Source organism: Lathyrus oleraceus, chromosome 5 (assembly GCF_024323335.1).
Source record: "Lathyrus oleraceus cultivar Zhongwan6 chromosome 5, CAAS_Psat_ZW6_1.0, whole genome shotgun sequence".
Taxonomy (NCBI): Eukaryota; Viridiplantae; Streptophyta; class Magnoliopsida; order Fabales; family Fabaceae; genus Lathyrus; species Lathyrus oleraceus.
This window is the reverse complement of record NC_066583.1, coordinates 12,516,368-12,588,456: the sequence shown is the minus strand read 5'-3', so window position 1 is coordinate 12,588,456 and position 72,089 is coordinate 12,516,368. Positions and strand designations below refer to the sequence as shown.

At 36.4% G+C, this 72,089-nt stretch overlaps 2 protein-coding genes and 1 non-coding gene across 3 annotated transcripts; all 3 read left to right on the top strand.

The window, feature by feature from the left end:
• The first annotated feature begins 21,984 nt into the window (after positions 1 to 21,984).
• On the top strand, positions 21,985 to 24,909 carry LOC127082706 (glucan endo-1,3-beta-glucosidase 7). Its single transcript, XM_051022934.1, has 5 exons — positions 21,985 to 22,243; positions 22,434 to 23,098; positions 23,859 to 24,185; positions 24,258 to 24,534; positions 24,663 to 24,909. The coding sequence occupies exons 1-5, from the start codon at positions 22,198 to 22,200 to the stop codon at positions 24,698 to 24,700; spliced, it is 1,353 nt and encodes a 450-aa protein (XP_050878891.1). The 5' UTR covers positions 21,985 to 22,197; the 3' UTR covers positions 24,701 to 24,909.
• Positions 24,910 to 33,323: 8,414 nt separating this feature from the next.
• On the top strand, positions 33,324 to 33,395 carry TRNAE-UUC (transfer RNA glutamic acid (anticodon UUC)). Its single transcript has one exon. It is a non-coding gene; the product is annotated as a tRNA-Glu (tRNA).
• A 97-nt stretch (positions 33,396 to 33,492) lies between these two features.
• Positions 33,493 to 38,374, top strand: LOC127082864 (guanine nucleotide-binding protein subunit beta). Its single transcript, XM_051023097.1, has 6 exons — positions 33,493 to 33,853; positions 33,943 to 34,037; positions 34,980 to 35,404; positions 35,799 to 36,156; positions 37,462 to 37,575; positions 38,006 to 38,374. The coding sequence occupies exons 1-6, from the start codon at positions 33,748 to 33,750 to the stop codon at positions 38,039 to 38,041; spliced, it is 1,134 nt and encodes a 377-aa protein (XP_050879054.1). The 5' UTR covers positions 33,493 to 33,747; the 3' UTR covers positions 38,042 to 38,374.
• Positions 38,375 to 72,089: the final 33,715 nt, after the last annotated feature.

The window sequence follows — 72,089 nt, the reverse complement described above, 5'->3', positions numbered from 1 at the left end:
ACATAGGTCTCTCACAAGGATAAGGCATCTTCAACTCCATAGCTCTCTTCTTCACCCAAAGAGTGTAAGCTTCCAAAGCTACACAATTGCGCGGACCAAGCTTGGATCTTCCTTTCCTATGCACATTATGCCAAGCATGCACAATCTTCTGCTTCAAATGTTGGGGATCTTTACGCTCTTGATAGAAAAGACCTTCTAACAACATGTTATTAGGTTTGTCTCTCAAGGGGAACCCAAGTTGACGACGAGCCAAAGCAGGGTTGTAGTTAATTCCTCCTTGTGTACCAATGAGAGGCACATTAGAGAATTTGTCACAACTATCAATAATTTCTACACTGCTTAAAGATGGGTCATACCAAACCATATCATCATTAGTGAGAGACATAAGTCTCTGAGACCACCTTAGACATTGTTTGTTCTCCATAAAACCAGGCGTCTGAGGCAAGTGCGAAATAAACCACTTGTACAGAAGAGGAATGCAACAGACAATAGTTCCACCACCCTTAGAATTCCTTAGACGCTAAGAGAAATACATATCACCCAACAAAGTAGGCACAGGATTCCCAATCAAGAAAAGTCTAATGGCGTTAACATCAACAAAACCGTCAATGTTAGGGAACAAAGTTAATCCATAGATGAGCAACACAAAGATAGCTTCAAAAGCATCCACACTACCAGCTTAAGCAAAAGTGGTAGCTTCCTTGATGAGGAAAACATATGGCAATCCAAATAACCCTCCTTTCTTCACCCAATGAGCCTCTATCTCAGACTTCTTCAAGTGAAGAGCTTCAGCAATAATACTAGATTGGGGAATCTCCTCCAATCCACTAAAAGGCACTATACTAGAAACAGGTATCCCCAAAAGATGAGAATACTCCTCCAAGGTAGGCACAAGCTGAAAATCTGGGAAAGTGAAACAATGGTAGAGAGGATCATAGAACTGCACCAATACACTCAAAAGTCCTTCCACTACATCAGCAGACAAAATGGACAAAAGCTTCCCATGACGTTGTTTGAAGTCCAAGGGATCTAATACAAAAGATGTTAGCTTCCTTAACTCTTTCAAGTCGGGACATCTGAAATTGTACTTCTTAGTGTTCCTTCGTCCACAATCCATGGTTTGAAAATATTTGCAAATGATACCTTAGTTCCTTGAAATTTTGTGTGATGAATGTTATGATGGGCATGAAATGCATGAATGCAACAATCACAAGTAAGGGATCACACACAAGGCAAACAAAGGTCAAGGGATGAATCAAGTCATTGCCAAGATCAATCATCCATTTTGGTGGATTATGGTTTTCACCTTATCAACACCCAAGTTCCATTGATATTGACAAGACTTTATTGGATCAACCAAGAATCAAGGGTTTATTGCAAGTCACGAGCATGGATCTAGGTAAGAACCACCCCAAAGGAGTGAACTAAGGATAAAACCTGTAGATCATGTTCTAAAAAGTTCCCAGAGTCTTAATTCCATCTATCGGATATTACAGGTTAAGATGACTGACTCATCGACCCATAACATTCTCAAGAGAACCTCATCTGAGTGTAGTATTGTGTAACAACTGTTATCAAGTCTACACTTGAATAGTTTCCGCACTACGTCCTAAATAGGCCAAGATGGGTTAGGTGTTCTAAGGTCCTCAGCTTCTCAGATCCAATTAGAAATAGTCATGCCTAACCACAAATACTTGTGTGACATTTCTAAATCCAAATAAGTCTCCACTGAGCAGATGGATCTCAAGCCAACTTGTTAAGGACTACTCCACACAAGTCGAACATGACTATACCATCCTCCTATCTTAATTGCACTCAAGTTCAGGTTAGAACTTATCTCACCACTCAGAGATCACCAAGCATAACAAGCAGATTATATCACACATACATATATACAAACATCACATATATACATATGTATTCACACAAAAAGTAGGCTAAACCCACTGGAGACTACTCCCCAGCAGAGTCCCCACTTAATTTTTGTAGCGGGAAATTCATGATCATCAAGCTATTGACAAGCTAAAGATCAATTAACAAGAGTCGTCGTCGCGATTTTATTGTTTCCAAGGAAAAAGGGAAAAAAAAGCGAACAAAACCCAAATAGTAAGAAGTTTTTAAATAAAAATTAATAAAAGTCAGAGATCACAGGTAATGGGGTTGGTTACACAGAGGGAAGGTGTTAGCACCCAAAGTGTCCTAGGTATTCCTAGGGAGCCCTTTTTGTATGCATATGTATTTTGTACAAAGTGATGTTTACAAACAAATAGAATGGGGGGATGAGAAAAGAATTCATTAATTATATTTTTGTGTTTGACAAGACCTTCGGTCTCGTGCCTACATACCAAAATATAAATGAGGGATCAAAACCTCGTAGTTCGTGCTAGAAATTTCAAAGTGAGTATGTTGGTTTTAACAAAAATTAAGTTTGAAAAGGCACAAAGGCCTAAAATGGTTTGAATGAGTTAGTTTTTTGGCTTTTTGAAAGTTTAAGTCAAATATAGTTAAGTTTATTTAAAAGCTTGATTTAAGAAAATAAGTTTGAAAATGCAATGGCATAAGGCCAAAGTTTCTACTTTTTTATAAAAGTGGTCAAAGTTTAGAACAAAATAGTTCACACAAAGAAGGTTTTGAAAATGGAGGGAGAGATTTTGAAATTAAAGAAATGGGGAGAAGATGAAGATACTACCCTAGATACAAGAAATTTAAAAGTTTAAAGTTGAAAAGATCTGACCAAATGGGAGCAATCCAATAGACAAGTATGTCAATAGAAACCCAGAATTCCCTTGGACTTTTTAGAATCAAGCAACACATAAATGCACAATTATATCAATCTTGAAGAGCAAAGGCATCAAATAAATATGGCCTCATCCAAGCTTATCCACTCCAATGATCTTCTTCAAAATGGCCTATATAGCATATGAAATCCACAAGTCACAAGTTCAACATAACAGCTTCACAATGATCATGTTGCAGATGAATTTAGAGATGTCTTGAATTATGTATCAAATGAATCTAAATTTGCAAGCTCTTAGTCTTTCAACAAATTGCATTGGCCAAGTCCATTAGCAAAGGAATGTTGCCTAAATTCTAAGTCCAATTGGAGAGATCAAACAACAGTCCAATTGTTATTATTATGTGCATTAATGGTCAAAGACCAATCAAACAAACAAAGCAACAAAGTATATCACACAATATGGTCTAAGTGGACAAAGTGAAAATTGCATAAACATAAACAATTAGAATGATATGTACAATGACAAATGATAATAGAATACTAAAAATAAATTGCATTAAAAGTAAAAGCTTGAAAGTAAAAGTTAATGGTTAGTAAGTTAATAGTTAGTTTTGTTTTGCTTTTTTGATTTCAAGACATTCTTTGGAGAATACTCAACCCACTTGCCACAAGCATGGATCCTTGAACCAAAACATCTTCCAAAGGAAGGAAAGAAGACCAAGTTTCCACACAATACCATGGAAGAGGGGAGACTTACAATCTCACTAACTAGAATGCTTATGCCTTTTGTGTCACAAATTTAGCGCTATGTTAAGCAATCATTATTGGACTTATGTAGAAGTCACAACTATTTCAGGTCGGGCAATAAACTTTTGGTGTTAATGCATGTTGGAGACATAGTATTAAGAACTATGCTCATTAAACATACCACACACAAAAAATATGCAAAGATGTGGCCTAATCTCATCCATACTCATGTTAATATTTCAATCAACTAGCATTTGGACTTTGAGATGTCATTGGTCAATTGAAAATGAATGGATGAAGAAGGGGAATTAGATGAAGAGGGAAAGGGATGAATGAGATCACAAATTGGTCAAAGCAGGACTTTTACCAAATTAATATTATTCATTCATTTTGGGAGATGGAATGTACATTCCATCAATCCCCTAAATCCAATAATATTAATTTGACAAAGTCAAATCAACCTTGACCAAGGCCAAACAACAGATGAGAAACTCCAACAAGTCAATTCAAATGGTCAACACAGTTTAAATGGCATTTATTCAATTAAAAATATTAAAATAATACATTAAATTCAAATATGTTTTGTCCAAATCCTAAAATCAAATCAAAGCACTAAATAAATGGCCATGTGATTTATCATAGGTCAAACAAGGTCAAAGGACCTTGGATAAAAAAATTCAGAATTTTTGGACACTTAAAAATATTTTTAAACAATTAAAAACACATGAAAAACCAATTAATTCATGAAAAATATTAATAATGATCCAAAAAATAATTTTAATTCAGAGTATGAAAGAGAAAAATATTTGAATTTTTTTGGTGAAAGACCCATATTTTTTGGATCAATATTGAATTTAATATGAATTATTGAAGAAAATGAAATAAAAAGGAAAATCAGAAATTACAAAAATATGTGGACCATCAGATCTCCCACATTAATTGAGGTGGCATATCTGATGATCCACAGCGCGCGTTCCACTAGTGCACGAGTCCACTGCGCTGCAAACATGGTATTCACAATGCACGACTAAGATTAGAACATAGGAGTTGGATCACACAGCCTAGACCTTAAACACATCATCACCGGAGCCAGAGCTCCGGTTGTCTTCTTCGGCGAGCTTCGTCGGACTGGTCATCATCAACCATCACCAAAATTTCAAACAGGGACATGATTTTAAGGAGAAAACATCACTGAGCACGAATATCACCTCCATTTCTTCCAATTCCAACTATATAGAGAGATGTGTGGAATTGAAAAATGAGGTTCATGATCTGAGTTGCTTCGATTCATCATCAAAACAACTCAAACACCTTGCCTACATTGGTAGGACTTCAGCCGACACAATAATCAAGAGAATTGAGCAAGAAACAAGGAGAATCGAAGAGATCAAATTTTCTGCAAATTACCTTCAAGGGAGGTCTGAGCTTGCTAGATCTTGATCTGAAGCATGCTTTGCTTCACTCCAATTGCTTGCAGAAGAGGAATGGAATGGCTTAGAATCAAAGGACTTCTGGAGAATTTAATTCCAAAACAGTGGAGATTCAAGCTCAAATTCAAAAGAATTTCGCAGGTTTATCCTCTTGGTATGAAGGTGTTGGTTCTATGTGTTGGCAGCAATTTTGGTAAAACCTAGAGTGTTCACAAGTTGTCACAAGTGTTGTCTTGACATAAGATAACATGTACCTGCAGGGTGTTTAAAATGTGAATATGCATTATTTTACTGAGATGTCAGACCCGATGTCATGACATCTGTATACATAACATTCAGTCTGAATGTTATATATTATGTGGTTGCATTTTTTATGCTAATCTACGTATGATTGAAGAGATGATTAAACACGCCATTCAATCAATAATTACAACCAGATTGACTTATTTTCCAACGAGATATAATCAGCTGTCATGAGAAGATATGAATGGAAAATAGTTTAGGGTTTTATGATGTCCAAGCCCAGCCAAATGCTTCTATATAAAGGACATGGAAAACCTGGTTTTATACACAAGAAATAACGAACGAAATATTGAGAGAGAATAAGGGTTTCAGTCTTATGTGGTCGTGTGTATTATAAGCCATTCATTCATCCATAGATGATTGAATTGGATTGATTTTTGAGTTATAATTTGTCCACTCTAAGCTTTGAAGCATAAGTGTGTGTTTACTTGATTGAAGCTTTTAAGCAAGATCAAGTATGTGCCTTTGAATAGTGTCTTATTTTCATTGTAATTCTTGTTTTATATCACTACTATGATTGATGGGGAGTGAGTAGGATCTCATATCTAAGAGTTCTTAGGTAGAAGTCACACGGGTAGAGATTAGGTGAAAAGAATGTAACTTGAAGTTGTTTACTGAGAGTCTCTGAACTGATTCTGTTTAGTGGATTTCCTTCCTGGCTTGGTAGTCCCCAGACATAGGTGAGTTTGCACCGAACTGGGTTAACAATTGCTTGTGTCTCTTGCATTATTGTTCTTTATCTTTTATCCTGTTTGTATTGTTCAGATATTAGTGTCATGACATTACCTTCGACATCTCATATCTGATATCAGACTTTCAATTGGTATCAGAGCAGGCATCCTGCTCTGGTTCTGGGTGAGATCTAGGGACGTTACTTTCTGGTACTATGGATAGAGACGGAGGGTCTGTTCACAGACCATCTATTCTGGATGGATCCAACTATGACTACTGGAAACCTCAAATGGTAGCCTTCCTAAAAATATTTGGATAATAAGGCTTGGAAGGCTGTTTTAACAGGCTGGGAACATCCAGTTATTACTAAGGAATGAGAAGCTACAACTGATAAGAAGGATGAGGAACAATGGACCAAGGAGGAGGATGATCTAGCCCTTGGGAACTCTAAAGCATTGAATGCTATATTCAATGGAGTAGATAAGAACATCTTCAGATTGGTAAACAACTGTGAGGTGGCTAAAGATGCTTGGAATATTCTCAAAACCACTCATGAAGGCACCTCTAGAGTGAAGATGTCTAGACTACAGCTGCTCACTACCAAGTTTGAAAATTTGAGGATGAAAGAAGATGAAAATATTCATGAATTTCATATGAATATCCTTGAAATTGCTAATGCCTCAGGAGCCCTGGGTGAGAAGATGTCAGATGAAAAACTAGTGAGGAAAATACTCAGGTCACTTCCTAAGAGATTTGCCATGAAAGTGACATCCATAGAAGAGTCTCAAGACATTTCCAATATGAGAGTTGATGAGCTAATTGGATCCCTCCAAACATTTGAGTTGGGAATGTGTGATGGATCTGAAAAGAAAGTCAAAAGCATAGCCTTCATGTCAAACACTGAAGAGAAAGAGGAAGAAAGTGGTCAAGATACTGATGAAGATCTGGCAAATGATGTAGCATTACTGGGAAGACAGTTCAACAAACTTCTGAAAAAGATGGATGTAAGGTCTAAGTCTAATGTCAAGAACATCTCATCTGACTTCAGTAAGTCCAATAATGCTGGAAGAAGAACAAGATTTGATGAAAAGTCCAAAGAAGGAAAAGGAGTTAAGTGCCATGAATGTGATGGGTATGGACACATTAGAGATGAATGTGGGACCTACCTCAAGAAACAGAAGAAGAGTTGTGCTGCTACTTGGTCTGATGAAAGTGAAACAGAAGAGTCTGCAAATCTTGTGACTGCCTTGACTGGAAGAGGGGGTTCTGATGAAGACTCAAGTGATGATGAAGTAACCTTTGATGATTTAGCCACTACCTACAGAAAGTTGTGTCACAGAAGTGAAGAAGTGTGTCAACAAGTTGAAAGTCAGAAGAAAGTGATAACACAACTGGAGAATGAGAAGGCAGAACACTTGGAAACCATCTTTAAGTTGAAGACTGAAGCAGTGTTCTTGAATTCTAAACTGGATGAGATGACAAAGTATGTCAGACTGGACAAATGGAAGGAGACAAGTTTGGTATTGGGTTCAATGAATCCAAACCTGAGTGCAGTCACAATGGTAGCAAACCAAAGATGTCACATCATATGTCACAACATCATAAGGGAAGACAGCAGAAAGGGAAACATCAAAGATGGAGATGTCATTATTGTGGAAAATTTGGCCATATAAAACCATTCTGCTATAAGTTGTATGGCTATCCTAGTCCTTCTCATCATCAACCTAGACCCAAACATCACATACATGGCAACAAAAAACAATGGGTTTCTAGGACTGGTGTTACAAACCTGATAGCTCACACTTCCTTCAGAGTTTCAGCCAAAGAAGACTGGTATTTTGACAGTGGGTGCTCTAGACACATGACTGGAAACAAAAACCTGCTAACTGACCTTCATCCTCATGCCACCAACTATGTAACCTTTGGTGGTGGAGAAAAGGGTGAAATCAAGGGGATTGGTAAGCTAAACTGCCATGAAGTCCCTAACCTTGACAATGTCCTACTTGTTAAGGGACTGACTGCAAACCTAATAAGCATCAGTCAACTATGTGAGCAAGGTCTAACTGTAAACTTCACAAAAACTGAATGTCTGATTACTAATAAAGAAAATGAAGTGATCATGAAAGGAGTCAGGTCTAAGGACAACTGCTATATGTGGAGTTCTCAAGAAACTTGTTATTCATCTATGTGTACTCTAGCCAAATAAGAAGAAGTGGAGATATGGCATCAAAGATTGGGCCATATGCATCTTAAAGGAATGAAGAGGATTATATTTGTTGAAGTTGTCAGAGGAATTCCAAACTTGAAGATTGATGAAGGAAGAGTTTGTGGGGAGTGTCAGATTGGAAAACATACAAGGATGTCACATCAGAAGCTCAGACATGACACCACTTTCAGAGTGCTGGAACTTCTCCATATGGACTTGATGGGACCCATGCAGGTGGAAAGTCTTGGTGGGAAGAAGTATGCTTATGTATTGGTGTATGACTTCTCCAGATACACCTGGGTCAATTTTATAAGAGAAAAATCCGATGTATTTAAAGTCTTCAAAGATCTTTGTCTAAGACTTCAAAGAGAAAAAGAAAGCCAGGTTATCAAAATCAGAAGTGATCATGGGAAGGAATTTGAGAATAGAAAATTTGTTGGATTCTGTGCATCAGAAGGAATTAGTCATGAGTTCTCATCTCCCATTACTCCTCAGCAAAATGGTGTGGTAGAAAGGAAAAATAGAACTCTCCAAGAATCAGCCAGAGCAATGATTCATGCTAAGAAATTGCCCTACCACTTCTGGGCTGAAGCTATGAACACAGTCTGCTATGTTCACAACAGAGTAACCTTGAAGAAAAGGACTCCTACTACTTTATATGAAGTCTAGAAAGGGAGAAGACCTACAGTCAAATACTTCCATGTGTTTGGTAGTAAATGTTATATCTTGACTGATCGTGAACAAAGAAGGAAGATGGATCCCAAGAGTGATGAAGGAATATTTATGGGCTACTCAACAAACAGCAGAGCATTTAGAGTCTTTAATTCCAGAACAAAAGTAATGATTGAATCTACCAATGTTGTGGTTGATGATCAGCAGACTGATGTCACCGACGATGTTGAGACATCCCTAAATGATCCCCCAGCTGATTTCCCAAACAAAAGTAATGAGAGTGAACTCACTAAAGCTGAACCTGAAGCTGACAAAATTAATAAGGGACCCTCTATCAGAATTTAGAAGGATCATCCTAAAGATCTCATTATAGGAGACCCAAATAAAGGGGTCACAACTAGATCAAGGAAAGTGATCTCACATGGCTGTTTTGTGTCCAAGATTGAGCCTAGGAATGTCAAGGAAGCCTTGACTGATGAATTCTGGATCAATGCCATGCAGGAAGAGTTAGGCCATATCAAGAGAAATGAAGTATGGGAACTAGTTCCAAGACCTGAAGGAATAAATGTCATTAGAACAAAGTGGGTGTACAAGAATAAATATGATGAACAAGGGGTGGTTACTAAAAATAAAGCAATATTAGTAGCACAAGGATACACTCAACTTGAAGGAGTTGACTTTGATGAAACATTTGCCCCTGTAGCTCGCCTTGAGTCCATTAGACTATTGCTTGGAGTGGCATGTATTCTGAAGTTTAAACTGTTCGAAATGGATGTAAAAAGTGTCTTCTTGAATGGCTACTTAAATGAGGAAGTATATGTTGAACAACCTAAAGGATTTACAGATCCAAATCTTCCAAAGCATGTGTACAAGTTGAGGAAAGCCCTCTATGGTTTGAAACAAGCTCCTAGGGCTTGGTATGATAGACTCATAGTGTTCCTCACTAACAATGGATACAGGAAGGGAGGCATTGACAAGACCCTATTTGTTAAGAATGAAGGAAGAAAACTCATGGTGGCTCAAATATATGTGGATGATATTGTGTTTGGTGGGATGTCAGATCAGATGGTCGAACATCTTGTTAAACAAATGCAGTCTGAATTTGAAATGAGCCTTGTTGGAGAGCTGACCTTTTTTCTTGGGCTACAAGTCAAGCAGATGGAAGATTCTATCTTTCTATCTCAAAGCAAATATGCCAAAAACATTGTTAAGAAGTTTGGCATGGAGAATACAAGTCATAAAAGGACACATGCTCCTACACATCTGAAAGTCTCCAAAGATGAAAATGGTGTTAGTGTAGATCAAAGTCTCTACAGAAGCATGATAGAAAGTCTGATATATCTCACAGCAAGCAGACCTGACATTGCTTTTGCTGTAGGTGTTTGTGCTAGATATCAAACTGAACCAAAAGTAAGTCACATAAACCAAGTGAAAAGGATACTTAAATATGTCAATGGCACCAGTGACTATGGGATGTTGTATACTCATGGATCTAGATCTATGCTGACTGGATATTGTAATGTTGACTGAGCTGGAAGTGCTGATAATAGGAAAAGCACATTAGGAGGATGTTTCTTCTTGGGGAATAACTTAATATCATGGTTTAGTAAGAAACAAAATTGTGTGTCCCTGTCCACTGCTGAAACTGAATACATAGCAGCTGAAAGTAGTTGTTCTCAATTGGTTTGGATGAAACAGATGCTGACTGAATACAATGTCACGCAAGATGTCATGACATTGTACTGTGACAACCTGGGTGCTATAAGTATTTATAAGAATCCTATTCATCACAGCAGGACAAAACACATTGATATTCGTCATCATTTTATTAGAGAACTAGTGGAAGAGAAAATCATAACCCTGGAGCATGTTACTACTGAAATACAATTAGCTGATATATTTACAAAGGCTTTGGATGCTAATCAATTTGAATGTCTAAGAGGGAAATTAGGGATTTGTATCTATGAGAATTTATAGCAATTAATTTGGAGTGGAAAAGGTAATAAAAATATTGCTTGCCCACTTAAAAGAAAGTGCCCCATTTATGGTAAATCATCACCTAGTATTGGAACTTCCATCTATAGCATTTTCACACGCAACCTCTTCTCAAACACTTCCACCTTCCTTCAACTTCATCAACCTTCTCTGCTATGGCAACAGAAACCGTTCCACAAGATCAACAAGATGTCACAACATCCTTCACCTTCTGGTTCTAAAAACACCAAACATGCGCACAAAGCTAGAACACCCTCTATGGACTTTCTTAATGAAGACATTTTGGAAGCGATTCCCTTGTCAGTCATTCCAGGCGACGCTCCTGGTTCATCCTCCACTGCAGGACATACTCAAGGTAACAGTTCTAATAACCCTAGCTCTAAGGATGGCATGCATCATACTGATCATGTCATTAGAAATCTTGTCACGAGGATCCTTAATGAAGGACACTCAGTAAAGGAAGTTTCTACTCCTCTATCAAGAAGGGACCCATCTCCTGAGGTTGGACCTCACAATGAGAAAGATGATGAGTCATCTAGGTCTGAAAAAGATATAGCTGCTGAAGGATTATGCTCTTTAGGGCAAACCTTTCCTTGTAAGAAATCTGTAGATGCTTCTCAGTCTAAGAAGCATGACTGATAAGAAGGTGATTGACTTGGAAGATGAGAGCTCAGATGATGAAGATGATAGCTTGCTTCATCACTTGAAGCCAAGTGTTGCTAAGAGGATGAAGACCAGAATGGGTAGGTCTGTGGCTGAGATGATGACAGCCAAAACTGCTAAGAAGGGTACTGTTGTAGGCCCCTCAAAGTCTTTGAGTAAAATGGAGGTAAAGAAGAGAAAAGTAAGAGAAAGTTCTGATTCACATGAAGATGTTGAAGACGATGTCCCTGACATCTCTCCTGTCAAAAGGTCAACTGTTAGAAAATCTCCTGCTAAAGTTGTTATTGTACACTTAGATAATATTTCCTTCCATCTTAAAGATGGTGCAACAAAATGGAAGTTTGTACTCCAAAGGAGAGTGACTGTGGAAAGAGAACTGGGCAAGGATGATGTGGAGGTTAAAGAGGTCATGGACCTGATTAAGTCTACTGGATTAATGAAAACTGTTAGTGGGTTATCTCAGTGTTTTGAAGGTCTTATTAAAGAATTTGTGGTGAACATCCCTGAGGACATTGCTGATAAGAACAACAAAGAGTTTTGTAAGGTGTTTGTTAGAGGAAAGTGTGTGAAGTTTTCTCCAACTGTGATTAATAAGTTCCTAGGAAGAGGAACAGAAGGTGCTTGTGAACTAGAGGCCACAGACAATGAGGTCTGTAGGGAAATAACTGCTAGACAGGTCAAGGAGTGGCCTAGCAAGAAGCATCTCCTTGCTAAAAAACTAACTGTGAAATATGCTATCTTGCACAAGATAGGGTCAGCAAACTGGATACCAACAAATCACATATCTACAATCTCAAATTCTCTTGGAAGGCTCATATTTTCTATTGGAACCAAGCTTAATTTTGATTATGGTAGATTCATGTTTGAACAAATTGTCAAACATGCTTCTACAAATGCAGTGAAGTTGCTCATAGCTTTTCCCTCAATGATTTGTGGGATAATCCTGAGCCAGCAACCTGGAATTCTGAGCACAAGTGATATCCCTAGTAGAAGAAAACCTCCCCTGTCAGTTCATTACAAATTATTTGAAGTCAGTCATGTTAATGACATTGTCATAGCATCTGCTGTAAAGAAGCCAGCCTCTCAAGGTGGTCTGATTGTTGAACTGAAAGAGACTTGTAAGGAATTGGAGACTGGGATAAGAGTAGCTAAAGCCAGGAAAGAAGCTTTGGAGGTTATTATTAATAGCTTGGAGCAAGGTGATAGAGAAAATGTTGGTCAAGCCAAGGAAACATAAGCCCACACCTCTAGTGAGAGGTCTGAATCTCAAGATGAATCAAGTGGCAGTTCTGGGTCTGAAGCTGATGAAGATGCAAGCTCCTCTGACTGAGTTTTGGTGAAGATTGTTCCATTTTTATGTTGATGTGTTGTTCTAGATGTTCATGTTTTGATGGTTTTTTTTGCAGTCATGTTTTGATGCCTTGATGTATTTCTTGGGTTCTATGTGATTTCTCTGGATTCTTTTTATCTCAGCTTGTTAAGCTGTGTATATTTGTGGTTCTGTAACACCTGACAATATGTTTTAACATTCTATTGGACATTCTCTTTGAAAAATGAGGTTCATGATCTGAGTTGCTTCGATTCATCATCAAAATAACTCAAATACCTTGCCTACATTGGTAGGACTTCAGCCGACACAATAATCAAGAGAATTGAGCAAGAAACAAGGAGAATCGAAGAGATCAAATTTTCTGCAAATTACCTTCAAGGGAGGCCTGAGCTTGCTAGATCTTGATCTGAATTGTGCTTTGCTTCACTCCAATTGCTTGTAGGAGAGGAATGGAATGGCTTAGAATCAAAGGACTCCTGGAGAATTGAATTCCAAAACAGTGGAGATTCAAGCTCAAATTCAAAAGAATTTCTCAGGTTTATCCTCTTGGTATGAAGGTGTTGGTTCTATATGTTGGAAACAATTTTGGTAAAACCTAGAGTTTTCACGAGTTGTCACAAGTGTTGTCTTGACATAAGATAACATGTACCTGCAGGGTGTTTAAAATGTGAATATGCAGGATTTTACTGAGATGTCAGACCCGATGTCATGACATCTGTATACAGAACATTCAGTCTGAATGTTATGCATTGTGTGATTGCGTTTTTTATGCAAATATATGTATGATTGAAGAGATGATTAAACGCGTCATTCAATCAGTAATTACAACCAGATTGACTTATTTTCCAACGAGATATAATCAGCTGTCATGAGAAGATATGAATGGAAAATATTTTTAGGGTTTTATGATGTCCAAGCCCAGCCAAATGCTTCTATATAAAGGACATGGAAAACCTGGTTTTATACACAAGAAATAACGAACGAAATATTGAGAGAGAATAAGGGTTTCAGTCTTATGTGGTCGTGTGTATTGTAAGCCATTCATTCATCCATAGATGATTGAATTGGACTAGTTTTTGAGTTGTAATTTGTCCACTCTAAGCTTTGAAGCATGAGTGTGTGTTTACTTGATTGAAGCTTTTAAGTAAGATCAAGTATGTGTCGTTGAAGAGTGTCTTCTTTTCATTGTAATTCTTGTTTTATATCACTGTTGTGATTGAGGGGGAGTGAGTAGGATCTCATATCTAAGAGTTCTTAGGTAGAAGTCACACGGGTAGAGATTAGGTGAAAAGACTATAACTTGAAGTTGTTTACTGAGAGTCTTTGAACTGATTCTGTTTAGTGGATTTCCTTCCTGGCTTGGTAGCCCCCAGGCGTAGGTGAGTTTGCACCGAACTAGGTTAGCAATTGCTTGTGTCTCTTGCATTATTGTTCTTTATCTTTTATCCTATTTGTATTGTTCAGATATTAGTGTCGTGACATTACCTTCGACATCTCATATCTTATACCAGAATTTCAGAAGGGTTTTCTGTGGGGAATCAAAGCTTGCACAGTGTGTGTGTGTGTTGATTCCGAGTAATTGAGCTTCAATTTATAGAGATTTCAAGTGATAATTGCACATTCCTTCAAGTTTCCAAAATTGGCAAAATGATGTAAGCAAGATGCATGGGCGCGCATAGGACCATCAAATGATTGTTCAAAAGTCCATAATGAAGTTAGATGCATTAGAGGTGGATTGGATTGCAAGGCAATTGAGCATTGTTGTTTGAAGTTTGATCCATGAAACATGATACCTGCATGTTTAAGCCATGCGCAACCTATGCATTTCTTATCCAAAATGCATGAATTTTAGCTCTTTCGAAAGGTGAGATCAAGAGGAACAAGTTTGATGTTGAATACTTTTCCATTTGGAGCTTGGAATTCGGAGATATTTGAGGTGGAATTTTGGAAAATTTTGACATATTGAAAATTTTCTAAGTGTCAAGCCATATGTCTCAATATTCCACCTTGCTTAACTTTTTATGGGAGCTTCAAATGAGAAAAGTGTCTTCATAAAAGTTGTAGCTCTCTCAAAGACCTTCAAAGTGGACACCAATTTCATGTCATTTGGATTTGAAATGATAGAGTTATGCATTTTTGAAGTTTGGCAAAATCACTTGATCAATGGTATAGGTCAAAAGTGACCTATAATGTAGCCTCATATCACATGTGCAAAGAAGTTGAATTAGATCCCACTCCAAACATCAAAGTTAAAGTAAACATATTGAATTTGATTGTGCAACTTGTAAATCTTTCATCTCATAAAAATTGAGCAAGTTATGGCCTTGGGAAGTTGACTTTCGAATTAGGGTTTAGACAAAATGACCTATAATGTTTCAACATAGAAAATGATTTTCCAATAAAAACTAGCTCTAGGTCTCAACATGAAAGTTGTTCATAATGTCATTTAGAGTAAGTTTTCTCTTGGAATCATTTTCATATGGTGAAAATTGTAGGAGATAGGGTCTAGGGAGACCCAGTTTTGATCAGATGAATTCATTTGGCCAACCACCATTAACCAACTTGCTAACTTCCAATTCTCTTGACTTTCTTGGCTCATGGTAGATCATATATGCATAAGATGATGACATTTGAAGTGTCCCTTGAGAAATTTGATCAATTGGTGAGATAGCTTGTTGGAGAAGTTACTCAAGATACCTAGTCAAACTAGGGTTTCCAAGGCAAATCACCTTCAAACTCTTGAAGCAAACTTGATCAATATAATATGTAGAAGCAATTGGGACTTATACATGATGCTTATAACCATTCTTGAATCAATTCTTGATAGTGCTCTTTTATTCATGAGGGTCTCAAACCCTAGGTGTGATCAATGAATCAAGGATATCATGTCCCTACATACAAAAAGAGTTAGACAACTACAAAGATATTTTTTTTTTTGTATTTTGGTTAGTAAAATGATAAAATACAAGTATGATATAATCACAAAGTGCTTGGTGATCTCTCCCAAAATAAACCTAATGAAGAGGGGTAGGGAGGATGCCAAGGTATGATCCCAATGCTAATGCTTATGATGAAATTGCATGAGGGATCTTAGGGTCAAAATTAGGGTCTTACACATACTGTAAACTAGTATCACATCTTTGTGAACGCAATCACATATTCTTCAACTCACATTTATTTTCTTTGAGAGATTTGCTTAAGAGTTGTTCAGATTTTGAATGTTTTAAATCTTCTTCTTTAAATAGATGCTGAGAGTCGATTCATTGAAAATTGAAACTACCCATGGTACAAGTAGTCGTTGAAGGTCTTTAGTTGGTATACAATATAGTGAGATAAAAACTTAGCTAGCATAAAGACATTGAGAGGAGCATGGCAGAGTTCATAGTAGTTGGAGAGATCGGATCCTGACAATGTTACTTTAACTAATTATACATAAAATAGTGTACCATTGTCACATGATCTTCTTTAGATAACTTATGACCGAATACTTCTTGTAGATGTTTGTTGAAGCTTGATATGATTCATTGTTATCGTTATACTTAACTTCCTGAATCAGAGACTTTTATAGAATTTGTTAAAGCATGATCAGAAGTTAAAGTATGTCTTCAGAACCTGGTTAGAATGAGACTTCAGAGTCTTGGATTCATAGGTTCTGAGTTTGGCTTCATTAGAGTCTTGATCAAAACTAGTTTGGATGAATACTTTCAAAGTTGATGACTTGATATAGACAATAATCCTTTGAAGCAGAATCTTAAGAACTGCTGATGACGCTTGTTCAGAAGTTACAGAGTCATTCCTTATGGCAGAGCCTACTTGCTTCAAACAATTCCAGTCTTGAGAGCTTTGTTGATCTTTGTATTTCGAGTAAGCTTAGGTTCATTATCTAAAAGACTTGAGTAGACTCTTCAGAGTCTGAAAGCTTGGTTCTAATACTTTAGATTCAGAACAACTTTGCTTCCCTTTAATGGTTCTTATGAGTGATTAACTTGATTTATATCAAGGTTAATATCTTTTGTTATTCCCATTGTAACTTGAAGATTCTATGTCTATGGCCCCTGGATGTGGGTAAATGAAATATAATAGACATAAAACCAAAAGTTGAGGCCAAGGGATTTCAAAATCTTGACCTTTGACTAAAAGATGGGTTATTTAACCAACTGAGTTATGCTTCCTAATTGTAGATTCTACCCTTCGATGCGTATTTAACTGTTAAGTTGTTATAAGTTTAATTGTTACTGCACCAACTCATTGTCGTAACCTTTATTATTATAGATATATCTATGGTGGCGTACATAGTTATTTGCAATTGAATGAAATCCTAACTAGGGTTTATCTTATCATCTTCTACGAATAATTGATTTCAAGTCTGTGATTTGTCGATCCAAATGCATTTTCTTCAAGATGTCGAAAAAGAGTGTTCATCTTCCTCAGGAACTGATAGTTGAAATTTTGTTGAGATTGCCGATGAAGACTGTATTATGGTGCAGGTGCGTATGTAAATCATGGTTTTCTATCATCTATACTCCCAATTTTTCGGCATCACATTTTCAACTTATAGCCTCACCCCAGGGCCGGCACTGTGGGTGTGCAAGGTGCTACCGCACAGGGCCTTTAAATTTAAACGACCTCAAATTTGATATATGGGCCTAATATAAATATAATATTAAATAATATATAAATTTAGTTGCAAATAGAATAATGTTATATAAAGTAGCCTAACGGTGACTTGATTGTTTTAAAAGAAAAAATATGGGAGTTTGATTCCTATATATATATATATATATATATATATATATATATATATATATATATATATATATATATATATATATATATATATATATATATATATATATATATATATATATATATATATATATATATATATATATATATATATATATATATATTTCTATCATTGTGAATGGATACAATAATAAATTTGGTTTAGAAGTTATGAGATTTAAAATTTTTGTAATTTCACATTATTAGTTGTTTATTAATTAAAATACTTTATTATTAACATTGTCTCAGATTGTTGAAGGAATTATTTTCTCTCATTAAATGGTAAGAACTTTGTTATTATTTGTGAATCGTAAGAGTAGAAAAATACGAAAAATTAAACTTCAATGAATCAAATTTTTATAACAAATATATATATATATATATATATATATATATATATATATATATATATATATATATATATATATATATATTATTTATCATTTAAATAAAATATGATTTTTTTTTAATTTATTGTGTTTTTATCTATTAAAGGTTTAATTTTAAAATAAAACAACGCCTCCAAACTATTCGGGCCGGCCCTGCCTCACCCACACATAGACTTGTGTTCATAGAAGAAAATTATCCTTATAAATTCCTATCCATAGATTTGGATTCATCATCACTTAACGATGATTCTACTTATGTTTCTCTAAATTTTGATTTTTTTTCTCGATGATATTGCTTCTCTAAACTTTGATTTTTTGCCCAGACTTCTACCTTTGGAATCCATCCACAGGTGCTCACAAACAAATACCTCCCTCTCATGTGAGCATTGCATGCTATGATGATGATGATGATAATTCCATGTTTATGTATGGCTTTGGATGCGACCAGTTAAGGGATGATTCCTTGGTAGTTTTGGGGTACTACCAACACAATGATTCTAGTTCCATTGATTTGGAGATTTTCTCATTGAGCGATAATAAATGGAAACAAGTTGTGAGTGATTCTCTTTTTCCTAATGCTTCATGTGGACATCGTTTCAAAGTTGGGTTGTTTCTAATAATTATAGTGCCATGCAGTTTCTTCATTATATGTTTGAATGGCTGAAAATTAATATAGAACATTTCATCAATCTTAGTGATTGTATAATAATTCACCCTTTAACAGAACTGCAATTCACCTTATACTTGTTCTTGTTGATAATAGTTTGTTCATAAATGAAAAGTCTTAATCAATTTACAACTAAGAAGTACAACTTAGTTGGTTGAGCAAGTCATCTCTTAGGCAAAGGGTAAGGGTTTGAAACCTCTACTATATCCATTGATCATTGAGTGTAAACCAAATATTGCTTACCCTTTTATATATAATCATTATCTTATTGTATTTTTTTTAGTTAAAATTAATCTTTTTTTCATTTTAAAAATAAACATTATCTTATTATTGTTTATTTATGTGTATATGAGTTGGATAAATCCGATAAATCCTATCAAACCACTCCAACCAGACTAAAAGAATTAGTTGGATTAAATAATTGGGAGAACATGATTTTACAAAATGAAAAGTCATTCAAAAAATTGGGTTAGGGGTAAATCCACATCAAACCTACGAAACTCATGGATTATTGTGTGACTATACTTTTTTTGTTTTTTCTCTATAATTAGATGGATGATGATTTTGATATGTTTAATCTTGACTGCTTCAATTACAACCTCTTAAGAATTTTTTATTTTATTTTATAAGTTATTATTTCAATTTATTTAGGATTTCGCACTTTGATTGTTTTGATGATAATTCTTTTAAATTGCAAGTATTTTATGCAATTCTAAGTATTAGAGTAATGTAACTTTGATTTTTACAAAAAATTTATGATAAATTTTATTTTACATTTAGACATCTGATGCTTAAAAAGGTAACGATAATATGTTAAACTATTTTTTAAGAAAAAAATGGTTAAACATTTTGTGGAAAATAATATAACATATTATTTATAATCGCATAAGAAAGAAAAAAAAAGGAAAAATAGATAACACAATATCCAACCCAATACACAAATTAGTAGTTTTATTCGAATCGATCCAATGATGTCACGCGTGGTTATTTTACTTTCCTAAAACTGGTATACCTTATATAAGTTAGGTCATAATTTTGGTAATTCAATATAAGTTGAATCACGTCCACCTCTAGTTTTTTTAACTCTCAATTGATTTTTTTGATAAATTTTCATTATATTTAATATAGGAATTTCCTTGGGAAAATATTATCGTGTCAGCAAAATTCTTCAAATGACAACATAGGGTGATGAAATGGAGTAAAGACAATTGCCATAAGTTGAGAACCAAAATTGAGAAGCTTCGTAGAAAAATTGAGCAGGTTCGTCTGCATGTTAATTAAGGGAATAACAATTATTTTACAACACTCCAAAAGCGTGTGAATTCTCTTTTGGTTAAAGATTATCTACTTTAGAAGCAACGGGAAAAGACACGCTAGTACAAAATTTTATCATGTTGCAGTAACTTCCAAAAAGAAACTTAATACTATAAAATCATTAACAGTTTCAAATTAGAAAGTAAGAACTTCGAATGATAGTATGTGCATGATTGCAAAAGATTATTTCATAGAGTAATTTTAAAAAGTTTCGAATTCACGAGAGCATGTTATTCATGCATTGAGTTCTACCATCTTTGAAATAGAGGATGATATGTTGATCGGCAAATTTGCTTATGAGGAATTTAAGGAGACCATTTTTTCTATGCAGGCATACAAATGTCTTGGTCGAGATGGTTTCAATCCATGATTCTATCAACATTTCTAGAACGTGTGGTTCAAAAAAAATTAGTTATTGTTTTTCATGGCTAAATTTTGGTGTTTTTCCAACAAGTATCAATATGAGTAACATTTCTTTAATTCCAAAAGGTGAAGTTCAAATTTCCATGAAGGATTGGAGACTGGTTGCGCTTTGTAATGTTTTGTACAAAGTGATAGCTAAAGTACTTGCTAATCGACTTTAAAAAGTTCTAGACAAGTGTATCTCTGAAAACCAACATGCATTAGTTTCATGTAGGTTTATTCTTGATAATGATATGAAAGCTATTGAAGTGGTTCATCATATGAAGACTAAAACGAGAGGAAAAGTTGGAGAGGTGGCTTTTAAACTTTATATTAGCAAAGCTTATGACCGAATTGACTAGGATATTTCAGGGATGTTCTCATAAGAATAGGTTTCAATCAAAAGTGGATATGATGGATTATGCTTTGTGTGGAAATTATGGATTATTCTGTGACTGTAAATTGTATTATGGTAGGACCTATTGTTCTGGGTCATTGTTTAAGGAAAGGATATCCATGGTCTCCGTATCTTTACATTCTATATTCTAAAGGTGTCTCGACACTCATTAAAAAAGCTGAAGCCATAGGGGATATACATGGCAACCGAATTTGTAAGGATGCTCCTATTATATCTCATCTTTTATTTTATGTTGATTGTTTCCTTTTCTTTCAAGTTGATGTGAGTTGAAAAATATTTGAAATGTAATATAGGTGGATTATTAGATTGGGAGAAGTATTTGGAGTTCTAAGTTTCTTATGCGAGGAGGTTATATGTGGATTATTAGATTGGGAGAATCTATTCTAGTTTGGGGTCACAATTGGTTGTATGATAGTTCATTGTTGGAGAATCTTTGGCCATCCATGTCGATAGTAGAAAATTTGAAGCTCTCTGATTTGATGGATACATATGATAAACAATGGAATTTTAATTTGATTCATTATTTGGAGTTAAGACCAGCAAGCTTTGGTATCAACCATTATTTGGAGTATTTGGAATGGTGGAAATAATCATATTTAGAATCATATTGAAGAGTCATCAGAAACAACTTGTGAGTGTGTCCCTTACCTGCTATTGGGACGGAGAAATGCCCAATATATCCAAGTGAGAAGCTCTATCCAAAATGAAACTCCTATGAACAATACATGGAGAAAGCCTTTTGTGGATCGTCTCAAATATAACATAGAAATATCTTTTTCAATGACTTTTAACAAGATAGGTATACATATTTGTGTTCGAGGTGAAAAGGAGTCACTTGTGGTAGGTCGAACAAAGTGGATGTCACCTATTACCGAGGTTGATATGTGGAGGCTTTAGACATTTTAGCAGCCATCCAATGGATGCATGAGCTCGATTTGGATGAAATGAATTTTGAGATAGATTCAAAAATCGTAACAGATAATGTGAATAGTCAATAACAAAATTTATTTGAGTTTGAAGAAACTATAAAAAAAATTTGTAAACGATTACTGTTCCGTTATTTAATGAACTCCCATATTAAATTTATTATAAAACAGTCTAACGAAGTTGCTGACAACTTAGCAACTTTCGCTATTTTTAAATATATTCAAAAGTTTTTTATTAATATATGGATTAAGTCCTTTCCCATAAAAATAAAAAACATGGGGAATAGTAAAGTAGAACAACACGTCAAACATGAATGCACTTTAAGCATTTGTCATAGTGAGTGAGTTACTCTTTGACTAACAGACACTCTTTCTACCATTACTACAATTCTTCACTTTGTCTTCCCATCCGTTATTTTATTTTTTCCCCTTAAAAAACCTTTTGTTTTCACCTTTGAAGCTACCTTTATAACATTATCATCTATTCCTTAGAAATTGTACAATTACCACATTATTATTATTAGTGACTCTAATTCAAGCCATGTCTCCTTCCATCCTTCTTTTCCTTTCTCTATTCGCAATTGCAGGTTACTTCCTTCTTCTTTTCTTTTCTTTTTCTTTTTCTTTTTCTTTTTCTTTCTTTCTAACCATTATTAACAGTTTAACACTAGTCTGAATTTTTGAAGTAAAAGAAATAATGTTACTATACTTTGAAGGAATTTTTCTCGGGAAAGTGCGAAAACTAACTTACTTTAACTTTTTTCAATATTCTTGCAGACTCGCAGTCCTTCGTCGGAGTTAACTACGGTCAGATCGCCAACAATCTACCAGCACCTGAAGTCTCCGCCAGGCTTCTCCAATCCACCACCATCGGTAAAGTTCGCATTTACGGCGCCGATCCTGCAATTATAAAATCTCTTGCTAATTCCGGCATCGGAATCGTCATCGGGACCTCAAACAGCGATATTCCAAGTCTAGCTTCCGATCAAAACGCGGCGAAACAGTGGGTAAACACAAACGTGTTGCCTTACTACCCTGCCAGTAACATCATTCTGATTACCGTCGGTAATGAGGTTTTAACCTCCGGTGATCAGGGACTCGTGTCACAGCTTGTGCCAGCAATTCGAAATGTCCAAACTGCCCTCAGCTCGGTGTCGCTTGGTGGAAAGGTGAAGGTATCCACCGTACATTCAATGGCGGTCTTGTCTCGGTCGGATCCACCTTCGTCCGGGTCGTTCAACCCGGTTTATCAAAACACACTCAATCAGTTACTAGCGTTTCTGAAGGATAACAAATCCCCGTTTGCGGTTAATCCGTATCCGTTTTTCGCTTACCAGAGTGACCCGAGACCCGAAACGCTTGCGTTCTGTTTATTTCGACCTAATTCGGGTCGGGTTGATTCGGGTAACGGAAAGCTTTATACCAACATGTTTGATGCTCAGGTATAAATCTCTTCTTTTTTTTCCTTTTTTTTTTTCTTGTTTAATTAATTGATTAATTAATGTTATTAAATGAAAAGTTTACGTGAACGTATCGAAGAGACACCCTTTCTGTTTTTCCACATTACATTCGCACGTGTTGCTAGAATTACGAAAAGTCTAATATTCCATTCCGGTCGTTTTTATTTATTGTTACAAGGATCATGATATATATTTGTGATTAAACAAAAATATTACAGTATATTATAATTTATTTGTTTTTATATCGCACGTGCACTTTATTTTTACCTTTTTCCTTTGGAATATGATGTTATTCTTATCTACTATCTATCTATAATTGAGAATGCTGTCTTCTGTTTCATTTGTTTGGTTTTCCACCGTGAAATAATGAGTCCATAGATTATAATTACAAGCCATGAACTTTGATTGGAGACAGGCTGGCAAAGATAAAGTGGTCACAAATATAACAAGTCCTTCCAAACTCTCAATAATTGTTTAGACATAGTAAAGAAAATAGACAAGTCACGAAAACGTTAGCTTTCGTAATTTGGATCGCTACAAATGTCGCCGTCGCGATCTTGATTACGGTTGTGGTGTAATAGTAGCAAACAATATGGTAATGGTAGGTAGACAAGTTTGCAATAGAAGTACTTGTACTATTACTCTCCAAATTAACATCCTAGATTTTGTCCACTTGTTCCTCTAATTTTTGGCGTGTTGTGAAAGATAGGCATTTAACTTACTTGGTGATTTTTTTGAACAGGTTGATGCTGTGCATTCTGCTCTTAGTGCAATGAAGTATGATGACATTGAGATTGTGGTTGCTGAAACAGGATGGCCTTCTAGTGGGGACAGCCATGAAGCAGGACCAAGTGTAGAAAATGCCAAGGCCTATAATGGGAACCTTATTACTCATCTTAGATCATTAGTTGGTACACCTTTGATACCTGGAAAGTCCGTCGACACTTACATTTTCGCACTCTATGATGAAAACCTCAAATCTGGCCCGGGATCCGAACGCGCATTCGGCCTTTTTAAAACTGATCTTACCATGTCATATGATGTCGGCTTGGCCAAATCTAGCCAACAGGTGAAGAATCGCTATCCGTTACGTCATTTGTCATATACTATTCGTTTCTAATTCGTATATGATTTTTCACAGAATCCGCCGCCAACTAGTCCAGTTACTCCAGCACCTAGCACTTCATGGTGTGTTCCAAAAGCAGGAGTTTCTGATGCTCAATTGCAGGCCAATATTGATTATGCATGCAGCCAGGGATTAGATTGTAGACCAATACAACCAGGAGGAGTATGTTTTGAACCAAACACATTACAATCCCATGCTGCTTTTGTAATGAATCTATACTACCAAATATTTGGTAGAAATCAATGGAACTGTGATTTCTCTCAAACAGCAACACTCACATCCCAAAATCCAAGTAAATCTTCTATCTTGACACTTTTTTCCCCTCATTATTTCAATATACTTGTTTGTTAGTTAGTATTACTAATTAAAAAACATCATAAATTTTGTTTTCTAACTTGATTTTCCTCCTTTTCTTTGTAGGTTACAATGGTTGCAATTATGTTGGTGGGAGTACCTGAAAAGCAGATGTTTCAGTTTGACCTTAGTTAATAAATTTTGTCTAAATAAACTATTAATTTTAATTTTAGTTTTAATCAACAAATAAGGGCTTATCCTCGGCCCTTTTTTATTTATAACCTTTTAATTTAGTATGACTTTAATTGTAAAGGCATTTCGATTCTGCCTTATTCTATTTTCTTCTTAATAGTATCTCCTTTGGTTTTGAGCATGCTGCTCTATAATGTGTCATTGGGTAATCCATTTTTTTCATAGGTTAAATGGAAAATAAGTTATCAAATTATTTACATGTTACATCAAAATATAATTTTTGGAAATGTTTAAAATATTTGGTTTATATGATTAAAAAAACCTCAATAGAATGATTAAAAAAACCTCTATAGATAGTAGAATTTATATAATTGTTAAGATTTATCATCAATAATTTAGTAAAACTTTTGGCACATAATTGAATTAAAGTTTTATTGTTTTCTGCTCAAAACATATATTCATTCAAATTAAATAATTTTTAGTACTTCACATACTCAAACTAATATGGATTTACCACAAATGGTATGTTGCATGAATTATTGAACCAAATAATGCAATTGAAATATAGAAACTAACTTTGATCACTCGATAACAATGATCGAAACATTTTTTTATTGTTGATAAAGAATTGTGGAGCCACTTGATAAGTCTCTTAAGAATTTCTCAGTGAATTTTATTTTGTTGGAATGAAAGTGATGAATGTGTAAATTTTGAAAGTTAAAATTAAGAAGGTTGAAATTGAAAAAAAATAGATGTAAGATAAGAGGTAAAAAGAGTAGATTTCTTTAAAATTGTTGTGTATATTTCTCTCTCTTCTTAAATGTATTTTTAATTAATTATTTTTTACTATTTCTAAACTGTTAGATTAAAAACAGAAAAGACGTCGAGTATATAAAATAGGAGGGAATTCATAATTTTCATATATCAAATAGTAATTTAGAAACAATAATTGAGTTTAATTTGTAATGTATACAAATGTTCAATCAAGTTTCACAAAATTTATAAAACATTACTTTTAAATATATAATAGTCTCTTTATCTTGTAAGTTGTCGTGTTTTTATTTTTAGTTTTTAAATCGTTTTTTTAAATAATTCTTGAATATTAAAAAAAATTGTTTTAGTCCTTAAAAACAAAACTAGCAAAAAAATCTCCAGATTTTCTGCCGATTTTCTTTCAAATTTTCCTGTAAATTTACAAAGAGGAAGAGACTATTTAAACCTTTAAACAAATATATAAATAAAAATAGTTTAATTTGATGCTAGTACTACTTCACACTATAGGTGACGCAAGTGTAATTCATAAGATTATAGATATATATATTTTATAATCAATTTTATAAAATAGTTTTTTCTTTCGGAAAAATCAATGCATTTCTGTAATAATCAATTATATGACAAACTTGTTTTTTCTGTTGGGTCGTCAATATAAGGAAGTCAGTCATTCACTTAAACCAACAATTGATGATATTATTGTTGAGTCATTAATTTGAAGATCATAATTTTATTGCTTTTTGTACGATTTATTTATGTTTATTGTATTTTATATTTTGGTTGTGTGTTTTTGCCAATTTTAGGATCTAATGAGTGTTCGAGGTGAAAAAGGATAAAAAAACAAACGAAACGTGGAAAAACGTCAAAAGTCAGAAATCCTCATACAAAACCCGTGTAGCAGCCAAACTCTAGAAGCCCCCACTTTGCAACTTTTTAGTACATGAGGCAGAGGTCTGTTACGGGCTATACAAGAGGGCGATATGGACTTTAGTTCTTTCCTTTTTTAGATCGATTCTCATGTTTTTGGAACCTTGGCATGATTTGATTTGATATATTTATGATGTAATGACCATTGAACAAAAAGATATTGAGCTAAGTTTAGGTTTTTTTTATAAAACTCATAGTTGGTTATGAGTTTAGGGTTCCTAGTTTTTATTCTGCAAAGTTTGTACGTATTTTCAATTGTCTCTGTACTCAAGTCTCCATTGGAGCATTTAGATTAAAGTTATCAATTCGAGTTCTATCATTTGTTTTCATTGCAATTGCTTGTTTATTTCAATTGTTTATTATGAATTCATCTATAAAACATTGAATTGGTTGTGTTTGCCCTCACCATGAGTGAGTAATCCATTAGGGACTAGGGGTAATGGGAATCATCTTATAACCTTTTGTATGATTCGTCACATGTCGGTTATGAGAGTATTTTGTCTAAATTTATTTTATTACCTGAGTTCATGCATTTCAACACTTGTACGGAAATAAAGTGTTCTCAGGTACTGACAGTAATCTAAAAGGATATGTGTCACTACCAGAGCTCATGTTTTTAAACAAACAAGTCCAATACAACAGAAATGCTTGGATGAATTTGAGAAAGTTTTATAGCAGAGTAAAAGTAACGAATCCTTGACAAATAATTCGGATATGCAAAAATAGATGAATTATTTGTCATTGATAGGGCAATGCGTTGGCGAAAGCAGGTATTGCTCATATTTATCTATTTTCTATAAAATATGTCGGAACTCCGTAATAGAAGTGACTCGGATTATATGAGCGTGTTAGAGCGAGAGCCATAACCATAGGTCTTGTTTTCCTCCATTGTGATTTAAGTGATTTTTTAATTAAGCTGTTTTCACATAAGTGCTTTTTATTTAAGTTGTTTTTTCTAAAACTCATATAATTGATTCCTCTATATATACATCTATAGAACATTATTTGGTACTTAAACCATTGGTCTCTATAGTTCGATAACTTTTTACTATTTCGTATAGTCGTGCACTTGTGGTGTATCAAGTTTTTGGTGTCGTTGTCGGGGACCAATTGCGTTTAATATTGAATTAATGTTTAATCACCGTATAGATAGTAGCTTTATTTTTATGTTTATTTTGTTGTGTTTATTTTGTTATAGTTGTCGCTGCTCTTGTATGCGAATGGCTCGTTCTGTTGGGAATTTAGTTGAACTTGTAAACGAAATAGAGTGTTTCTTACGTGAGAGACGCCGAAATCTTAAACTGCAAGCCATGGCTAAACCAGTAGTTGACATTAAGCCTCTTAAGGGTTACATAATTTATACCGAAGAGGAACCCTATTGTAGTATTGTGCATCCGCCGATTGTGGCAAATAATTTTGAATTAAAACCTTCTTTGGTTCGAATGTTACAACAAAATCAATTTTCTGGGTTACCGTCTGAAAATCTGAACCTTCATATTTTAATATTTGTTGATAATTGTGGTACTGTTAAGGCTAATGGAGTTTAACAAAACACTATCTGCCTCAGTTTGTTCCCTTTTTCTTTGAGAGATCGTGCGCGGGCTTGACTTCAATCCTTACCCGCCAATTTGATTACTTCCTGGACTATGTTGAAAGCGGTCTTTCTTGCACGCTACCTTCCGCCAAGCAAAATAGGCCAAGTTAAGAATGAGATTAATAAATTTAGACAAGAATGTAGGGAATCATTGTTTGGTGTGTGGAAGCGTTATAGGGATTTGTTAAGACTGTGTCATTATCATGGGCTTAAGAAGTGGATGATTATCAATACCTTATATAACGGCCGTCTTTACTCCACAAGAATGACCTTAGATGCGGATTTTGGAGAAGCCCTGATGAATAGTCCTTAAGATATAACATATAACTTGATACAAGAAACGACCAAAAATCACCACTCATGGGGAAGCGTGCGAGAAGTTGTCGCTAAGTCTTCCCCAAGACCGGTGGTCTTTATGAGGTTAATGTGTTTGACCATATGAACGCAAAGGTGGACGCCCTTTACCAAAAGATATATAGTTTAAGCATCACACTTTTCACATCAATTACTCTTGCACTTGTTGCTTCCTTTATCCCCACCGCTCTCTACTGTGAGATATGAGGAATTAATGGGAATACTGATAGAGATTACGAAATGATCCTCGTTGGAGGATCCAACCAAGAAAATGACAATTTTATGAACAACAACCAGCGGAATAATCCTTATTCCAACACTTGTAACACCTCGAATTTGATTAATTAATTTAATTAAATTAATTAGAGTTTTATTTGATTGATTGGTGCTTTTAAATTATTGTTATAGGATTATGGGTGATAAGTATCCTTGGAATAGTGGTATTTAGAGAGTAAGAGGTTGTTTTAGTTGTTTAGAAGTTATTAGAATTTTAATTAACTATTATAATATATATAGTGTTTTATTCGAATTAATTAAAATAAATAATAAAATGATAGAATTGGGCCATTTGTGAGAATTAGAGGAAATAGGTGGTGAGAATAGATAAGCTAATATTGATTTGGGTAAAATTCATAATTAAACAAAATGGTGAGGGACTATATATTCTAAAAATAGGGAGAAAGCTAAGTTTTAGAGGAAACATCTGACATACGTAGAAATGAGGCAAAAGGGAGAAAAGGCTACCAATTAGGTGTATTGCATGATGAGGTAGGCTAGATGAGTCCTTAACCTCCAATAGAGCATTGGATTGTTCATAAAATTTTGAGTTTCTATGATATTATGATGTTGATTGGATGAATTAATGTGTATTTTCGTGTGTAATTTGGTATGTGATTACTGTTTTGAAATTGTTAAAGTTTTCCACCATTGCTGAAGGTTTGAAGCTTTGGGGTTAATATGGTTTCGATAAAATTGAGAATTATATGTGTTAAGTTGTTGTTTTAATTGTAGTACGTCAAATTCTAAGATCGGAGGTTTTTATGGAATCGAAATCGGAGGTTTAAAAGGGCTTCTTCTATGGTGGAAAATGCAAAATTTTATGCATAATGTACAACGATGACGGGCGTTAGCCCGACTGACGGTCCATCCATCAACGCGCTGAAGGAGATGACCCAGGGAGGTCTAACGAGCGTCATCCCCCTCGATGACAAGCGTCAGGCCATGGATTGGCATTATTTTCTTCCAGGACGTCTGTTGGAACAAGATTCATTCATGCCCTTAAAAGGTTTTGATGATAATAATGTATCTAAAGAATAATAGGGTTTACTAATGGTTGTTCTAGTGTGCAGGATCAAAATACATTAACCTTGATATAAATCAAGTTAATCACTTAGAAGAATCATTAAAGTGAAGTAAAGTTGTTTTGAATATGAAGGATCCAAATCAAAGCCTTCAGACTCTAAAGAGTCAACTCAAGTCAAAAGGTGAAAGGAATTCAGAACCTAAGATATCTAGGTCAAAAGGTGAAGTTGTGAAGTTACTTGCTTTATTCTGAGCTAATCAAGGAGTATGTCATCTGATACATGAGGAAACAAAGAAGACTGTTAGTTGTGAAGTTACTTGCTTGGATGTGGCCATCTTTATTTGATGCCTTGCTCTTCATATTGTTATTTGCTTGTTGATATTGCTGGATTCAAAGTCCAAAGGGAAATTGGGTTTTCTATATGGCATTCTTGTATGTTGGATTGCATCCCATTGGTCAGATCTTTTCAACCCTTAAATTTAATTTTTATGCTTAGGGTTAGTCTCTTCATCTCCTTCCACTTCTTAAATTTCAAAATCTCTCCCTCTTTTCAAAACCTTTCTTTGCTTGTGATTTCAAAATTTAGAAGTTATTGCAAAATTAGAAACTTTGGCCTTATGCCATTGTATTTTTAAACTCTTTTCTTAAATCAAACTTGTAAATAAACTTAACTATATTGACCTAAAATTCCAAAAAAAGATAAAAAGAATTAACACTCATTCAAACCTTTTATAGGATCCTTTGTGCCTCTTTTAAACTTAACTTTTGATTAAAAGCAATTTACTCACTTTGAAATTGATACCACAAACTACGAGGTTTTGATCCCTCATTTTTATGTTGGTACGTAGGCACAAGTCTGAAGGTCTTGTCAAACACAAAAATATAATTAATGAATTCTTTTCTCATCTCCACACTCTATTTATTGTAAACATCTTTTATACCAAAAACACATACACACATAAAAAAGGGCTCCCTAGGAGTACCTAGGACACTTTGGGTGTTAACACCTTCCCTCTGTGTAACCAACCCCCTTACCTATAATCTCTGGCATTTTATTAGTTTTGATTTAAAAACTTCTTATCTTTGGGTTTGGTTCGTACTTTTCCCTTTTCCTTTGGAAACAATAAAAGCGCGGTGATGACTCTGGTTTTATTGATGTTAAGTTTATCTATAGCTTAATGGTCATGAATTTACCGCTACACCTGGAGATAAACTTAGTACCTGTACTAGTCCAGTGTCGATGACTACTTATAGAATGTTTGCTTCGTAGTTGAGTGAATTTAAGATGCAATTGGAAGATCTACTTGAGAAGAAATTTGTTCTTCCGAGTGTTTCGCCGTGGGGCGCACCAGTGTTGCTAGTCAAGAAGAAAGATGGTAGCATGGGGTTATGTGTCGATTATAGATAGTTGAAATAATTGACGATCAAGAACAAGTATATACTTCTGAGGATTGATAATTTGATGGATCAATTGGTAGGTACTTACATGTTCAGCAAGTTATATTTGTGTTTGGGTTATCATCAGATTCACGTGAAACCTGAAGAAATTCTGAAGACTGCTTTCAAAACGAGGTATGGTCATTACGAGTATTCAGTAATTCCGTTTAGTGTGTCTAATGCGCCTAGAGTGATTATGGAATACATGAATAGAATATTCCATGTGTATTTAGATCGGTTTGTGGTTGTGTTTATAGATGACATCTTGTTACATTTGAAGTCTATTGAAGGGCGTGTGGAACATCTGAGAGTTACGTTGCAGACTTTGAAAGAGAATCAATTATACGCAAAGTTTTCCAAGTGGAAGTTCTGGTTAAGAGAATTGAGTTTCCTTGGTCATGTGATTTCTTGCTGACTAGGTGACTCATCTGGTGAGGGATGTTTTGCTCCCTCTTAATCTTTTCAGATCTCTTGCTGACTAGGTGACTCATCTGGTGAAGACCGTGGAGAAGAAGAACCAGACTCTGACTTCTATTCAGGGCAACCCTATATCTGCTAAAAGGGAATTGGAGTCTTTACACCTTCATAACTATTCATTGACTAAAAAATTGGTCGACTATACGAGCTCTACCCTTGAGGCAGTTTTGTAGTAGTTTAAGAGGCTTTGTAGTAAGTGGAATATTTTCACCGTCCTTTAACTATCTCTAGGGAACAAATTTAGACGGATCAAGTAGTCAAAGATGGAAATATTGCTTCTCAGCGAAAGTAGCCCTATTGGCTCTTTCTTGTGTGTGTGTGTATGTGTGTGTACTGCATGTAAAGTACTTTGTAATGGAAGCATATGTGTGCATATACTGTTATTTTTGGAATGAAATGTTTTTTACCTATTGAAGGTGCATTTGTAGGATCATAAGTGCACGACTCTGGATCTTTGCGAACTTACGGGGTCTTCCCTCTAAGTTAATTGTGTGTTAATGAGGTCGTGTTCGACCAAAGTTTGGTTCCCCTTCCCCCCACCATATGAAAACTCAGTCAGGGATAGACGTGTGATCAACCCACTACACCTTTTGAAGTGGCTAGTTGTTAGAGAGGGTGTGGATCGTTATTGCCTATAGGAAATTGATTGTTATAGTTAGAAGCATCTCTGAAAACACTCATATCTTTTGGTGGGGAATAAACTGTTGTAGCTGGATGTGCAAAACATCTCCGGAAGCACCCCTGGCTTTAGGTTGGGAAATTGATTGTTGTAGTTGAACGTGCAAAATGATGGTAATGATGGGCCAAGGCTTTAAATGTAGTGGAGTGAGTGGACCTGCAAGGTTAGCACTCAAACACTCAAGTCAACATGTGAGGAAGAAGAGTAAAATGGAATTGAATTTGAAACGTTTCCCTCAATATGTGAGGAAGAAGAGTATAAAGATAGAGGAATAACTAATTCACTATTTGTTAGAAGCGAATTGTGGATGGTTGTTAGATGCACTTGCAACTGAGATCCTTTATAATCATCAGGATGCCAATTCCTGTATATATAGATCCCAAAAAGAGTATGACTCATTTCTGGTGGTCGATATGACTGACCAAAAATAATATTTATGTCTCATCAAGTGAATTTAAGTATATCTTGCATTATCATCCACAATAGTTATGAAATTGTTATAATGATCATAATTTGGTTTTTGAAAAGGACCCAAAGTATCACAATAATCAAATCAAAAGACAATGAGAACTTAGAAGTGATCATCTTACATTCAAACCATTTTTTCCGATAATTATTTATCAAAATATATTAACTTAAATAATTTTATATTATTCAAGAACACTTGAGTAAAATGATAAATGATATTTTTCGACTAAATCATAAATATTAAATTTGAATAATATCCAAATTCAAAAGATTAATCTCTACAATTACGTGCAGAAAATACATAATTCCTAAAAAAATGATTTTGTACTCTATCAAAATAAACATAACAATTTTATGATTATGATTGAGAATTTGAAAAAAAAACAAAAAACAAAATTATTTTTACTTTTAAGTACACTTCATTTTGATTTTTATAATTCTATACTATATTATTTATTAGAGTTTGTGGCATAGTCTAATTATTTGAAGAACATAATTAAATTATTATTATTAATATTAATATATTGTGTTATGTAAATCTAGAAAATTAGCTTAAAACTAATTTGTACGAGAACTTCACAACATTCCGATGTCGTCCAGCGGTTAGGATATCTGGCTTTCACCCAGGAGACCCGGGTTCGATTCCCGGCATCGGAACTTTTTGTTTTTCACCTATTTTAAATTACTCATATCTCAATAATACAATAATATTAGACATTTGCAGTGACAGATGTAGAAAGAAAGTGGACCCGACGGTGTCAGTAAATAATAAAACACTCCACTTCAACATCAATTCAACCTTTCTTTCTTTCTTCTTCTCTTCACACTTGATTCATTTCATTCACACATCAACCAACAACAACGCACTTTCATTCACTTTTTCTCCCCTAACAACTAACCGTCTTTGTTTCTATCTGAAAATCAAACAACAATAATGGAAAGTATAGTTGTAGATTCATATCATTATTAGGTCAAATTCATTCACTTCAATTTCCATTCACTTGAAAAAATGTCCGTTGCGGAGCTCAAAGAACGTCACATAGCAGCGACGGAAACGGTTAACAATCTCAGAGAACGATTGAAGCAGAGACGGCTTTCTTTGCTTGATACAGATAGTGAGTTTTTGTTTTTGATTCTTTTTAATTCTTCAATTCGATTTTGTTGTTGCTAATTCATTAGATCTATCTAACTGAATAAACCCTAGTTGCTGGATATGCTAGGTCTCAAGGTAGAGCTCCTGTTACTTTTGGTCCCACTGATATTCTTTGCTGTAGAACGCTCCAAGGTCATACCGGAAAGGTAAATTCAATTCAATTCAATTCCAACTTCTTTTTTTAATTTCTAATAATATTTTTGCTGTTTTTAACACTTTATTTGATTCTCGAAATTTTGTTAGTTAGTATCTACATTAGTTAGTAAGAAATATTTCGAGATTAATCATTTGAATCCAAATATGATTCTGGATAGAACAATATGGAGCCACAAGTAAATTCAGCGCATTCCATGTGGCTACAATCTGTCTAGTGTCCATCATCTGTGTCCAGATTCTCGATGCTTCTCAGTTAACAATTTGACAGAAATGTAAAAAATGATTGTAACATTTAGGGATTTTTTTTTCTTTCGATTCTTTGTTTAACAGAGTGTAACGGTGTGAAAGTTAGACGAGGTGAGTGCCTAATTGTTTGTGTTGTTTTGGAAAACCTTAGGAAAGGTTATTATTATAATTTGCTTTTTTTTTTCAATATAAGGATTTCCATGTTAATATTGTTATATCTCAGTCTTTAATGCCTCTCATTAGATTTGTATTATATGTTTTTTATTACCACGTGCTTCGTCAATAAGTTTCAATGGAACTGATGGAAATCAAAGTTGTTAATGAATGGTTGCAACGGGGTAACGCCACACACATAACGATAAAACAAAGTGCTAGAAGTAGTAAGCACCCCATGGCGGTTATGTATGACTTTGGCATACAAGACACGCACGCCTTGTTTGTAACGGTTTTAGAAAGTTATAAAACGCTATAAAGGGTAAAATAGTATAAATGTTAAACAACTATAATTATCAGCTTTTGGAGTCATCTAGCCTGAGCAAGAGTCATTTACTATTTTGATCACTTATTTTGATAGATATCAAGGATAGCTTGAGTTTTGATTTGTTGTGAGATATGTGTGATTGCTTTTATTTACTACGTAGCAACATTGATAACTCGTTAACTCTGCATTCATTTAAATTTGACAGGTGTATTCATTGGATTGGACTTCAGAAAAGAATAGGATTGTTAGTGCATCCCAAGATGGAAGATTAATAGTGTGGAATGCTCTAACAAGCCAGAAAACTCATGCTATAAAGCTTCCTTGTGCATGGGTCATGACGTGTGCTTTCTCACCAACTGGTCAATCTGTTGCTTGTGGGGGCCTTGACAGTGTTTGCTCTATTTTCAATCTTAATTCTCCCACTGATAGGGATGGGAATCTAAATGTTTCACGGATGCTTAGTGGACATAAAGGTTATGTTTCATCTTGTCAGTATGTTCCAGGTGAAGACACTCACTTAATCACTGGTTCTGGAGATCAGACATGTGTTTTATGGGATATTACTACTGGCCTTAGAACATCTGTTTTTGGAGGCGAGTTTCAGTCTGGACATACTGCAGATGTACTTAGGTACATTAGGAGATTACTGGATAAGTTTGAATCAGAATTTGTTCTCAATTCTTAGACAGATACTTGCAACTGAATAGCAAATCGAGACTGCTTAAATGTCAATAAAACTGTTTGTAACAATCTTTATACACTGATAAAATAACGTAATCTCACTGGTAGGAAACACGCTGGCTAAATGTTAAAACTACTCCATCTTCCTAAAATATAGAATACCCCTATCCGGCACTCCATTGCCAAAATATATTGTAGCAAGTATAGAATGTAATTTGTTGGATGACATGCTGTATATGTTGTTTTAATAATAGCAAAATCTATGTATGAGATGAAAATCAGTAGCATAGTTTTTTTTAGTATGGAATCATTGCTAAGAAATATTTTTTCTTTGTCCACTCAGCATTTCCATTAATGGATCCAACTCCAAATTGTTTGTATCTGGTTCTTGCGATGCGACTGCCAGATTGTGGGACACTCGTGTGGCAAGTCGAGCAGTGCGGACATTTCACGGCCACGAGGGAGATGTTAATTCTGTCAAATTCTTTCCTGATGGAAATAGATTTGGAACTGGCTCAGAGGATGGAACTTGCAGATTATTTGACATTAGGACCGGACACCAACTTCAAGTATATAATCAGCAACACCAAGACAACGAAATGGCACATGTGACGTCCATTGCATTTTCCATATCCGGAAGACTTCTTATTGCTGGCTATACAAATGGTGATTGCTATGTTTGGGATACTTTATTGGCTAAGGTAATTGTTGCTTTAATGTAGTTATGTAAAAACAAAATTAGGGTGTTTTCTTTCTTTTCTTATAGCCTCACACCACTGTAAACTGGGGATTACTATGTTTAGAACACTTTTCGCAAAAGTGATTGATTCTTCAGTTTAACCTTAAAATGACAGCAGGGTGTTTTTTTCTACTTATAATGCTTAGGGAAACTTTATTGCGAAAGGTAACTAGTGCTTTAGTGTAATCCAGAACACAGTAGGATTTTTTCTTTCTACTTATTGCTTCCTACCATAGTCGAAACAAACTTGGCTTTTTAGTGGAACATATGCTTCTTTATGGTTGTTTATTTTCACTATGAATCCAACTGTCAAATAGAAATTTCTTATTGAGTAGGTCAACTTTACAAATTGTCATAAAAATTTCAAAACTATTTGATACTTTATCTTCAATTGAACGTGTAATAAGCTTTTCAAAAGTAAAAGCAAATGTTCACTGTAAGATTATATAGCTACTAATTTAAAGTTTTATGAAATGTTGTATGGTTGATCATTAAATATAATGTGATAATAACCCACGGTTGGATGGGTAAATATAGAAATATCGTCATGGAAGTGATGCATTCTGTTCTTTAAAAGTTTAAAAACTGGTTTTTTCAACACAACTTCTATCATGTTAAAAAGCACCTGATCTTTCTGGCTTGGCAGTGTAGAACTGGCTTGGCAGTGTAGAACTGGCTTATGTAGAAAATAAGATACTCTGTGGTACATAACAACATCATCAGTTCCTAATAATTAGTTGTTTGCTTTACTTCTACATGCGATTTGGGGGTGACTTCTGGTTCCATTTTGCTTTTCAACATTTCAACCTGTGGTGAGCTTGTGTGGGAACAGGTCTTGAGTCTATTAATCATGAAAAGTTCACTTAGCATTATCTTATTTATAAATTGGCCCATAACTTTCTGATATTCTTTTCGTTATCACAACATAATGCCTTTGATGTAAAGTTGTTATAAAGCTGTTTATTTTGTTTTGTACTTCGAAGGACTGTAGTAGATGTCTCATTATTGGCTTCTTGAGTTGGATGGTCTTTCTGTCTCAAGTCATTGCCTAAAACTTTGTTTTGCGAGCCAGTAAAAGGAGTTAATGTTTAAAAAAGAAACCTGAACAAAAATAAAATGGAACTGTCTTGTAACATCTAGTCATAGCATTATATTTCTGACACTGCTTTCTTTTTCCAATTATTTGTACTTGTACTTCTGTGGTTGTGCGCCTTGTGCAACTTTTGTCGGTAAGACTAACTATACCTGCTTCCTCATTTGATTGTAGGTGGTCTTGAATCTAGGATCTCTTCAAAACTCTCATGAGGGCAGGATCACCTGTTTGGGTATGTCTGCTGATGGAAGCGCTTTATGTACAGGAAGTTGGGACACAAATTTAAAGGTGAGCAATCATTTTAGTCTGATAATTAAAACTTGTAGCTTATCTGTGGCATAGGATGATTCTAGGATTGAACTTAAAAAGAACTATGCTTTTATTAATGTGTTTTGTTAGTTTATAAGCTTTCCTTCCTCTAAAGTTAAACCTTTAAAAAGAATCAGGAATGAAGCAAAAATATATTTATGATGCCATTCGAGCTTATAATGGTTTAACATGTTAAGTTGAACTCAAAAACATACTTCATTAAGGATTGTTAAGGAGACTTTTCATAAATGAATCTTCTGGTCATAATGCTGGGACTTATTCCGAGTCAGCGAAATTCTTTGGTGAGAAACATAATGCAGGAATGCTGATGCATGTGGATTTCATTGATTAAATTCATGGATGTGGTATTCTTCAATACATATTTGACATAATTACTTGCATCTTGCAGATATGGGCATTTGGAGGGCATAGGAAGGTGATTTGACTCCATTGTTAGGGCTTCACCTTGTAATGATGCTTGTGATATTGACTTTGATCCAGAATTGGAAGGCAAAGTTTATCTCCATGTTTATAACCTTTAGCAGTGGAACTAGTGCAGCCTTTATTTATCTCCATGCTCATTGGTTCGTGTGTGTGATTTAGGTATATATATACCTTTAAACCAAAACAGAGGACTATTTAATTTTCTGTCTCCTCAATTTAACTATTTGAAGTATGTGTTTGGTTCACATTGGAAGAACTAAATGTACTAGTATGTTTATAGTGGTTGAATCAGATTTGGATCAGGTAAGGGGGTGTTTGGATCCCCATTGTAAAATCGAATCTTCTTCCTGTTGAAGCAACTCTTGTGTAACTTTTGGCCAAAAATCAATTCTACATTAAAAACCTTTCATAAACAAAAGATCAAGCATGATATGTTCTAATTTCTCAACTTTGCCCCTTCAAACCAACTCTACTCAAAAGGAGAAAGGTTCAGTATATTTAATAGTTTATGAAATAGATAAAAAGTAATGGGAAATTAAGAATATATATATATATATATATATAATATATATATATATATATATATATATATATATATATATATATATATATATATATATATATATATATATATAACCCATTAATATTTTTTAAGATAATTATCATTGGTGTTTTGGGAAATTAAGAATAAGGAGGAAGGCTCAGTATGTTTAATAATTTAAGAAATAGGTAACAAGGTATGGGAAATTAAGAAGATATAATATAACCCATTAATATTTTTTTAACATAATTATCATTGATGTATTGAGCAATATTCAAAGAGAAAAAGGGTGATGTCCATTATAAATCTATTTTATACTGTCAATCAATTACGGTCATGTATTCCGCTATGTTAGACTGTTGTTAGTTGATAAATTTTGGCCAAAGAAGGCAAACCCACTTGATTAGGAAGCCCGTCAGAATATCATCGACAAGAAGTTGGACAATCCATGGGTCGACACCTAGAGTTTCAGTCGAAGTTGAAGGGTCTCCATGGCGAGAGTAATCGTGGGTGGCCAAATCTACGTACATGAGAGAAGTGGGCCGACATGTGTCATCTCAAGATAGGTTCGTAACCCCCGACAATTACTTTTTATTAGTATTTAAGCAAGTGTTAGGTATTATTTTAGAGGTGGCATTTTTAGCATTTGCAGTAGGAGTACACTTGAAGTACCAAAACATTTACGAGAAAATAGTCATCTCCCTACAAAAAATGTACCTTTGCCTCCATTTACATTCATAAGTCATTTAAACTTATCAAAATGTCTTTACTTTATTACTTTAATTTCAATATATTTTCGCTTGTCATTACTTTCCACTACCTTTCTAACTCATCAAGAGTTATATTTACTCCTTTTGAACATTTCAAAGACATTGTTTACAAAACATCATACGCTCAAACACTAAGTCCAGGATTTTGTAGTCGGTCCTGCAAGTAACCCTCTCTTAGGAAGGTTAGAGATTGTTGACGAAACAACAAATTGGCACATCCGGTGGGACTTCGACAATGTTAGGTGTATGCTATTGCGCAGTGACAAAATGACGTCTCCTCGACCACGCGAAGAAACATCTTCGGCGGGAGGCACGACGACGTCCCATGCGGCCGATGTCGGCTATAGCGTCACGTCTGTAACACCCCAATTTTTTAATTGTTTTATTTTGAATTATTGGTGATTCATGGTGATTTTCAGTGTTTTATTTAATTATTAGATGTTGGTGCGATTTAAAATAAATTATTCAAAAATGTGTTGTTGGGATGTGGTAGAAATAGTGGGGTGCAATGAGACGATAGAGTAAGTTAGAAAATGATTATAGTAATTAGATTTTTTTATTATTATTATTGATAAAATAAGAAATTGGAGAGAATATGAGTCTGGGTCAATTGTGAAATTTGAGGAGAGTATTTGGGTAGAAGAGGGAAGCTAGAGTTAAATTGGGCAAAAATAATAATTAAGCAAAAGTAAGGAGATTACTATATATTTCAAAAGTTGGGAGAAAAGCTAGGTTTTTGGGAGATTTTGTTAGTATGTGAGATTGAAGCAAAAGAGGTAAAGAGGTAGAACAAAATCTTGAGGTTGAAGAAGAAGATCAATGACTTTTGCTGGAGATCAGGTAAGGGTGGGAACTTGTTCCAATAGTAAAGGATATAGTAAAATGGTAGAATGGAGGAACCCTCTACCTCTTTAGGGTTTGGTGTTTGGTTTCATAATTTTGAATTGTGATTCTATGATGATTGTTATATGATGATTATATGATGAATTTCATGTGCCTTATATGTGTGTATTTTTTTCTATTTTGATGATTTTGAACATATATCTACCGTTTCTGTAATTTCGAAGGTTTTAAACATAATCTTAAAACAATGATTAGATGATTTAATTGTGTTAAAACTGTAAATTAATTTAAGATAATTAGAGTATTGCATGGGTTGCAATTTTATGAGCGTCTGGATTTTTAAGGAATCGAAACCGGAGGTCCGGAAGCCCTCCAACGATGAAAAACGCATAAAATTCTGCATTATGTCCGTCACGGCCGCGCTCAGTGCGGGAACCTTTGTTCATGTTTTTCGGTCGAAGTCGTTTTGGCCATAATTTTTGATCTATAAGTCCAAATCGAGTGTCGTTTGAAGTGTTGGATATTTGAAATAGAGGGCTACAACTTTGTTTCAGGGATAAAATAATTTTGGTGATTATTTCATGGACGTTTTTAGGATTGAAGAAGATGAAAATCGTGTTGGAAATTTTAGAAAAACAACAACTTTTTAGTAACGCCTTCGTGCACGATTTTGATCATAACTTTCAACTCGTGAATTCTTTTGGGTTGGGGTTTAAAGTGTTAGAAAGCTGACTCTCAGAGATATAATGTGATGATGATAAGTAAAGTATTTTAATATTATTCTTATGCCTACTATGTTGGTGAAGTTTTCGTTCATACGTTTGATTAATGAATTGTTAACATATCCCGACGATTTTGGTCATAACTTTTATTCCGTAAGTCCGATTTTGTTGTCGTTTGAAGCGTTAGAAAGCTAACGCTCAGACCTATAACATTAAATTATTATTTATATGTTTGATAAATTGTTGCATTGTTGTAATATTGTGGTGTGATAATTATGTTGTTATATCGATGATGTTTAGATGTTGATGAGTTACTGCTATTTGTTGATATTATTCAGGTGGTAACATGAATTGGTTGTTGCATGATGAATGATGTGATGCATAAATGATGAGATGAGTGTGGGTATCCTTTAGGTGAACATTGTTGTGTTAATGCATGTTATTTAAGAGTCATGCATTTTGGTGTACAGGCTACAGTCCAATTTTGGTGAGCCTTGATTCTATGGTGATAGATCGTATACGAGTAGCTAATTCCTATTATGGGGGATTAATGAAGTGTTACCTATGTTGATGGTAATAAGTTTTGGTGAGCCTCGATCCCATTGTGATGGATCGGTTGCGAGTAGTTAATTCCTATTATAGGGGATTGGTGAAGTGTTACCTATGGCGATGATAGCGATTTTGGTATGCTCCGGTTCCAAGAGAGAATCGATCCTATGATGGGGATCATGGAGTGAGATGAACCTGAGTGTTCATATTTGGTACCACATGCATGTCGAGTCGTTGTTGAGTATATTGCATAAGTGTTGCATTTGTATTGGTTGTTATTGGTGTGTTGTTGGATGTGATGTTGTTGCATATGATGTTAATGATAATTGAGATGTGGTTTTGTATGATGTTAATGATAATTGAGATGTTGTCGTGTATGATGTTAATGATAATTGAGATGTTGTCGTGTATGATGTTGATTGTGATTTGGATGTAAGAATGTGATATATTTTGTGCATGATTGTGTAGATGTTGTACTCTACTCTTCATTCTATATCATTATTATTGAAATGAATTCTCACCCCTTCCGTTTGAATGTTGTCTTTACATGGGCATCGTACAGATACTCAAGAGTAGTATTGCTGAAGTAAGTGGAAGGTAGCTCTTGGATTACTTCTTTATTTTGTCGCTTTTACTAGTGGTACCTTGCTCGGATCATGTAACATCGAGTTAGGTTAAACGCTTATTTTATTCCTTATGTCTTATGTTGAAGTCATAAGACTAATTTTGTTGTTGAAAATTCTTAAGATGTTGAGTTGATTGATTACAACTTTGTTATTTTGTTATTACAATTGAAGTTGAGACTAGATGTTATTACTTGCTTTATCTTCCATAATTATGGTGATAATTCCGCTGCGATGATACTTTAAAATGGAGGTGAGCGTGCAATGATAAGTTATGAATGTCTTATCATGTGAATATATAATACCGATCAAATGAGATGGATGTCGTGTAAATATCCCATGTATGATTCAGATAAGTTAGATGTCGTGTAAACATCCTTATTACAAATATGTGTATTGAAATTTACTGTTGAAACCCGTGTTACGGAGCAGGTCATGTGTGTTATGAATGTGTTACACCCTACATGATTTTATTTTATATTTAATTTATAAATTATGTGCAGGATTTAGGGTGTTACAACGTCAATGGTTTCAACAGTGTTTGTAGGTTCAATCCTGACACTGTGTCATCCACAAACACCGACACCAACAATAGTGGGAACTTCTGGGCAACATATGTGTAAGATCCTAATTTTGACCCTAAGATCCCTCATGGCATCATGTTATTGCACAAGTGCATTGCCTCAGGGATCATTAGCATGTTTGGCTCCTTAACCCTAGGGTTAGGACTTGTTTGAGTGATTTGAGATCACCAAGCATGCTTGTATTGTATGTTATTGCTTTTCATATTTGATTACTAACCAAAAGCACAAAAATATGTCACTAACTCTTTTTGTTTTGAAGCTCAAGAGATCATGTGCTCCACAATGCTCCTAGGAGGCTCCTAAACACAATGCAATGGCTAGATGAAGGTGAGGAAAGGCATGACAATGGTCCACAAAGTTCCTAATCATCATATATGTCTCCCAAGTATCTCAATTTTCCAATTTTATCAAGATAACCCGAAGGGCTTGAAGATTGGTTCCCAAGGAAACCCTAATTTCACTGTGCTTTGACTGTGCCTTGCCCATGAAGCAATCTCAACCTCTGATCAAATTTAATCAAGGTAAGTTCTTTAATTTATCATTTTATACATATATGATCCTATTTTAGGCCCCTAAATCATTTATTCATCAAGATTGGAAGTTTGACTTTGAAAAGTTGATCAGTTAAGTCATTTGACTAAGTTGAGGTTTAATGAGCTATAATTTTTGATCTGTTTGTCAAATGAAGATGACCCAAAAATAAAAAATGTTACTAAGAACCATATGAACATCTTTAATGTTCATCAAAAATCCATTTAAAGCTTGGAAGGTCATCATTCATTTCAAAACATTATAGGTCATTTTGACTGAAACCCTAATTTTGGGTCAACTTGCCAAGAGTATAACTTCCTCAATTTTTATGATTTTGAGGTGGGACCAAAGGCACTGGAAAGCTTGAGATGTCTACTTAAAATGTTATGTTGGACAAGATTTCATAATCCTAAAATAAATACATTTGATATTGCAAAACATTATAGATCATCTTGGACCTAATTCATTGAATTTGAAAAAGTACCCAACTTCAAATGCCCATAACTTTGTCATAGAAAATCCAAATGATGCAAAATGTGAGTCTAGATTGACCACCTTGAAACAATATACAACTTTGATGTTGGAGATTTTCTCATTTGAAGCTTGTATCATGAGGACATAAGGGTTTAACCAAGCTTACTTTTGGGTTAACTTTTCAAAATGATTTGAACATGTTTTACACTTGAACTTTCCAAGACAGTTTTGATCAATTTGCACATGTCAAATGGTTTTTTTTCCCAAAATGACTTTTGTTCCTTATTTCAAAGGCTTTGCAACCGTTACTCACAATAGTCATTTGGATCTACCATTTGGGAGATTCGAATTTCTTTTCATTTATGTGCATTTGTGATATTTTGTGTTAAAACTTGAAATGCAGGCAGTCTTCACTCCAAGTGCATGACCACATGCCTTCCTTATGATCTCAAAAAGCTTTTTCAGCCATTCATGGGCCTCTCACACGTCCACAAAGGCCCATGCACTCAAACTTTCAAATGACATGCACATGAGTAAAGTGTGATGATTAGATGCATTCAGCTATAAATAGAGGTTGCTTCTCCTTCATTTCACAACCTTTTAGAGATCCCATATGCTGTTGCACTGAAACCATACCCTCACCAAAGGAATCATTCACCATTTTTTTCTAGATTTTCGAGCTTGAAATTCAGTAACATTAGCTAAGTTTCAAAGCTAGATTCCTTAGCCAATCATCTTCCCTACACTCAGAGATCAAAGAGGAGCAAGAAGTTTGAAGAATTCGTGGCCAGAAGCTCACCATTTTGAAGGTATAAACTCAAACTGTTTGGATCTGAAACTCATAATTCAATGTAGTATTCTTGTGTTTTTGAGGTCCTCTGAAATCCTCATACTTGAGGCAAGTTGTTGATGCATTCAATTTACCATTTCATGAACAATTCGTGTGGACACCATGATTTTCTATTTCATATTTCTCTCAATATAGGAAGGATGAAAGGAATCTAATGGTACAGTGATGATCTACACCACACGAGCTTCATTTCCATGTCCTTGTTTTCCATTTTTGCTGAGATTTATTTTTCTGCAACTTCTGGCCAGAATTTGTTGGTTGGCCGGAGAAGACGGTGGTTTCCACCGCCACCACCACGTGTGCTGCTCATGGCCCTTGGATCTCTCTCTCTCACGATCTAATCTCACACGTCCTTTTTAATTACTTATTTTAGTGCATTATGTTGCACTGTTGACTTGAGCCTACAGTGCATCATCAGATCCAAGCCATGCAGTGTGCCACGTCAATTAATGAATTGGATCTAGTGGCTCAGCATTTTTCGTTTATTTCATTTTTCTTTTATTTTCTTTTAATTCATTCCATTTTCAATAATTCATTAAAAATTCATATGAAGTCAGAAAAATATGGGACCAATTTTGAAATTTTTCTTGAAAAATCTAGTTTCATATTATGATTTTTAATTATTTTTGTGACTTAATTTGATATTTTTCATGAATTATTTGGTTTTTAATGATTTTAATTCATTTTAAAATACTTTCTGACTTTAAAAAAATACAAAAATATTTTCATAACATCTATGGATCATGATAAGTCAATGAAAAATAGTCTCAATAATTTCTTGTTTGTTTTGAGATTATTTGAGATTTTAATTCATATTATTCTATTTTTGATTATTTTTAATTGATTTTAATTACTTTCTGACTTAAAAAATTTGTGAGAAAATTAGTCAAAGCTTGTTTGACTATGTTGAACCTATGAAAATTTAATTGGACTTATTGAAGTTGTTTTGAATTGAATTAGAGGTTCAACCTTGTTTGTTTATTTTTTATTTATATTTTCTTTTAATTCAAAAAATACCAAAAAAATATTACTGACTTCTTGACTTGTTATATTGATTCTTCTTCTGTTTGGTGTTGACCAAGGTTGAATTGATTCAACTTTGATCAAATTCATTGGATCTTGTGGTTTGAAAATCCTTAAGGATCATCACCTAGAAAGATGAATGAATTTGATCAAGGATGAGTTATCCCTTGATCAATTGGGACTGGTTGTTGACTTCTTACCCCCTCCCTTTCATCTTTATCCCTTTCTTTCCCTCAATGGCCAATGAGTTAAAGTCTTGAGGTTGGTCTTGACAAATAGAAGTTTAATCTTCTTTGATCCAAACCAAATTCAACTTGATCCATGATCAAGTGAGTTATTTTGTGTCAAAGATAAGTTACTTCTTGGTCAAGCAAATAACCAAAAGTCAATACAAGGCCCTTCCCCTTTGTTTGGCATGGCAAGTTTATGGAGCTTGGCTTACTAGTCATGATCTCTAACTTGTGTTCTTTGCCCATATTCTTATTGACCGGCCTCAGATAGGTGTGACTACTATATTAGTCCACTTACGATTGCTTAACATAGCGCTACATTATCTTATGACAAGCTAACATAACTCTACTAACTACTAAGTTTAATTTGAGCTTTTAAATTCTTGTCATTTACTTTTAATGTCATTTATTTCTTGCTCGTTATTCATCTTGATTTTCATCTTTGCTCATTTGAGCACATATTTTATGTTTGTCATTTTTCTTTTGCTCATTTGAGCCCATTATCGTGTAAATATATTGCTATTTTGTGTTATTTGTGTTTGTTTTGATGTGAACCAAAATACAAAAGGAGAAAGGACTTAGAATTAGGATTTACCCATGCTTAAAGGAGTTCAAGAGCAACTAGGCCTCATGCCTTTAGAATGCAAAATGTGTTGAAGAGCAACTAGGCCTCATGCCTTTAGAATGCTAAAATTCAAGGTTGACCTCAAAGGACTTCTCCTCAAACTTATTCTTTGTCCATTCCCTTTATTATGTTATGAGCCTTTTGATGTGTGCTTTTGTGTGATAGGAACCTCATCTTAAGATTGAGAAAAGAGGACCATTGTCATGAGTAGCCAAGTTAAGAGCCAAGCCAAATGGAGATCCTAGGAGCTTGAATTCAAATTATTAATTGCTTGTTTTGTGTGCTAAATCCAAAGGAAAGGAGCATCTTGAGTCATCTCTATGACTCCAAGAAAAGGAACTCCAAGGGTTATCTCTCCCCTTTTATCTTTGTATGCTTTAGGAATAACCCTTCTCTCTTCTCCCCACTCTAACCAAGCCAAAAATCATTTTCAAAACTTTGACTTTATTTCAAATTAGAAACCTAGGCCTTAAGCCTTTGACTTTTCAAAAACCATTTTCATAAATACTCATTGTAAATAAACTTTAATCCAACTTTGACCTCATTTTGTAAATAAATTTAACTTGTAAATATAACCCATTTCAAGTTGTTTTGTGGTTCCAATGGCCACTTGTTTCACTCTTTTCAAAAACATTAGTCATAGGTTTGAGTTATCATAATGGTTGATGTAAATCTCACGTCATCCTTAGTGTTGGATTATAAGCCTTCCATGCTTATTATAGGGTTAGCCCCTCACTAACATGTTGAAGCCTTTCTCACATGGTGGATTGTTGGTTTAGGTTGAATTTTCTCCCTTTGATAACAAAAGACCTTAAGGCTTTTGATTAAAATCAATTCACCAATCTTTGAAATTTTTACCACGAACTACGAGGTTTCGATCCTCCTTTGTGATGGTACGTAGGCAATGGATTCATCCATTCAAACAACAAAACTTGTAAATATAATCTATTCTCTTCTCATCCCTCCCATCTTTTGCTCAAATATTTTCATAAATACCAACCTATAATACATATTTGCAAAAAGAGGTTCCCTTAGAGTACTAAGGATGTTTTGGGTGCGTAAAACCTTCCCATTTCATAACCAACCCCTTACCTAGATCTCTGACATTTTTATTCATTTTTTATTTGAAAAACTTCTTACTTGGCTTTTGTTCGCTTTTTAGCCTTTCCTTTGGACAAATAAAAGTGCGGTGGCGACTCGAATTGCATGTTGACTTTTGGTTTAGTCAATAAACTTAAAGGTAACGAAAACTCCGCTACAAAAAAGTGGCGACTTTGCTGGGGAAAATGTTGCCCCGTGGGTTTAGCCTACTTTTTGCTTGTATGTGTTATATGTTTATATTTGTTTGTGGCATATTTTTGTGCAAATTTGGGATAAATGTATAGTTTGTAATGTATGAATTGCTTGACATATTAATTGCTTGTATGCTTGGTGGTTTCTTGTGAGATGAGTTCTATACCCGAACTCGAGTGCACTTATGATAGGAGAATGACATAGTCTTGTTGACTTGTGTGGAGTTATTCCTTAACAAGTTAACTTGCAAGCCCATTCACTTGGTGAAGGTTTTTATTGGGATCACTAATGTCACACGAGTAGTCGTGGTTAGGCATTACTCTTTCCAATATGAACCCTAGAAACCAAGGACCTTAGATACCTAGCCCATCTCGGCCTATTTTAGGACGTAGTGCGAAGGTCGTTCAAGTGTAAGACTTGATGCGATTGTTACACGATACTACACTCATAAGAGTCCCTCTTGAGAATATTTTTGGAGGACGAGTAGTTGTTTTATCCGATAATATCTAAAAGATGGGATGATGACTATGGGAACCTTTTAGAACATGATTGTCAAGTTTAACCATAGTACACTCCCGTTGGGTGGTTCTTAACCGAGACTCCATGCTCATGACTTACAACAAACCTGTGATTCGCGGTCGATCCGTTCTCGTATATCCTCAAAATCAATGGAACTTGGGTGTTGATAAGGTGTAAACCATAATCCACCAAAATGGATGATTGATATTGACGATGACTTGAGCCATCCCGTGACCTTTGTGTGGTGTGACTTGCTTGATCCTTGAGTGTGTTTGTTGCATCCATGCATTCATCCGCATTCATGTCATCGACAATAAGATTTTTATAAGGAAATTAAAAGGTTTATTTGCAAATTTTGAGACATGGATAAGCAAAGAAGGAATACGAAGAAGTACAGTTTCAGATAACTCGACTTGAGAGAGTTAAGACGTATGACATATTATGTATTAGAGCCCTTGGAGTTCAAAGCTCGCCATGGGAAGCTTCTAGCTATTCTCTCTACCAAAGTGGATGAGGGTATGATGAGTGTGTTGGTGCAGTTCTACGATCCTCTGTATCGGTGTTTCACCTTTCCGGATTTCCAGCTTTTGCCTACTTTGGAGGAGTACGCTTATCATGTGGGTATACCTATTCTTGACTGATTGCCGTTCAGTGGTTTGGAGAAGATTCCGTCTTCTCAAGAGATTGCTGACATGCTTCATGTGGAGGTATCCAATATTATTTCCAATATGACTACCAAGGGTGGAATTCAGGGTCTCCCGTCTGATTTTCTGATTGCCAAAGCTACCTTGTTTGGGAAGGCCATGAGTAAGGAAGCTTTTGAAGCCATATTTGTACTCCTCATCTATGGGCTAGTGTTATTTTCCAACATCGACAACTTCGTGGATGTGAACGCTATTAGGATTTTCTCTTCTCTTAATTCCGTTCCGACTCTATTGGGTGACACTTATTTCTCTTGGCATACGAGGAATGCAAAGGGTGGTGGTTCCATTGTATGATGCCTGCCTCTGTTGTACAAGTGGTTTATTTCGCACTTGCCTCAGACGATTGCCTTCAAGGAGAACAAGGGATATCTACGGTGGTCTACGAGACTTATGTATCTCACTAATGATGATATCTCTTGGTATAATCGTGTTTATGATGGCATTAAGATTATTGATTCTTATGGTGAGTTCTCCAACGTACCTCTTCTTGGTACATGTGGTAGAATTAACTACGACCCTGCTTTGGCTCGCCGTCAGCTTGGGTTCCCCTTAAAGGATAAACCTAACAACATTTTGTTGGAAGGCTTATTCTTTCAAGAGGGTAAAGATCCCCAAAACCCGAAGGATAGGATGGTCCGCGCCTGGCGCAAGGTTCATAGGAAAGGGAGGAATGAGCTTGGTCCGAGGAATTGTGTTGCTTTGGAGCCTTACACCTCTTGGGTAAGGAAGGGAGCCCTCGAGTACCGTATGCCGTATGAGTATCCGAGACCTACCCCTATGGTTATGGTTGGGCCTTAAACCCTCCCTAATCAAGGAGTAGAGGAGTTGAGAGACGAAGACTGTTCGCGTGCTTGGGTTCGTGAGCGTGAGGAGCTTCTTCAGTAACTCAAGGATAAGGATGCAATGATCGAGTTTCTAGAGCATCAGGTTATTGATGAGCCCGATGATGTAGTTACTTCTCTCCTGCCTCACTCGTCTAGGTTTTGGAAGAAGAGATATGATTAGCTCACCAAGGAGAAAACCGACATGGAAGCAACTTATGAGAGAGAGGTGAAGAGGCTTCGTGTGACATATCTTCCGATCCCGAAGGCTTTAGACGACTGTTTCTAGGGCTCCATAGGATGTTTATTCTCCTTTTCGCTTGTATTGTATTTGGTTACCGAAACTGTACTACTTCTTTGGTGTAAAAAGTTTCCAAATATTATATTGCTATGAGTATTCCACACATGTCTCAAAAAGTTAAATATTTTCAAGATGTTTGCAAATAGATCTTTATAAAGTTCCTCCGATAAAAAACAAAAAAACATATGCATGAGCATTGCATGCATCATATGCATAAGCATGTTTTGGTTCCGAGCTCTTGATACAGTGGTCTAACTCTTTGCTCTTCATTTATTTTGAAGACAAGCTGACGCATTCGTACCGCACTCGCGCAAACGTCAAAGCAATGGCCGAATAACTAGAGAACGAGAACAGAGAACTCAAAGAAGAAGTCAGCCGATTATCTACTTTAGTGGAGTCTATGCTCCAAGCTCAGAAGCAAGCTGTAAATGTGCAAGCGTCTGCGTCCAATCAAGCGCCAGAGATAGCTCCTACCTCTATACCAGCCCCTGCTATGGGATCAACAATGTTATGCCTTCTGGTTACCCTTGGGGAATGCCCCATAATTTCATGCCCGAAGGACATCATCCTTAAGTGCAAGTTCAACCGACATCTAGCCCGGTCCCTATGGTGCCACCCCCGGTGGTTAATTCTGTTTCTACTCCAGCTCTCATTCCTCAAGTCTGTGTTGACGAGACTATCTACCATTCCGAGGCCTTTGAGAACCCGGATGTGTATGACAAGTTAGATGAGATGAGAGACCAGTTCTCTGACTTGAGGAAGGAAATGAAGGCCCTTCGAGGGAAAGACTTGTTTGGGAAGAGCGCCTCTGAGCTCTGTTTGGTCCCAAATGTAAAGATTCCGATGAAGTTCAAGGTCCCAGACTTTGAAAAATACAAAGGGAATAACTGTCCGCTCAGCCATTTGGTCATGTATGCTAGAAAAATGTCTACGCATACCGACAATGATCAACTGCTCATCTATTATTTTCAAGACAGCCTGTCTGGCGCTGCCTTGAAATGGTATATGGGTCTTGACTGTGGCTCTGTGCGCACTTTCAATAACCTCGGTGAGGCTTTCGTAAAGCAGTACAAGTACAACGTGGACATGGCTCCGGACAGAGATCAACTGAGGGCGATGTCCCAAAAAGATAAGGAAAGCTTCAAGGAGTATGCCCAGAGGTAGAGAGAATTGGCAGCTCAGGTAGTGCCACCATTGGAGGAGAAGGAGATGACAAAGATCTTTTTGAAGACTTTGAGCTCTTTCTATTACGAGTGTATGATTGCTAGTGCTCCCTCGGACTTTACCGAAATGGTAAATATGGGGATGAGGCTAGAAGAGGGAGTCCGGGAAGGACGTCTGTCCCGCGATGATAATTCTTCGGCAAAGAAATATGGAGGATTTTCCAGAAAGAAGGAAGGGGAGACTCATGCTATATCTTCCCATAGTAAAAGAAGACCCTCTGTAAGGAGGAAGGAAGTACGACCAACTGTCAACCAACACCAGGTGGCTCATATAGCACCTGCTTTCAAAGAAGCTCAACAACCACAACAACAATCTCGTCCACAACAACAGGCTTAACAGCCTCGTAGCAACAATAACAATAACAACACCAACAATTATGAGAGGAAGAGGGTGACTTTTGACCCGATTCCTATGACCTACGCTGAACTATACCCTTCCTTGATTGATAGGAAGTTGATAACTCCACGCGATCCTCCTGCTGTGCCAGCCAATCCTCAATGGTGGTACAAGCCTGAACTTCATTGTGTGTATCATTCCGGTGCGCCCGGACATGACGTGGAGAACCGCTTTCCGTTAAATACCAAGGTGCAAGACCTTGTGAGGAGTGGGATACTATTCTTTGAGGATGTAGACCCCGAATGTTAAGAAGAACCCATTGCCCGAGCATGGGAAGGCGGCTGTCAACATGGTCCAGGGTTTCCCTGGCAAGTATAAGGTCCTTTATGTGAATGATATAAGGCAGTCCCTAGTAGAGATGCATAGGCTGTTATGTGAGCACAGTCACTATGAGCACAATCACGATAGGGGCCATGTGTGCACTGTCAATGAAAGAGGATGCCGCAAGATATGAAGGGACATCCAAGAGATGCTAGACCAAGGGATGATCGAGATACTTCAAAATCGTGATGAGGATGAAGTTGATGTCATTACCCCTGTGTTCAATATTCTTGATCCTGTTGTCATCAAGTATGATGGCAGCAAAAGGAAGGTGGTGTCAACTCTTATGATAAAGCTAGCGGGCCCTGTCCCGTATGTGTCAGATAAAGTGGTCCCATACCGTTACAATACTGTTATGCTGGAAGATGGGAAGGAGGTGTCGTTGCCCTCAACCTCTGTTGTAAGCATATCTGATGTTAGTGGAGTGACCCGTAGTGGTCGTGTTTTCTCGACTCAGCCGAAATCCCATGAAAACGTCGTGAAGAGAGGTGTTGTTAGTTCTGCCGGTCCCGTAGGGACTTCTTCTTCAAATCACTCCATTCCTGCAGTGAAGGGTGTTGACCCTATTATTGTCAAAACTGATAAAGCTCCTATCCTAGTTGGCCAGTCTGGCATATTGAGAGAGGATGGTGATGAGATGCTGAGGCTCATCAAGAGGAGCGAGTACAACATTGTGGAGCAGTTGCTTCAAACTCCATCAAAGATATCTGTCCTATCTTTGTTGATGAATTCAGAGCCCCACCGCGAAGCGTTGCAAAGGGTGTTGGACGTGGCATATGTGGATCACGATGTCACAATTGAACAGTTTGATAGCATTGTTGCGAATATAATTACCTGCAACAATTTGAGCTTCTGCGATGATGATCTTCCCGAGGAGGGAAAAGACCACAATTTGGCCTTACATATCTCTATGAACTGCAAAGATGATGCCCTGTCCAATGTGTTGGTGGACACAGGGTCATCACTTAATGTATTGACAAAGTCCACTCTCACCAAACTTTCATATCAGGGGCCTCCCATGAGGCAGAGTGGAGTGGTAGTAAAAGCTTTTGATGGATCGCGCAAGACCGTAATCGGTGAATTAGATCTCCCGATCAAGATTGGACCTAGTGATTTCCAGATCACTTTCCAAGTTATGGACATACATCCGTCATACAATTGTTTACTTGGTAGACCATGGATTCACAAGGCAGGCGCCGTGACGTCCACCTTACTCCAAAAGTTGAAGTTCATCAAGAACAAGAAGTTGGTGGTGATAGGGGGGAGAAGGCTCTCTTGGTCAGCCATTTATCTTCCTTTTCCTACATCGATGCTGAGGATGAGGTTGGAACTCCATTCCAAGCCTTATCTATTGTTGAGCCTTCTAAGAAAGGACTTTCTTCATTTGTCTCCTACAATGGTGTGAAGTTGGCCATCGAGCATGGCGCAACTGATGGTTTGGGGAAAATGATAAAGATGGAAGATAATAAATCTCGGGCTGGTATAGGGTATTCTTCCGGTGCTTCTAATGATCGTGGGATGTTTCAGAGTGGAGGTTTCATCCACACCAATGGAGATCAAGAAGCTGTTGCCATCATCGAAGAAGGTGAAGAGGAAGACCTCAGCAACTTTGTCATACCTGGCGGGATCTGCAATAATTGGGTCGCTGTGGATGTTCTAACAGTTATCCATAAGTCAACGTAATATGTTCATTCTTGTTTAAAAACCCTTCTCCCATGCCAAAGGGAGAAGTGAAGACATTGTTGGCATAATTTGTTAATACAATGATATTCATTCAATAATCGCATGTTAAATGTTTGTTTTCCAAATTATTTTTCATTTTTTGCTTTTTGCATGAAATTGGTGATCACCATAAAACCCTAAAAAAGAGAATAAAATCAATTTTTCATCTGCATAATGATTTGCCTTGAATTCTGAAATCTCTTTTATATACTCAAAATCATTATGCAGGTTGATCAAACCCATTGAACATAATGATCCAACATCATCTCCCAACTTTGAATTCCCTGTATTTGAGGCAGAAGAAGATGATGTTGAAGAGATTCCTGATGAGATTACCCGTCTGCTTGAGTACGAGGAGAAGATCATTCAGCCACATCTTGAGAATCTAGAAACAGTCAACTTGGGGTCTGAAGATTGTATTCGGGAAGTGAAGATTGGGCCACTCCTTGAAGATTCTGTTAGGAAGGGGTTGATTGAGTTGCTACGAGAATATGTCGACGTCTTTGCCTGGTCGTATGAAGACATGCCTGGTCTAGATACTGATATCGTGCAACATTTCTTGCGGTTGAAGCCTGAGTGTGTGTCTGTGAAGCAAAAGCTCAAAAGAACTCATCCTGATATGGCAGTAAAGATTAAAGAAGAAGTTCAGAAGAAAATTGATGCGGGGTTTCTGGTGACTTCCACATATCCTCAATGGGTGGCCAATATTGTGCCTGTACCTAAAAAAGACTGAAAAGTCCGAATGTGCGTGGATTACCGCGACTTGAATAAAGCTAGCCCAAAAGATGATTTTCCTCTACCACACATTGATGTGTTGGTAGACAATGCGGCTAAATTCAATGTCTTTTCATTTATGGACGAATTTTCTGGTTATAATCAGATTAAAATGGCACCCGAGGATATGGAGAAGACAACATTCATCAGACCTTGGGGAACATTCTGTTATCGAGTGATGCCCTTCGGTTTGAAGAACGCCGGAGCCACGTATCAACGTGCTATGACTACCTTGTTTCATGATATGATGTACAATGAGATCGAGGTGTACGTCGACGATATGATTGTAAAGTCGAAAACGGAAGTTGAACATGTAGAACACTTGCTGAAGCTTTTCCAGCATTTGAGGAAGTACAAACTCCGCTTGAATCCGAACAAGTGTACATTTGGAGTCCGTTCTGGCAAGTTATTGGGCTTTATTGTCAGCGAGAGAGGTATTGAAGTTGATCCTGCCAAGGTCAAAGCAATACAAGAGATGCCTGCACCCAAAACTGAGAAACAAGTCTGAGGTTTTCTTGGCCGCTTGAATTACATTTCGAGATTTATATCCCACATGACTGCCACATGTGCGCCTATATTCAAGCTCCTCCGGAAAGATCAGTGTCATGATTGGACCGAGGATTGCCAAAAGGCCTTTGACAGTATCAAAGAGTATCTGTCCGAGCCTCTGATTTTATCTTCGCCTGTTGAAGGGAGACCATTGATTATGTACTTGATAGTGCTTGATGATTCCATGGGTTGTGTCCTTGGTCAACAAGATGAATCAAGAAAGAAAGAATATGCAATATACTACTTGAGTAAGACGTTCACTGACTGTGAGTCTCGATACTCAATGCTTGAGAAGACATGTTATGCTTTGGCTTGGGCTGCTAAGCGTTTACGCCAGTATATGTTGAATCATACAACTTGGTTGATATCCAAAATGGATCTGATCAAGTATATATTTGAGAAGCCTGCTCTAACTGGGAGAATTTCCCGTTAGCAGATGCTGTTATCTGAGTATGATATTGAGTATCGATCTCAAAAAGCCATTAAAGGTAGTATCTTGGATGACCATTTGGCGCATCAACCAATTGAAGATTATCAGTATGTGCAATACGACTTCCCTGATGAGGAGATTCTGTATTTGAAAATGAAAGATTGTGATGAGCCTACGCTCGATGAAGGGCCAGAGCCTGGTTCCCGGTGGGGTATGGTGTTCGATGGTGCTGTCAAGCAGTATGGAAATGGTATTGGGGCAGTGATTATTACTCCTCAAGGCACACACTTTCCTTTTACAGCAAGGCTAATTTTCAAATGCACGAATAATATGGCAGAATATGAGGCCTGTATTATGGGTTTGGAAGAATGTGTTGATCTTAGGATCACACATCTTGATGTTTATGGCGATTCGGCCCTTGTTGTTAATCAGATTAAGGGTGAATGGGAGACGAATCAGCCTGGCCTCATCCCATATAGAGATTATGCGAGGAGGATTTCAACTTTATTTACTAAAGTTGACTTTCATCATATTCCTCGAGATGAGAATCGGATGACGGATGCTCTCGCTACGCTTGCTTCAATGATTGCTGTCAATTATTGGAATGAAGTCCCAAAGATTACCGTGATGCGCTTGGATAGACCAGCTCATGTGTTTGCAATTGAGGAGGTGAAAGATGATAAGCCATGGTATTATGATATCAATTGTTTTCTCCAAATTCATACTTACCCTCCTGGGGCATCTGTTAAAGATAAGAAGACTTTGAGGAGATTATCTGACAGTTTCTACCTTAATGGTGATGTGCTTTACAAGAGGAATTTTGACATGGTTCTGCTCAAATGCGTGGATAGACACGAAGTAAACCTGTTGATGACTGAAGTCCATGAGGGTTCATTTGGTACTCATTCCAATGGACATGCCATGGAGAAAAAGATGTTGAGAGCAGACTACTATTGGCTGACAATGGAGTCTGATTGCTGCAAATACGTAAAGAAATGCCACAAGTGTCAGATTTATGCGGATAAAAAACATATTCCCCCGACACTTCTGAATGTTATTTCCTCACCATGGCCTTTCTCCATGTGGGGAATTGAGATGATTGAGCCTAAGGCGTCAAACGGTCACCGTTTTATTCTCGTAGCCATAGAATTGGCACAAGACTTTGGACAAAATCCTATGGGCCTGTTGAACGTCCCCAAAGGAAGCAACAAATTCGACACCTTTTCAACTAAAATTTGGGCACAATGCTATATTACCATTAGAGATCTGTTTGCAGTTTGTCAAAGTACAACGCCAAAATGATATCCAGTCGGAACAATATTGGGAAATGATGTTCGACGAACTGGTCGATTTGGACGAAGAAAGATTGGTCGCGGTGGAAATGTTGGCACGAAAGAAAGAACGCGTAGCCAAAGTATACAACAAGAAGGTAAGGGCAAAAATATTTACGGTTGATGATTATGTTTAGAAAGTAATCCTACCTATAGATCGTCGAGATCGAACTCTAGGTAAATGGTCTCCAAAGTGGGAGGCACAATTTCAGATAATCCGAACATTTACCAACAATGCTTATGAGAACAAAGAACTTGGTATGGATCAAAGGGTCTTGAGAGTATATGGGAAATATTTAAAGAAATATAAACCTATGTGTCGCATCTCGAAAAATACGATTCCTCGCGATGGTCGCGGAAAAAATTTAGTTCGAACAGAGTCGCCACCGAACTTTATTTATCCTAATGAGGGAATAGGAAAATATAGATAAAACCTTTAAAAATAGAATAATGGTCATCGCAACCATATTCAGGTTCGGGAGTCGATTACGCAAGGGGAAGGTATTAGCACCCCTCACGTCCGTTGTACTTAACGGGAACCTTTTAGTTCTAATTTGCGATTTGAATATTAACTGAATGTTATTTGTTTTCTTCGAGTGATAAAAATATTGAAAAGAGATGGATGGGAACCTCAGAAGGGGGAAAATGGAGGTTTTTTATTAGTGTGCTCGCCAAGATCTCGCAATCTCGTGCCTACGTATCCTTATGGTGCAATAAGGAAATCAGAGCATTCGTAGTTCGGGGAACTACGATTGGTTGGTGTCTTTTAATGAACAGCTATTTAGATCGCATTCTAAATTCTAAACATTGGCTTGTCTACTCTCGGTGGAGGCTTAAGCACTAGTTTGTTGTGCGCGTTAGATAGGATTAAACAGTGTTCTTTTGAAAAGAGTTTTGATCGCACGGGGGCGATGAAAGAGGTTTGATAAGTTGGATGTGTTTTAATGAACAAGTTCTTAGATCACGTCCTAGTGGTTAAACATTGGCTTGTCTACTCTCGGCGGTGGCTTAAGCACTAGTTTGTGTACGCACTAGAAAGGATTAAGCAATGTTCTTTCCGAAAAGAATTGAGTTGTCGACCGCACGGGGGAGAGAAATTAGGTTTAATATGTTTGGTATTTTGAAAGAAGAACGACAAAATATTGAGCAATATGGTGCACACCAATCGTTCAATTTTCTGAGGAATAATAAGGCGACCGCCTCTTATTTCCTTTTTCGTTCAAATTATTATTGAAAGATGTTTGCGGAAATTGAACATGCACAGTAGTGAGGCGTGCGCCTCCCACTTGCTTATTCAAGGAACAATGAGGCGTGCGCCATCCATTCCTTTATCCAAATTCATTTAGCATGTTTAAATCGGAAGTCGATAATTTGAGCAATATGGCGAGCGCCAATTATTCAATTATTCAAGAAATGTTAAAGCGAGCGCTTCCCATCCTTTTTCATCCAAAGTTTAATTTAAAAAAGAATGTTCTTATAAGTTGCATTAATTTTGGGAAAATAATTTGGATTTGTACGATTAAGGTTTTAATCGGAAGATGAAAAATTTGAGCTATTTGGCAGACGTCAATCATTCAATTATTTGAGAGATGGTGAGGTGAACGCCTCCCCTTCTTCTTCATCCGAAGTTTAGATTGTAAAAATAATTGTTGATTAGAAATTATATTTGATTTGAAAAGGATTTGCATTTGAACTTGGTAAGGTTTTAATCGGATGACAAGGATTCGAGCAATGTGGTGTACGTCAATCATTCGAGTACTTGAGAAATAGTTAAGCGAACGCTTCCCATATTCTTTTTCATCCAAAATTTAATTATGAAAATAAAGACTTTGGAAATTATATTTAATTGGAAAAGTGATCTTGAATTTTTATGATGGAAGCTTTAATCGGGTGGCAAGAATTCGAGCAATGCGGCGTGCGCCAATCGTTCGAGTAATTGAGAAAAAGTGAAGCGAACGCTTCCTATATCTTTTTTCATCCCGAGTTTAAATTATAACAGAATATTCTTTTGGAAGTTATGTTGATTTGAAAAGGATTTAAATTTATATTTATGAAATGATAATGAAAGATGAAAAAGGTTTCAAGTTTTTTTTGAATTGGTAGTGAGTTTGGATGAAATCGAATATGTATTGTGAAATGAACATGGACAGATGTTTATCGACTAAATACCATAAAAATCGAGTAATCGAAGGAAAAAAATCTATTTACTAACAATTAATTAATCTAATTAATTAGTAATTTAATTAATCAATTAACTAATGCTTTATTCAAAAGAAAAGAAATCGAAAATTAGTGCATGAATAAACATGGGTTGCAATTATCAAAAATTAGTTTGGGCTTAATTCGAAAGCCAACAGTAAACCCAATTTAACTCTCTTTGTGTTTTTAAATAATAATAATCATGAAGCAAAATGAAACAATAAAAAAGGTTTTAACTAATATTCTTCTGAGTTTCATTGGTAACCAACAGTAAGTGATTCATGATTTTGGATTTAAGCATAAAAAGAAAACAGTATCAGTAGCCCTCTCTCTCTCTCTCACTTACTATGAGGCACAAAAACAAGACCAGTAATACCTCTAAACAACAATAGGCCTTTTCCAATATAATCGATCAAAATATTCATGTTATTAGATAACTATTTCACGACCGAAAAGAAATCCAAACCCAAGTCAATGTAAAGCGAAATACTTAAAACGAGATGCAAATAAATAAAATCCGAGTTAGAAATAAAACCCAGTAAATCTTGAAACGAACATGATGGTTTACCGACAATGATAACTTAACAACGTCTAAAACGTATGACAGAAGCAGAAGACCAATCGAGTTATCGTATCGTTATCGTAGCGAGTCGTTGAGCGGCGCGGTATATAGTCACAACTTTAACATTCTTGCGTATCCGAATCATGTATAGAAATCCGACTCAATCTGCACACACAAAATAACACCCAAACGGAATACAAAAATGAAAAATCATAACTTAAAAACATATTAGAATCGGAGGTGCGAGTTCCACTATTATTGTCGGTACGGTAGAGGCGAGATGATGAAGACATAAGGAGAGGTTGTTCGAAGCTACCATGGCGGTGGAAATGGTGGTCACCGGTGGAGGCGTAAGATTTGGGTCGTGTGGGTGTGCGGATTTTGTGGTTGTTAGCTTGACCGGTGGAGCAAGATTGAAGGCGGTTTTAGGTGTTGGGGTGAAGACGGATCACGGTGGAGATGTTGTATGTGTGTCGCCGGTGGATGGTTAGGGTCGTCGACGGTGGTTTTGTGTGATGGAGGCAACAATCGAAGCTTCGTCGGCGGAGAGTGAGCGATGGTTGGACGACTTTGAAGACGACGTCGTGGAGATGAACGGAGATCTGGGATGTCAGAGATGGAGAATGGAGAAGAAGAATGTGGTGGTGAGGGCGCGACCGAAGGGAGTGCGTTGGGAGCGATGTTGAGGGGTGCGATGGGGGTCGCGGCGACGTGGTGGTCGGAGTGTTGGTTTGTGGCCGGGGAAGAAGATGAAAGGGTGAAGAAGGCCTCAAACTCGACATAATAGTTGACCATTGAGGCAGAAAGATCATGCAGGGCAAGTGAGTCGAGGAATTTAAAATATCACGGGCAAGCTCTTCTTCTATTTCAAGAGCATGTAAAAAGTCGCTCTCGAAAAGTGACGCCTTCACTTGCTGAAGGATGAAAACAACCTCAACATTTAGCTCCGAGGGAGGAACGATGGTCGAAGATGGAGGTGGCACATCAGTTGAAAGACGACGAAGTTGTTTTAATTTACGAAGGGCCTCAATGGGGTTCCGTTGTTTGATAACCCTGATCTCTCTCGAAGTTAAAACACCTGTTGACGCACTTTTGTCAACAGCGTTTGGCGGGTTTAGAGTCGGTGGGGAGACAGGATTTTATTGAGCCGCTGGTGAGGCACTTTAAAACTCAGATTGTCGTTGTGGACTCAAGATAATGTCGGCAGAAGGATGGTAGGTCTTATCTTTGACCACAGTTTTGGCCGGAATTAGAGAGCCCAAAGGTCCCTGAAAGATAGAAGTATTAGAGCTCACGATGAAAAGAAACTGATAGTCGGTGAAGACAAAGATGAACGAATACCTAAAGGGCCACAAGGGGTGGAGAAGCGGTAAGAGTCCTCTCTGAATCACGAGGAGTGAAAGCTTCCTCGACGTCATCTTGGATTGTTGGGGTCAAATTCGTTGGAGCTACCTTTCATGGAGTCTTCTTGGCCTGAGCCTTTTTCCCCCGCATAGGAGTAGGGGGCATTTTGGGCGGTGCTTTCGACGTGGGAAAAATGTGCGAGTGCACACTTCCGTCAGACTCCTAATTTTCCAGTACAGGTACTTCTTAAGGTACCTAAATTTCAAGATGAGTGAAAAGGTAATGGAAATTATTAAGGTAAAAATTTTCATGATATTGATGCTCAATACCTGCGAAGTGAGGGTCGAAGGCGCTCGTTGCTTCTTCGAAGGCTTGGCTAGAATTGGCTCAGATGAGGGAATGACCCTCTTTTGACCCTGATAACAGAAATTGTCAGTTTTGTGCATCCACGGGAAAAGAGGAAATGAAACTAGTGACATGTACCTTTTGAGGGGCTTCTTCGACTTGAGAGGTTTGGATTATTGGGTCGGGAGCATTAACGGACAGAGGCGAAGGCGATATGTCGCCGGCGAGGGTGGAGAGAGTGTCAACCATGTTTTGGAGAAATTGGTCACTAGGGATATAATGACTCTGGTAGGAAGACCACCATTGGTTGAAATCAATTATTGTAAAAAAAGATTGTTGGAATTTGAACACCGGAAGTTCATAACGGTGAGTGGATTTACATAAATGGAGACAAGCTTTGTGATCATCGGCATTTAATGATCGACCAGATCATACAATATCAGTGGCATGCGATACCAGAGGTTTCAGAACCATTTGGCTTAAACTAAACTAGCGAGCCACCAGATTAGGTTGATAGCTCATGAAACTGAACCCCTTCGACCCGAGCTCAATTTTGTAGGACAATAAGGTGGGAGTACAAAAAGAACTCCATATTGCATTCGATTGTGTTGTAGTCTATGGAGAGACACCTGGAAAAGGATCTTTGAACCACTTTGGGCTGAAGGTTCGATAAGAAAATGACGACATACCAGGAGCGAATTTATCTGCTTCGATGAACATACTCAAGTACTTCATGAAGAGATGTGTGTTAGGAGTCTCTTGGCAGGTCGTCAAAGCCAACTTAGCCCCTTCGATCGGTCGATCTTCATTTAGCCTCATGATGCACTCCGACACGGGGTATCCCAACTGATACTCAAAAGTGGCATTTAACCAGTGTTGTAAAATCCATAAGGGACCCAACAGATTCAGGGCCTTGGGAATGTTAGAGAGGAATTTTAGTTTCAGGGTTGCCATCCCCAAAGCCTGATATAAGGAGGCTAGCAACAGTTTACCTAAAGACACCTGTCGACCCTCATGAATCTGGATCGCCAGGGCAATATAGCTTTTCGCTATCTGCAACGAGTCAGGACAAAATACGTAGTAGGAAAGCCATAAAATAAGGAAAGCTATATGTTCTTCATCGGACACCTCGACAGAGTCCTTGTTGTAGTGATCTTAGATGTAATTCTAGAGACTAGCTCGACTGAATCAGAAGGTATTCTCCGTCGAAAGTGTGGGGTCGAAGACTTCCCCCAATGACAAGATTCTTCGGTGATTGCCACCACATTAGTATGGGTGTTAGCATCCCACAAGGAAATTGAAATGTGTAGGTAGAACCGTCCCAGAAATATAAAGACGCCAATAACATGCAGGGATTAACGCGATGAGCATACCTCGATAATTGAATTAAGTCGAAGATCTCTGCGTTCCTCCATTGATCTTGGCATTTTCGCTTAACTTTGTTGAGCCACACCAGGTACTCTTTGTTGCCAGGAGTAGGCATGGACCTGAAGACTCTGGCTTTAGCCTCCATGAATCTAACGTCAAGTGCGACAGATTTGTCAAAGGCAGGAGGAGCAGTAGGTTTATATTCATGAAAAAAGGCCGCAACAACTTTCAGTGAGGATTTTCGCTCACCGAGAGGCCCATGAAACGCACAGAGTTTCTTATCAACCACGAAGGAAATCAACATTTGGCGCTGCCAGTTCTTCACCACTGCTTCATCGGAAGAAGTGGGTTGAGGGATGCGGTTCATGCTTTCTTTGACAGAAAGTTTAAAGACAATGAGGTTATTTCTGGTAGCGTAGGTAGTGAGTTCTTTGACGTGGGAAGACGAATCCATTTAGAGATGAAGCGAATAGGTTGAGTTTGAAGATTCTGGGTGACAAATTTCACTACAGAAGTTGTTTGAAGAAATGAGCAGGAAGAATGCGCGATTATGGAAGTAGAAAAACCTTTGAGGTGGAAGAAATAACTATTTATAGGCTGGTAAGGTGAATAGTGGGTTTGGTTGAAATCCCACGACCTAGGGATAACTGCTAATGATGGTGGAGTGTCTGGGTAACTGCACCGCAGAAAAATCATCATTACAGTTTAGGCCATTAATTAGCGATAAGACGGCTACCCAAAATCTGAAAAATCAAAAGGAAAGTTCCTCGATCGAAGAGCTCAAGTCGAAACCAGCCTTTTCAAGGGAAAATTTGTTAGCTGACAAATTTCGGCCAAAGAAGGCAAACCCACTCGAATAGGAAGCCCATAGGAATATCATCGACAAGAAGCTGGATAATCCATGGGTTGACACCTAGAGTTTCGGTCGAAGTCGAATGGTCTCCATGGCGAGAGTAATCGTGTGCGGCCAAAGAACGTGGGCAGTTATCTACGTACATGGGAGAAGTGGGCCGACACGTATCATCTCAAGATAGGTTCGTAACCCCCCGACGGTTACTTTTTATTAGTATTTAAACAAGTGTTAGAGATCATATTAGAGGTGGCATTTTTACCATTTGCAGTAGGAGTACATTTGAAGTACCAAAGTGTTTACGAGAAAAGAGTCATCTTCATACAAAAAATGTACCTTTGCCTCCATTTACATTCATAAGCCATTTAAACTTACCAAGTTTTCTTTACTTTATCGCTTTACTTTCAATATATTTTCGCTTGTCATTACTTTTCACTATCTTTCTAACTCATCGAAAGTTATATTTACTCCTTTTGAACATTTCAAAGACATTGCTTACCAAAACATCATACGCTCAAACACTAAGTTCAGGACTTTGTAGTCGGTCCTGCAAGTAACCCTCTCATAGGAAGGCTAAAGATTGTTGACGAAACAACAACAATAAATTTTAAATTACTTATATGACATGATAAAATGCTATATTTTTATTGGATGACAGTATAAAACTTTTTTATACTGTCAAAACATCACAATTAAATTCATATTCATATAGTGCTCGGTCCATGGTAGACATCTTGTGTTTCTAATCAATAAGAATTCTTCCTGCCACCCTCAAATTAAACCTGACACCCCCAAACTTTTCAATATTTTCAAAATATATTGACTAATATTTACACTTTAAAATTTACTTTTCTTCCATAATTTATACTTTTTCAAACTTACTAAAATGAAATTTCTGGTAGTTAATTTGAAATTTCCGGTACTCATTTTTTTTCTTCGTATTTTTCACAATTCACGCGTTCAATTCGGAAATTTGGAAAAATCTGGTAAAAAATATCGAAAATTTCAAAAATCTGGTTTCAATACCGGAAATTCTCTAAATTTTTATGGACAAACAACAAATACCAGAATTTCTAAATTTCCAGTATATCAGAAATTTTGAGTGTATTTGAAATTTCCGGTAACAGAGTAGAAATTTCAAAAAATGTTTTATTTGTGTGGTTTGGAGCCGACAGAGTCATCTACATATTCGTGTAACGATTGTACGCAATTCTTCACCACATACAACGTATGTTTTGCTATGTAATAAGTTTAAATTAAATATTTTCTCGCCCTTATATGATATTGATAATATACTTTTTCTGTGATGTAATTGACAGATATTTGAGTCTCGGTCTGAAGTATTAGTCTGGACACAAAATATTGACAAACAACATGATATTATAGTTATGATTGTTCGTTCTGATACTACAAATGGTCAGCGAGGTAGGAAAGATAAATTGATTTTGGGTTGTGAGAGAGGAGGTAATTATAAAAATAAATGTAAAGAGTATGTTAAATCAAAAAGATATGAGCATGTCATGGATCTATGGAATAACATCATGTATGCTAATAGAAAAACTGAGTTTGTCGCACACTTTGAGCACTTTGAGACTGTTTGTGCTGATATTCTATTGTTTGTTAAGTATGTGATTGAAACATGGTTGACACCTTATAAAGAAATGTTTGTTGCAGCTTGGACTAACATAGCCATTCAATTAGATAACACAACAACGAACAGGGTAGAGTCTGCTCATTGGAGACTAAAAAACATCTTGACTACAAGTCGAGGAAATTTATGCCGAAGTTGGGATGCTATGAACACCATGTTAAAGTTGCAACTTGGTTCAATCAGGATCTCATTCCAAAAATGTATTGCCAACATTGAGCATAAGTATAACACTCCATTCTATACCAACTTGCACAGTTTTGTTTCAAGGCAATGTATACAACATATAAGGAAGGAACTAGAAAGGGTAAAGTTTGTTGGTACAAGCAAAGACGCTTGTGGTTGCTTCATTAGAACAACACATGGGTTACCTTGTGCGTGTCAACTTGCCGGTTTCCAAATACAAGGCAAACCTGTTCCTTTAGATCCAATTCATATTTTTTGGAAGAAATTACACATTAAAGAGCATGACGTCAATCATGAAGATATTGGTACAAAGCTGGATTTAGAAGTAGAGTGTGAAGATTTGAAGACATATTTCAATTTTTTGGATATTTTAGGCTAGAGGATGCTGAAGAAAAATGTTAGGGAACTAACACATCCATCCACAACTTTGATGTGTCCATTGCCGATGAAGTACAAGCCAAAGAGGGGAGTTAAGAAGAGCAGAAATGGTGAAGAAAGTGATGTGAATTGTGATACTTCAGAGTGTGAGTATAGTGAGGGCTCGCAGGGGAGTCAAACTACAAATAGATCATGCACGAAACTAATAGGAAGTCAACTTTCAAGTCTGTCAGGTCAAAGTCAACCTTCAAGTCTGTCAGGTCAAAGTCCACCAGCCACTACATCTTCGAGGCATCTTTACTTGTCTCAATTTCCCTTAATCTTTTATGAATGCATCTCAATTGATCGTGGTCAACTCAACACTTAAAGCTTCCAAACTTGCTATATCAGGTGTCTTGTACTTGAATGCCTAGGTGTTTCTTTTTTATGATTCCATTTTCCCAAATGCTCACTGTCATACCCTAAAATTTGCCCTACTTCTTTCCCTTTTCCATCCGACCTTTGATCCTTAATCCATCTGCATACTCATGCCATATTCATTCATGTATGATTGCATTTCTTAGTTAAGCATCATTAATTCAGAGGTTGGTGTTCATGGCATAAGTGATGGATAAGTTTATCTTCATGGTGTTCTTAAGAATCAAGCTTATGGTATTTTGGTGCTACGCTTAATTTTGATTAGAGATGCTTGTGGATCTTGTGGACTACATCATGACATTGGATCTGATTATGAACTGCAAGTGTGTCTGCTAATATTTTATGGACTTGGTCATTTGGTATGGATTCAAGACGAGGCTTCGCAATTCAGAGTCAAGTCAGAGAAATCAAGGTTCATTCCTTCAAATTCAAGTCTAATTCAAGTTTATCCAAGTATAAGTTCAGGTATTCAAACCAAGATCAAGAGGGATTTCTCTCAAAACACAAGACATTGCAATATGCCCTTTTCATTACAAAAATGTTCAACATTCCATTACAAAAAACTTCAAAACCAAATTACACTATTTTACATCATTTAACCCACAGTTAACTCGTGGTCAACTATTGACTTTTTGGTCAAATGGTTGACCAAAGTCAATTGACTATCTTAGACCCCACTTGTTTCATCCCTTCATGAGTCATCCATGTTTGAGCTTCCATATTTTCAAGTTCCTTCATGAATTTCCAAACCATTGTTCTTACCATGTGTCGGACCTGCAAAAACATATCATATTCAATACACAATGAACCACAAAGGTTAAGACATTGCACATGAACCAATACACTAAAACATAGCAAAAATGGCCAAAATTTGTTTTGGTAACCGGTTACACCTGCTATTCATGCCATCCCAGTAGCCAACCAGCCAAAATTGCATTTTGGTAACCAGTTACCAAGAATCAGTTAACCGGTTACACCCGTATGCTCATCAGTTCCAGTAGCAGCAAGAGCACTGACCATTGAGTTGGTAACCAGTTACCAAAAGCAGGGTAACCGGTTACAGGTACGTTACAACCTCATCACACCATCCAAGAACACATGTTTTTGTGATAGTAACCGGTTACACCTGAACTAGTAGTAGAAAAGCAATCAAATTCCAGCAGCATTGCATAACTATTTCAAAGAATTCCAGTTGTCCTCCAACAGTGAGCAACATAATAGCATGAAATAATGCAACAACAAATAAACTACTTCATGTATTGAACCAAGCATTCCTACATCACTAACATTTATCAAAACTTGAACTATACTAATTCATTCCAATCCTAACATCAAGCCAAGCTGAAATTCCATAATAGTCCTTGTATTTAACACTTCAATAACAATTCCAACTAACAATTTAACAACTCACTAACACTGTTAACTTCATAACCAACTTGCTCTTGAAATCCATTAACACTAACTGTTTCCCAAACTACTAACTGATATTGCTCGTATAATCTGACGAAAACAGTTGGGAAATTCATCTATATAAACTCATCACTCTCTTCAATCAAGGACCCAATCATTTTCTGCAGAAATGACTAATTGTAAATTCAGAACTCACTCTCTAAATTCATTTTCTCTAATTCCTCTCCCAACACTAAAGCTCTATCACCATTGGAGCAAGCTTCACCTTGAAGCTTGTAACTATTTGAGTTGAACCTCCTACATTCTACACTACTCTCACACTTAAAAAATCAACAACAACAATAATAATTCAGTTCATATTTTTTTAGAGCTAACTCTTGAAGAGAAGAAGTTCATAGTAGAAGTATAAGATTAAATGTTCAAAGTACCATACCTATGGTTTTCTTCATCTTCAGATTTCAACAAATTCCAAGATAAACCTTCGTCTTGCAGGTCAGTGAATTTGTATTCCTTCTTGTTTGCTGAATTTTTTATACCACGGTGTAGCTCTTGCATTGGAGAATCAAAGCCCCAAGGTTTGGTGGCTTGATTCTTCCCCTCCTCCGTTTAATTTCAATTTCATCGTTAGGATACATAACTTTCTTGCTTCAATTTAAAGAGTTGGTTAATCTTTGGAATAAATTGATGAGATATTATGATAGAGGAGGTTGAGAGGAGTGGGTTTTTGGTGATGTTTGGTAATTCCGGTCAATTCCGCCGCCTCCGGCGTGGTGGAGAAAAAGCACTGGCGGAGGTGTTCTTGAGAGAGAGAGAGAGAGAACATGAACATGATGTGTATAGGAGATGAATGCTTTGCTGAATTTTTCTCCCCTTCCCTTGGCAAATTCGGTTGGGCCTAGTGCATTAAGCCCACTATTTTGTTGTTTACACCCTTGTTTTTTTTAGGATACCCTTTGCTGAACCCAACAACAACACCTTGTGTTTGGGCATTATCTGTTAGGCCTAAAACCTCTGTTTCCATGCTGCATAAACCCACTGGTTTATGCATCCCTGCAGATTTAATTGCTAATCTTTTATTTCTTGTTTTTTATCATTCTTTTTTATTTTTGCTATATTTTTAATTCATGACCATGCACATTTTAATTCATGTAAATTCATAATAAATTCATGTATCATGATTAATTAGAATATTTTCTCTTTTAGAATTTGATTGAATTTAATTGTAGGAGTTTCTTTTATTCTTCATTAAAATCTATTAGAGGTTAGGTTCCAACATGGTTAATTTCAATGCCATATTAATTCATGGAAAAATTTCTAATTTAAATTTTAATTGAATTTAGTTCATGGTTTAGCTATTTAATTTTTCAATTAGAACTCATTAGAAATTAAATCTCTTACTCTTGATTGTATGCATGAATTATGGTTGTAATTTTGCCACTATGGATGATTCTTATATGCTCATGGTTTAATTTTACATGGTGTATGATTATCCCCCATAAGGGAAAAATGTACCCCACTCCCAAGAACATGTAACCATTTTATTGCTTTCCTCACTTCGTCCATTAACTAAGAAATAATCAAAAGCGATCTAAAAAAAATATTTTTCAAAAGAACAAAAATAAACTTGATCCAACGTCAAGTGTTTTTCCAAATCAAACTTAATTAAATGCAACCCGAGTACTTGGTCCAACGACAAGTACCTCTTTCATTTAATTCACACATTTTGTTCTATTCAACTTCAAACACTTGATCCAACGTCAAGTCATTTTCAAAACATTTTACAATAAACCGGATGAAAAAGGATGGGGTGTACGTACTTGTACACACCATTTCTCAAGTACTTGGATTGTCGGTCGTGCTTAGCTTGTGGCTCAATACTTGTCTTCCATTCAAAAACACTTAACAATAAACAAGTTTAATTTGGTCCTCATAGGGCGAAAAAAAGAGGTCAAGATGCAATTGTTCTTTCAGCTCTCGAGTATTCTGATTGTCGACCGTACTTAGTCCGTGGTTAGATGCTTGTCTCCCTCTAAGTACCAACGATTAAACTCACCTCACAAATTTCATAAATAAAAACTTTTTGGATGAAAAAGAGAGGTTATGACGCACTTTTCCTTTCAGCTCCCAAGTACTCATACTGTCGGTCGTACTTAGCTTGTGGTATGATACTTGTCTCCCACTTAAAATCAATCACATTCCATCAAATCCAAATTTCCGCATTAGGGAATCCAAAACTTTTCAAAGGACATGTTATATTTGTTTTACCGCAATACAAACAACACTTAAACCTCCCACGCGCGAATATATAAGCAATGTTTAACGGCTAGAACGCGAGCGTTAACATCATCCGATAAAAATAACCAACAAATTTATATTTGCTATCACAAACTACGGAGCTCTGATTTTCTCATTGCATCGTGAGAATACGTATGCACGAAGGTTCGAATCCTTGGTGGGCACACTAATTAATAAACTTAATTTTCCTCTTTCGCAAGTAACCTTTAGATAATAACCCTCATCCTTCCAAAGAACAATCAAAATGGTTCCTGTTCAGTACAACGGATGTGAGGGGTGTTAATACCTTTCCCTTGCATAATCGACTCCCGAGCCTGAATTTGGTTGTGACAACCATCTTCTTTTCTTTTAGGGGTTTTATCAATATTTTCCATTTCCTTTGGAATAAATAAAGTTCAGTGGTGACTCTGTATTTTCTGCGGCGCGACACTCACAACATGAACTTTGATCTTTGGATTCTCTGAAAGTAAAAGTCATATGCTAAGAACACATTTTTTATGCAAATGTATGTAATGCGATGAATGTTCAGGGTTCACATGTATAGTGAGTTCAGATGTCTGGTAAGATTTCTGGTTACTTTTCACATAGTGTTTCTCTCAACGGGGCTGGTTCTAGGGTTTAAAGGTTTCTAGAGTCATAGACCTGACTCAAAAATATCGCCGCCATAAAAATACTCGCTCTACAAAAATATCCTATAGAGAATCTACCCTAGGTGAGGCTTTCGCACCGACCTAGCGAAGAATACACCAAATAGATCAATATTATGCAACCATTGACTCAAGGGTTCTAGACGTGTTTCCTAGAGTCACAAATCCCATTTGAAAGTATCGACATTAATAACAAATACTCGTTAAATGGAAATACCCTCGAGATGACCTATTATGAATAAGGCTTTCGCACAAACCCAATGAAGCATACGCCAAGTAGGTCGATACAACGCAACCATCGACTCCTAATAAGTCATGGGTTTAATGTTATAAAAAGGTCCATAGAGTCAAGAATCTTATTTAAAAGCATTAATGACATAACAAATACTCGTTCAACATCAATGCCTTCAAGCGGGTTTACTTTAGGTGGGGCCTTCACACTAACTCTATGAGGCATACGCCAATAAGGTCAATACTATGCAACCACTAACTTAATCCTAAGTTTCCATCAGACTCGGGTATATAGTCATTACTTCCAATGTGTAGAAGTAACCGACATATCCGCCATAGTACCATGAGAACCATAAGTAGATAAGTAATGGCAATGACATAATAAAATAAAGAAAATGAGATTTAAGAAAGAAAGTAAACAAAACTAACATTCATCGCACATCTAACTAAACTAGGTTTGACTCTCTAGTTGAAGCTTTTTCTCCATTAGAGTCGCCAGTTGTCGCAACACAAAAAATGACCACGAGCGTTTGCACGCTCGAGATGATTACAAAGTCACCACCGAACTTTATTTATTCCAAAAGGAAGGGGAAAATATCGATAAAATTCTTAAAAGAGAAAGAAAATGGTCATCACAACCAAACTCGGGTTCGGGAGTCGATTATGCAAGGGGAAAGTATTAGCACCTCTCACATTCGTTGTACTTAACGGGAACCATTTAGTTAGATTTGCGAATAAAATCTTAGTTTATGTCATTTGTTTTCTTCTAGTTATTAAAAGTTTGAGAAAAAAAGATAAGATCGCCAAAAAGTTTGTTATTTGGGTGTTTGACAAGATTGCGAGTATTGATACTACGTATCTTCAAATGAGGTGAGAAACTCAAAGCTACATAGTTCTGGGCAAGACAAAAGATGTTTTTTTTTGTTATAGTGGTTGAAGATACGTTCAATCTTGCTCCTACGTATCCCTAGGTGTGATGGGGAACTTAAATCTATGTAATTCTTAGTAGAAAACCACATATTTGTTGATTGATTTTAGTGAATGAATGTTTAGGTCGCATTCTAGCGGTTAAATGTTGCTTGGTTGCTCACGCAGTGTCGGTTTATGCGTTTGTTTTATCGCGGTAGAATGGATAAAACATTGTTCATTTGTGAAAAGATTTTCGATTGCACTGGGACGAGAAAAGATAGTTTAATTGGTTAAGTATGTTTTGAGGTGGATGACGAGTGCTCAGATAGTCAAATTATACACCAAATATTCAAATGCTCGGGGAAAGAAGAGAGATACATCCAACTAGTCCTTTTTCACCCAATTAATTGTGAAAGGGTTAGGTATGATTAAGGCTTTTGAAGATAACAAATACTTAATAGGCATACTATACAGTAGGTATCAAGTACTTAGGGAAAAGAGAAGCATACG

What these genes read in the sequence shown, in the direction of transcription:
- LOC127082864 (XM_051023097.1), top strand. Translation starts at nt 33,748, where the DNA reads ATGTCCGTTGCGGAGCTCAAAGAACGTCACATAGCAGCGACGGAAACG. An exon ending in TCCAAGGTCATACCGGAAAG is followed by an intron (nt 34,038 to 34,979) that starts GTAAATTCAATT and finishes TAAATTTGACAG; the next exon opens with GTGTATTCATTGGATTGGAC. An exon ending in CATACTGCAGATGTACTTAG is followed by an intron (nt 35,405 to 35,798) that starts GTACATTAGGAG and finishes TTGTCCACTCAG; the next exon opens with CATTTCCATTAATGGATCCA.
- LOC127082706 (XM_051022934.1), top strand. Translation starts at nt 22,198, where the DNA reads ATGTCTCCTTCCATCCTTCTTTTCCTTTCTCTATTCGCAATTGCAG. An exon ending in TTCTCTATTCGCAATTGCAG is followed by an intron (nt 22,244 to 22,433) that starts GTTACTTCCTTC and finishes ATATTCTTGCAG; the next exon opens with ACTCGCAGTCCTTCGTCGGA. An exon ending in ACTCACATCCCAAAATCCAA is followed by an intron (nt 24,535 to 24,662) that starts GTAAATCTTCTA and finishes TTTTCTTTGTAG; the next exon opens with GTTACAATGGTTGCAATTAT.